This window comes from Rhopalosiphum maidis, chromosome 2 (genome assembly GCF_003676215.2).
Source record: "Rhopalosiphum maidis isolate BTI-1 chromosome 2, ASM367621v3, whole genome shotgun sequence".
In the NCBI taxonomy this organism is placed as follows: domain Eukaryota; kingdom Metazoa; phylum Arthropoda; class Insecta; order Hemiptera; family Aphididae; genus Rhopalosiphum; species Rhopalosiphum maidis.
The window spans coordinates 90,106,664-90,176,763 of NC_040878.1; the positions used below are offsets into that span (position 1 = coordinate 90,106,664).

General features: G+C 27.6%; 4 protein-coding genes, 1 long non-coding RNA gene and 1 pseudogene across 8 annotated transcripts; 4 read left to right on the forward strand and 2 right to left on the reverse strand.

Moving 5' to 3' along the window:
- Nucleotides 1-230: 230 nt before the first annotated feature.
- On the forward strand, nucleotides 231-5,497 carry LOC113551986 (transmembrane protein 104 homolog). The gene is made up of 13 exons (XM_026954616.1): nucleotides 231-599; nucleotides 676-811; nucleotides 958-1,086; nucleotides 1,151-1,272; nucleotides 1,337-1,442; nucleotides 1,592-1,715; nucleotides 2,715-2,779; nucleotides 2,847-2,977; nucleotides 3,044-3,137; nucleotides 3,212-3,305; nucleotides 3,410-3,825; nucleotides 4,091-4,204; nucleotides 4,917-5,497. Exons 3-13 carry the CDS (start codon nucleotides 1,063-1,065, stop codon nucleotides 5,136-5,138), a joined length of 1,512 nt encoding a protein of 503 aa, XP_026810417.1. The 5' UTR covers nucleotides 231-599; nucleotides 676-811; nucleotides 958-1,062; the 3' UTR covers nucleotides 5,139-5,497.
- A 5,418-nt stretch (nucleotides 5,498-10,915) lies between these two features.
- LOC113554179 (E3 ubiquitin-protein ligase ZNF598) lies at nucleotides 10,916-19,172 on the reverse strand. Its single transcript, XM_026957912.1, has 8 exons — nucleotides 18,890-19,172; nucleotides 18,580-18,782; nucleotides 16,378-16,626; nucleotides 15,026-15,237; nucleotides 14,818-14,930; nucleotides 14,558-14,732; nucleotides 12,758-14,366; nucleotides 10,916-11,232 (listed from the first exon to the last, which is right to left on the reverse strand). Exons 2-8 carry the CDS (start codon nucleotides 18,778-18,780, stop codon nucleotides 11,098-11,100), a joined length of 2,694 nt encoding a protein of 897 aa, XP_026813713.1. The 5' UTR covers nucleotides 18,781-18,782; nucleotides 18,890-19,172; the 3' UTR covers nucleotides 10,916-11,097.
- A 282-nt stretch (nucleotides 19,173-19,454) lies between these two features.
- On the forward strand, nucleotides 19,455-29,001 carry LOC113550891 (regulatory-associated protein of mTOR). Of its 2 annotated transcripts, none has more exons than XM_026952834.1 (25): nucleotides 19,455-19,867; nucleotides 19,940-20,042; nucleotides 20,132-20,373; nucleotides 20,449-20,595; nucleotides 21,401-21,570; nucleotides 22,844-22,903; nucleotides 22,974-23,074; nucleotides 23,160-23,308; nucleotides 23,421-23,609; nucleotides 23,678-23,872; nucleotides 23,940-24,014; nucleotides 25,056-25,313; nucleotides 25,590-25,733; nucleotides 25,803-25,908; nucleotides 25,988-26,185; nucleotides 26,247-26,380; nucleotides 26,455-26,525; nucleotides 26,606-26,714; nucleotides 26,786-26,991; nucleotides 27,091-27,267; nucleotides 27,368-27,630; nucleotides 27,713-27,865; nucleotides 28,368-28,521; nucleotides 28,582-28,695; nucleotides 28,770-29,001. In XM_026952834.1, exons 1-25 carry the CDS (start codon nucleotides 19,715-19,717, stop codon nucleotides 28,960-28,962), a joined length of 3,864 nt encoding a protein of 1,287 aa, XP_026808635.1. In that variant the 5' UTR covers nucleotides 19,455-19,714; the 3' UTR covers nucleotides 28,963-29,001. The 2 variants fall into 2 exon arrangements, with proteins under 2 accessions (XP_026808635.1, XP_026808634.1); XM_026952833.1 differs by having other exon boundaries at nucleotides 19,715-19,867; nucleotides 28,767-29,001.
- On the reverse strand, nucleotides 28,736-34,029 carry LOC113550892 (mitochondrial chaperone BCS1-like). Of its 3 annotated transcripts, none has more exons than XM_026952837.1 (7): nucleotides 33,513-34,029; nucleotides 31,706-32,038; nucleotides 30,667-30,806; nucleotides 30,354-30,548; nucleotides 29,933-30,175; nucleotides 29,536-29,638; nucleotides 28,736-29,458 (listed from the first exon to the last, which is right to left on the reverse strand). In XM_026952837.1, exons 1-7 carry the CDS (start codon nucleotides 33,515-33,517, stop codon nucleotides 29,176-29,178), a joined length of 1,302 nt encoding a protein of 433 aa, XP_026808638.1. In that variant the 5' UTR covers nucleotides 33,518-34,029; the 3' UTR covers nucleotides 28,736-29,175. The 3 variants fall into 3 exon arrangements, with proteins under 3 accessions (XP_026808638.1, XP_026808637.1, XP_026808639.1); XM_026952836.1 differs by lacking the exon at nucleotides 33,513-34,029 and adding an exon at nucleotides 32,806-33,136; XM_026952838.1 differs by lacking the exon at nucleotides 33,513-34,029 and having other exon boundaries at nucleotides 31,632-32,001.
- A 990-nt stretch (nucleotides 34,030-35,019) lies between these two features.
- On the forward strand, nucleotides 35,020-35,844 carry LOC113550893. The gene is made up of 3 exons (XR_003405087.1): nucleotides 35,020-35,158; nucleotides 35,225-35,378; nucleotides 35,438-35,844. It is a non-coding gene; the product is annotated as an uncharacterized LOC113550893 (long non-coding RNA).
- Nucleotides 35,845-36,232: 388 nt separating this feature from the next.
- On the forward strand, nucleotides 36,233-37,106 carry LOC113554736 (annotated as a pseudogene).
- The last annotated feature ends 32,994 nt before the right edge of the window (nucleotides 37,107-70,100 follow it).

Below are 70,100 nucleotides of genomic sequence, written 5' to 3' on the forward strand. Positions count from 1 at the left end.
TGTATTCTGTGGTTTTGCGATTGAAACGTGTCGGAAGAAAAACGAATGTCGTCGAATAGTATTATGTTATTTCGTATTATTCGGCGGACGGTCGACGATTACAACGATAGTAGTAACTGCAGGTGGTTCTGACTATTTATTGGTGACAAAGCGTAAAAACCGATCTCGTACAATGACAACAAAAGCGTGCGTCATTGTGTTCGACGACTGTAGTAGGTAGTTCACTGCGTCGCAGAAACGATCACCCAATAAGGCATAAGCACCGTACGTAAATAGTGTTATCTACGACTTGGGTTTCCGACGGTGATTTACGAGTCTGATATCTGATATCCGATTCCACTCGAAAACGGTTTTTACTTTTAACAAGATTTAATAATATTTTACGCCATTATTATGTCAACACACTAAAAATACCAATGTTTTTATAACTCAATAGAAATAACAATAATCGAAATATAAACAAATTTAATTCCGTCCGAACTCTGACAATAACGCGGTACGAATGGTTTCATCATAGGGGCCTCCGACCACGATGATCATTTGTACGTCTTTGTTTCCTCTTTACGGCCATCTCTCGATATTATACATATCAAACAGTAGTGAGTTGTTAAAATAATATAATAAATAATAATAGTAATAAAAATAATTAATAATAATAAAATCCAATCGGAACAGATTAGATTAGACCGTTACCGTTGTTGTTCGAGGACGTATTTTTGGTAGTAGTCGACTTCTAAAACATTCATCATTGGCGTTTCCCCGTCACGGTCATATTCGTTTGTCGTTACAAATCGGCGCTAGGTAATGTGAGGTAAGTAGAGAGTAGGTGACTTATGATTATTTTTTTTATGTATTATAATACATTAATTTACATTATTGAAATTCTGTGCAACATTACAGTCGTTCGTCTTGTACATATTGTGAGTGACAACATTTTGGTTTTTTATTTTGTTGCAGACGAGTTGTGTGCAATGTCGCTTTTCGTTGTTGTCACATAAGATCGTAACTGTAAATATTATAGGCATAATAATATAGTGGTACCATTGCATACAAAACGAAACCATGAGTTCCCAATACTCGACACTTGTAAGCAATTATTTTGTTAATCATTACCTGTAAAAAATATTAATCAATACCCATTTCTTCCCAGATTGGTTTGATTTTTGTTTTTAACCTGATTATTGGGCCGGGTTCACTGACATTACCAGGTGTTGTTCAAGAATCAGGATGGCTTTTGAGTAGTTTATTTATTGCTATTCTGGCCTTTTTTAGGTAATACAATGGTTTCTAATTGTTATGTTTAAAACTGATTGAATAATATGTATTTATTTTTCAGTTACATTACATTCTCGTTCATTATAGAAGCTATCACGATTACAAATTCTATAACACAACTTCGTAAATTACAAATGATGAAAAGTGTTACCAGGATATTGAAATCGGTAAGTAAAATATTCTGAGCTATAATTTATATTTTTACTTAGATTACCATCAAGGTTGTATACAATTGAAGATCCTTATAAGACTTATGCTATGTCACTGTTTTTACTATGAAAATTGTTTTCTTTTTAATATTTTATTATTTTTTCAGCATAAAGACATGATGCCACAAGTTGCATCAGTTAACTATGACAGAATTTCAAATGCTAGCACAGATAGTTATAACAGTGAAAATGAATCTCCTATTTTCGACAATTCAGTATTACCTACATCCAGTATGCAACATACTTAATACAATTATATTTATTAATTTATAATTATACACTACACAGTAGGTATACCATTAAATGATGAACATTTCATTTATAAAATTGGATTTTATTTTAATAAGCATTCAAACGTTATGATATTATTGAATTACTATAGTTTATTTATTTATTATTTATTATCACTATTCAGAAAATTTGGCAATTACAAAGTCAATATTAATTTAATAAAGTTATAATAAATAATGAATATTTTTTGTTATTTACCCCATTTAAGTAAAAAATGATTAAAATAATACAATTTTTATCATATTCAAATTTTAATTATTATTTTTATTGTATTATTACAATGTTAATAATAATTGTAAACAAAATATTTTTTACGTACTATTTATTTTCTCTTTTTCACCCAAGCACAACATAGTAATTTGAAGGAAAACAACATAGAGCGTAGCTAATACAAAAGAAGAATCAATCCTTGTATTATTAGCTTTAATATTAAAAATATTAAAGTGAATTGATCTATTATAACACTTTTCATTAAAAATATTATTTGTGTTTGTACATTGGATTTTTTTACGTTCTTTATATTTTTATGCCAAATGAGAATTACAAGATTGTAATATTTTATATACTCGTAACCTATACAGGTTATCATAACCTGTATACGCATTTCAATATCCTAAAAAAAACAATAATAAACAAACCCATATAATGTGCTTAACTTAAGCTGTGTAATGGGTCAATTCACTCAAGTATTAAAGCTAACAACACTAGGTTGGGTCTTCTAAATGAAAATTTTGCTATGTTGCATGTGCGTTGAACACAGAAAATGAATAGTGAGTTGACTCCTCTTAATGTTTAGAATAGTCATTGGTAAATGTTATATTATTATAAATTAGCTATTCCAATTATTTTTATCTGTTATTGGAATTATTCTTTTAAACAAATATTACACCTTTAATAATATACTACAACATTTATTAATTTTATTTTATTCTATTTTAGGTTCTTTAATGGACTTTCCTCCTGAATCTGTTGAATTACTTTCACTTGATAATAGAATAGAAATGGTAAAATATATATCCAAGTATTGTTTTTGTACATCACTTTAAAGTTTTTAATATTTAATTTTTTCAGGGTGAAATGGTAACTGTACTATTGCCTCCATTTGCTAAAGTGATATTTTTCTTTTCCATCAGTGGCTATTTATTTGGTGATTTAGCAATTTACTATAAGGCAATTGGACAATCACTTGTAGACTTTACATGGTAAATTGTCCGTTTTTTAATTAAAATAATTGTTTAATATTATATTGAATTTATTAAACTATTTAGCGATCACAAATTAAATAATAATTCTGCTAATAAGTCAGATCTATGTTGGGACAATTCTTCTTATACTAAACATGAAATTTATTTAAGCTATTTGGTATGTATGCAATTATATAATAATAATTTTACATAAATAATAGGTATTAATACTACAATAATTGTTAAAAATAGATGCTGTATATCTTTATAATAGGACCATTCACATTTTTTAATGCCCAAAAGACTAAGTACTTACAAGTTGTAAGTTTCTTCATGCGTATCATTGGTAAGTTTTATTTTACACATACAGTATATATTTTTACCTTTGGTTTTTAGTGTAATTCTTTAAAATTGATCTATTTGTATCTATCTATTCTTTTTTTTTTTTAGCTATTATTACAATGATCGTTTTAGCAACAATGCGACTGATGTCTCCAACTCAAAAGCATGGATCTCCACCAGCAGCAAACTTTATTGCTATGCCACAATTAATAGGTGCTTCAATTTATGCGTTTATGTGTCATCATTCAATCCCATCAGTAATTTCACCTATCAAAAATAAAAACAAAATATTGCTAAAAGTGGCAGCTAACTTCTTGTTAGTTTACACATTGCTTATGTGTCTGTGTATGACGGGTATTTTTGCTTTCCCAAAAGTAAATGAATTGTATACCATTAATTTCACACCATCACAAGATACTGGATTATTTTATAGATTGATTGATTCAATATTAGTTCTTTTTCCTGTACTTACAATCAGTATTAGTTTTCCAGTGATTGCAATTACATTAAGAAATAATATCCAAGTAAGCACAAGATTTATTTATTTTAATTTATATTAATATGATTAAAGTTTAATCCATAAAGTCAACAATTATGTCGTATAATATTAATTATAAAAAATATTTGTAACATTAATATTACCAATTGATTATATATAATTATAAGAATGTAAAACTATAAGCTAATACATATTAAGTTCATATAACTGTAAAGTTAATCTATTAAAAAATAATTTTTGTTAGCTGATCATATATACTCATCTAAGTAATGTATATATTTTTGTCGTAGGTGATGTTTCTTCCAAGTGATGCACATTGGATCTGGAAGCGAATAGTTATACCACTGTTCTCTTTAATAACACCTGTGCTACTAGCGGCTTTTGTGGCACGCCTTGAAGTTTTGGTAAGTGCTTAATTATTTTTGAGCAATACATTTTATTAATGTACAATGACACATACTTTCACAAGTGAAATCAGAATAGTTAAATTTGAGTTAAATAAAACATTTATTTACTAAATATTAAATTAAGTTTTTAATTTAGAATACTGGTCCATATTTGTATGAGAATTTTTTACTTATTTCAGTGAAAGGGCGCTGAACCAAAAAGGTTAAAAATCACTGATCTGTATTAACAAACAATATAGTTTTAGGGTATATAGATGTGTTTTAACTTTTAAGTATAATCATATTCATAATATAGTGAAGTAAAATAATTAATATTTACACAGATTCATTGCTAATATATAATATTTTGTTTTAATTTAAATTAATTATAATAGATAAATTGTGAATTATTTTGAAAACAAGAGAGTTCATTTTATCAAAATCAGGGAGATTTATGAGTGCCCTTCCGCTTGATTTGTATAAATATTTACATATATAGTAACTCATCATAATAATTAAAACAAAACATAAATACAAATTATTTCATGTATATAGTTATAGACGTTGTAGTGTATTGCAGATAAAATTGCTTTCTAAATACCAATAATTATATTATTATTTATTATTTTTATTAAAAATGATTGGTTTAGTATACATAATTATCTGAATTCTCTTTAACAAAAATAGTGAGGCTGTGTAGCCTTTAAAATTATAATTTTTAATTTTGCAGGTTTCGATCGTCGCTGTGTATGCTGGTACTGGTATTCAGTATGCAACCCCTGCATTATTGGTTATGGCTGCACGTGCTGAAATTCCACAACAAGTGGCTGCAATTAAGAACGATTATTGCTCACCGTTTAAGTCTAAATATTGGCCGCTGTGCATTCTAATATGGACAGTGATATGTGTGATAATTTTAACCATTTCCTTGATAAGTAAAGAATTCCAATGAAAGATGGACATACGTTCATTTAAACTTGTTTCTCTTTATTATGTTTGTCTACCATTCTAACTTTTATCATATATATTTTACTAAAGATTATTTAAGAGATATGAAGACTATGATTATTTACATCACGTTAAGTGTATACATAATATTTAACATAGTATAGACGTTGTTATTAAAAATATATTTTTTTTTCTCAATTGCATTTTATATATTTATATAAAAAAAAAATTGATACAATACAATATATACAATTATATATGTTTTTACTATTTAACATATAAGTTTATAACTTATGTTATTGAAATATTTATTTTATAAATTCTTGTAATTTTGTATTTGCCATGGTTACTTTGTTTATTTTGTATCTGCGATTAATTATTGTGATGATTTTATCAAACATACATACAATTATTGTACCAGAAAAAAATACATTTTGTTGAATTTTAAATTATTGTTATTAATTATTATATTTGTATTTATTCTATACTTAATTTACAAACCATGACAGCAACTTTAATTCATTGAGCAGCACTCATGTAATACCCCTTTATGTGTCTGCCGTGTAATCAAATAATTGGTAGATTGGTTGGACTTGGATCTCGAAGTCTCTCTCTCAATATCATCTCACATAGGTGTTAATTTTACATGGACACTTAAAGTACTATCAGCATGATAACATTCATTGAAGAAAGCTAAAATCTCAAACTGCCTGCATAAGCTCTAACTTCTAAGACACAGTTGAACATAACATGTTTCAGTGCCCTATATATGTGAATTTAATACATGTCACAGACTACTTACCAATTTGCTAACTTATAATTCACCAATTCCTAATTTTCCGATTTCGATTTGGCAAAAGCCTTTCTGTTCAATAAAAAAATCATTAAATAAACTAACAGGTAATTCAGTAATGAAAAAAATGCATATAATTTAGCATATATTATGTATGTTATTAAGTACTTAAAACCTTAAACTAGCAATAATATATTAGTGGAAAAAAAATCGTCAACAATTTTGAGTCTTCAAAATTTGTTTAAACAATGATTAAGAATACATACATAATTGTCAGTTGTAAGAATGTACATATTTTAGAATATATTCATTCAAAGTTTTGTATTTAACTACCTATACATTATTTTAAAAGATTCATTATCTTTTATCTGTAATTTAAAAAACAAATTTACCCAAACAGAATTAAAAATATTACATGTTCCTACATTAGACATATTAATATAATATCGCAAAATGTTCTGTGTGAATATTGTATTTTATTGTATCTAATAATTGTAGTCAATCAATGATATTTTTTTATTATATATTAATAATGTCAAGTGTATTCCTATTATAGTAAAATTGGTTATTAGAGTTTCAACTACAAACACAAGTAAGTAGGATATTAATGTACCAAAATCATACCTATATAATTAAAACTTTTAATTTGTAGGTACAGTAGAACTTGTTTTAATTAATATATTGAATAATATTACTTATTACATTATTATATTTAAATAGAAACATTTACATATTTTATATTTACGATTATATTTTTTCAAAAATGTATCAATTTATCATAATATAATATTTAAGTACGCATAATGTATTAATAATTAATTAATAGTGACAAAAATGATAGAATCGGTATAGGTCCAGTGGTGTAATAAAAAAAAAATTGGGCCTACTGCAAAAATGGGCCGCTAAAATATTGTTTAGGTAGGTATATCAATTTAAAAACATTATTCTGATATACCAAGGTAAATCACTTATTTTAATTAAAATGTTGTTATAATAAAAAATAACAATATTTATTTAATATTACACAGTTATTACTTAATGTATAAACAACTAAATTTTACTGAATTATTTTATTTAAATTTCTGCGATTTTCTAGCATTTTTTAGGCAAATTTGTCAACTAACATGCTTATATCTAAACTGCGCATAGATTTAACACTAATTTAATTTGAATAAAGTAATTAGGTATTCAATTTTTTTTCACGGGAATTAAATTTACTTTAACTAAAGGCCCTAAATTATCATGCCCTCAGTTACTGCCATTGGTATAGGTTTGTTTGGATCATCAATTCAAGCGTATTGGCGTTCGGATAATAGAGAAGAGTTCGTATAATAGAAGTTTGGATAATCGATGTTCTACTGTATATTTATTAGGTATTTTGATTATATATTCATATTAATTAATTGGTACTATCTTTCCTATGCAGTTGTTAGTGTTTCTTCAAGTTCACAAAATTTAATTTTGTTTATTGATTTTTGGATTGCAGTTGACTTGATTTAAAATATCAATTTAGAAATGTTGTTGTTGATTTTGTATTTCACGAATTAAAAGGACATCGTACTCACACATGTTGTCTACGTCTAATGAAAATAGGTAGATGGATAAAGTTTTTACTTTTAAGTTTGATAATAGACGAATTCACTATAATATTCAATTTAACAAAAAATCGAAACTGCTGAACTTCATTTTGGGTTAGTATAGATGTGCGTCAGTAAGATGGAGACAATATACGCGTGGGTATATATATTAGTCTTGACTTGTCATTCGTCTCGGTTTGACCGGACGATTTTAAGGCCATGTTCTAGTGTCCGGCCGGTTATTTATTTAGTCCTGTAGTCTGTGTCGGTTTATAGAAGCCGAGAAAAAATATGTACACTATATCATTACATAATAATTATAAATTTAAAATATAAAAAAATTCATAGTATTTCTTCGTATTAATTAATAAATATTTAAATAAAAAAAGGATATATGTATTTCCATACAAGCGCTACGTAAAGAAATGTCATTCGTCATTCTATTTCATTTCTCGATTTGAACATTTCAAAATTTGACAACCCTACTTTAGTCAACCTATATATCGGTTTAAAGCGCACCTTCTAAATGGTTAGTTGTTAGTTCATTAATTGTCCGTGTAATATTATCGGTGTAAAATTGGTTCCATGTTTTTCGATCAAACATATTCATACATCATTATTTAAATAAGTGTTCACAATGTAATTCATAAGTTTTGTTGTCTAAAAGAAAATTAAATGTTAAATTATTGTATTATGTTTATGTATAATACCTATAAAATTATTATTGAATTGATTTTTTAAACAAAACTTACATTCACTGTGGCTACAGCATTAGCGAATTAATAATTTACCAACAATTTACCGCAATACCTAAATTCTTTGAACAATTTTATTGACTTTGTGACTGTGAGAATAGTCGTGTGCTAGTCAAATGTGTCGTGCTTTGCGCCATATTTATTGTTGAAATTGAAAAACCTGGTATCCTTTTTATTTCTATTTGATATTTAATATTGGAAACAATAATTCCTATTTCAAAATCGATTTGAAATATATTTTTTTAAATGTCAAATAATTTCTGAAGGCAGCTGCTTCAATAATATCGAACATATGGAACATCCTTTTATTTGGTAAAAGAAAATGTGAATGTACCTAAATATAAATACAACAATATATACTAATCACATAATTTATTGATTCTATACATATAATAAATATATAAAATAATAAATTAACAAATATAACAACATTCATATTAAAATAGCATAATTTTGTGTTTTATAATTTATAGTATCATTTGGTTCGGTTCCATGTTTTATAAACTCGATGCATGTGTGGTTATTCAATACTAAAATATTAAGTATAGTGATTTATTTTTTTGAATTAATTTAGAACCATTTCTTTACGAGTAAACACTTTTTGATAACTTGAACTAGGTACACAGTAAATATTAAGGTGTAGTGAGTAGGTCTCGGTAGATAGACTTAATACGATTTAACGACGAGGTCCACTTGTCATAGGTCTGATTCGATAATAAGTTTGAAGTAAAATATTAATAACACATCCTTTTTAAACAAAATATATGGGCGTAGACGCGTAGTCCCCACGAGCGTGTTTTCGTAAACAGGGAAATATTCAAAAAGTTTTTATTTAGTGTTTACCGCGTAACGTTTTTACGAAATTTACAAAACAATAAAATAGTACTAAAGTAATAAAAATAAAAATATATTTCCTAATTAGCTCAAGGTAATGTACAAGGAAAAACCGGGTTACTACATAAGGTATTCCGCGTATTTCGATCACTCAAAATCAAATTTGAAACAAGTGTTTTCAGTTTTGACGAGCCGAGTAGTAACATTTTGGAGAATACCTCGAATATCCCTATGTACCATAAACCATTCCACTCAATATATAAAAACTTAAGATACTCATAATTCATAAGCTTTAAGATATACTCATTCATAATTAAAAAAAAATATTATAAAAACCGTTGATATTTTTTGAAGTAATACGTTCTATGGATCACTCGATATAATTGAACGTATAACTAAAATGATAAAAATAAACTACACGTGTCAAAAATTCCTGTGATAACAAAAGCTTTACATATATAACCTATACAATTTATTTTAAATACGAATTAAATAGTTTTGATCAATTTTCATGTCGTCAACTATTATAACGATATTATAGTATTATAGCTAATACCTCTATAATATTTTATCTTGAAGGTTAAAAATAGCATTTATAGTAATATTATAATGTGATTAATGTTAAATCTAGGATTCGGAATTTTAATACTAAATTGAAAATGTATTATTTCGAATATTTACTATTTATAGGTCATTGGCACGTTTGAAAATTCGATGGAAGGTCGATAAGAAAAGTGAAAATACTAGTGCCAATGTTCCCATCTGACATTTCCCTTATCTAAACGGCGTAATTGCACGTGATGGAAATAAATGTCTTTAAAACAGTTTTATAGGAATACCAAAAATGATAATAATAACATAATCACAGTATCTAATATATCATTACATTTTCCATAAATGTGTCAGAACTACGTTTTCACTTCCCCCGTTTGTTGTAGTAACCGATAATTATTACTTTATGTTTTGCAATGTGACATGAATAGGTTGCTACCATGATCACATGCCAACATGGTAATTTTGGTAGAATAGACTGAATAGAGTAAAAATATCTAATGAATGCAATTTAAAAAATTGTATAAGCTCGCTATTTTACAAATACACATTTATTTTTATTTTATTACAGTCTAGGTAGTATAATGTTATTGTCTGATCGACCGAAAACAGCATAATAATAATATATTAATATGCAATGTGTTCTCCTTACGCTAAAATTAAAAACAATACATGACATCTGTACCCACAGAAAGTAATCGGATGTACATAATAAAATAATAATAAACTTATATAATAATATGTATAGTGTGTATTATATCGTATTAAAAACGATTAACTACTACATGATACAAAATACACATACATGATACAAGTATACGATCCGAGCTAAATCGAGTAAACACCACGACCCGCCCATATACACAATATATTGTTATTAGTATTATTATTACTGTTATTATATAATTGTGTAGTTCCATGATACATAAAATATAAGATATTTTACGATGTATAAATCGTAGCATGATAATATATTTCACTTTAATCGTCAATTTTTAAATGGCGGACGATGTTAATTTTTTTTTAATATTATTTTCTTATTGTAAATATTTGAACAGACGACAAATAGTTTATAATAATAATAATAATAGGTAAATAATATATACGAATATAAACTTAACAAGCACATTGAGCTTTGAAAACATATTATTGTTAATAATGTTTTCAAAAATGTTTAACACTAAACTTAGCTCTCTTTAGAAATTAATATCGATTACACAAGTAATTAAATAATAATAATAAATAATTACAAAAAAAGAACAACAAAAAAGTTAATTATATGTATAAAGATAATATTTTTGATATTTTTCACACCCATGCGCGTGCGCAATTTAAAAAGTTTACAATAAAATTAGAATATAATGATGGTGGTTTAATAATTACAATTTGGAGGCATGATTGACGTTGACGATTCGATTTGTGCTATACAGACACAAACGGATCAGTTTCATTTCAACTGCGCGCGGTCGTACCGTGAACGGACATATGGGATTCCAAGTCATTGGCTCTTAACACTTGACGACAGTGTTTGCACACTTCTACGGTCATCTCGTGTCTACTGTTTCGGTTGTAGATGTACAGTAATTCCTTAAAAAGTATATAAAAAAAAAAGAAACTGATTAAATTAATATTTATAGTATATATTATTATATATTCAGAGAAAAAAAATTGGGCTGTTCTGCTTCAGTCGGAGTCCGGTGCATTTTCTAATCAAGTACCTAATTCTCACTGTTATATATACTATGTTAAATTTAAATACAAACACTGCAATCACTGGATATGAAAAGCGATTCTGACCGGAGACGGTTATCTATATTACTACATTTATTTTATCTTATGTATTTTTGTTATATTATGGTAATTTAATTTAATATTAGTGCATTACTAATATATAAATAATCAATAGCTTAAAGTTAATCTTTGGAAATGTCATCGCATATAGTAAAATATAATATTTTAAGTAACATTTTAAAGTATTCAATCGTGTAAAAATGTGAACAACAAACACCTATAAAGAAAAATGATTGTAATATATTTTAGAACATTAGGTTTCAGTAAAAACTACTTTCAGGTTACGAGGTTCTTGTATTAAATTTTAAACGCTTATGTAAAAATCATGCCTCTATATTTTTAAATTGCAAAAAAACAAAATATGAGGGATTTTATAGTCAATTTTCAGTTTTCTTGCCTAAGTCTAATCAAATTTTACAGAAGTTTAACAGTTAATTACCATTTACCACTAAAAAAAAAAATATAGGTGATAATAAGAAAACTTCATTCGCTTATAAATAACTTAAAATATAAATATTTTGAAAATTTGAGTATAGAATTGATAATGTAACAGTGGAATCTTTTACTTTGATTAATCTAATCTACACAAAAAAAAACTAAAATAGTTCGATGATTTTACACATTAAAATTTATAGTAGAAACAAATTTGTCAAAATTCTAATTTAAAACATTCATAAATAATTTCTGTGATAAAAGGTAGCAGATACAAACAAAAGTCGGTATTGAACATAGCATATGTCCCTATATATTATCTCTATTGCTTAGAAACACATTGAATAATGTTACCTAACCTAACAAGATGGATGAACATAATTATATAATTCATCGTTTTCTAGGGGCAATTCAAGTATTGTAACGAGAAATCGTTATGACGATCGTAAAAACGCGTAATGTAATTATACTACGTTCTTGTTGTTAGTGGACAGGAACAGTTTAACAAAAACTCTTATTATAAAACAACGAATGAAAAAGTTAAAGTTCAATGAAAATTTTTAAACGTTGTTGCTATATATAACGCTATGTTGACATAGTTATTTAATTCATCGATTGATAGGGGCCAACTAGGTATTATTGTCTATAATGCGAAATCGGTTGAGTAATGTACTTATATCACCTATCAGTCACAAGGGTCAAGGAGTAGTAACTCAGGTTTTTTAATGTGAAATTAAAATGGCAAAACGAAATATCTATTGATAAAAAAAAAATGCACACGAATCATTATAAAATCAATATGTAAAGGAGTCTAAGAAAGAAGACATTAAAAGCTAGATAAAGGCGTGGCAATGGAACATTTGAGACTTGTGATTACGTAAGTACGTACCCGCTGCTTTTGGATGTCGGGTAACAGTAACACAAGTTCCTGGAAGACGGACTCGAAGCTGTGTGGGGCAAGTGCTTCGACGCAGTATGAATAAAAATCAAACGCGGTAATGACGTGTTTGCGAAACAACGTGGACATTTCTTTGAACTTCTCAAACGTGTCGAAACGTTCGTCGCGAGCAGGTATGAGCGCGGCCATCAGGTTGTTGATGAGTACTTTGTTTCGGACGGATGAATCGGCCGGATGCAAGTACTCGAATGATTTACCACCGCCACCGCTGTCTGTCAAAGACAGACCGGGCGGCGCTTTGATCATGTGGTGGTTTTGAGCTGCGGAAGATGGACCGCGGTTACCGGACAGCCCGGGGGGTGCTCTGACCTGTTGCTGCTGTTGGTGGTACGTGTTCTCGAATCCCGGCGGTATTTTCGGCGTCAATGTTTTGATGTGATTGTTACGCAACTGTTGCTGATGGTGATTTTCTTGCTGTTGGTGCCCGACCGATGAAGTTGGTTGTTGTTGTTGTTGCTCTCCTCGGTTTTCGTTCTTTTTCCTCTTTTTTTTGTCCTTTGGGTTGTTGGTATCTGAAACGGATTCTTCGTCAGGTTGCGCCGACGTTCGGCCGACTGTAGCAGGCTCTTTCTTTTTAGACGGCTCTCTCTTAGGTTGTTCGACCGGGGCCGATGTGACGGACTTAATCACTTCATTCTTGACCATCTTATTATTCGTTGAAGTTGTCGCGGTTGAGGTCTTACAAGACACGTCACCGGCCGCACCACCGTTGCACATCTGCACCGCGTTAACAATTTTGTTATTGGGTTTGTTGACATTTTCCTTATTACTACCGTTGTTGTCCACGGTCGGAGGGTTTTTTTTACCGTTTTGAACGATACCACTTCCGTTGACATTGTTTTCTACCGACGCGGTTTTCTTCGAGTTATCTGTTTTTTTTTTATTGCCACCTAACTTGGCTAGGTTGCTCTTGGATGGTTCATATTTTTTGTTCAAATTCGGAAAGTCCGACGGGCCTGGTACTTTTGGCGCCTCAGCAATTTTTTTCTTAATGGCTGGCGGTTCTTTTTTCACCTTTTTCTTGTCGTTTTCGTTGCCCGTTTTTGCTTTAGACACCCAACTTCCGCTGCCTGAACTGCTGGTCGCCGCCATCTCTTTATTGGCGCTCAATCTTGGGTGTTGCAAGTTTTGCTGCTGCTGTGGCTGGTGGTTGTGATTGCCGTCCAATGACGGAAAGTCCTTGGCTTGATTGGGCAATCGTGGGCCTGAAGGCACCTTAGCGTCTTTGTTTCGGTCCAGTTTAGGAGGTTCCGCTGGTTTTTTCAACACCGCGGCCATTCGGATGCTATTCATCGCCGGTTTCTGGGCCTTTGGTGCCACTGGCGGCTGCGGATCCTGTCCCAAGGCCGGAAACGAATGCAAGTCTTGTGTGTTTACTGATTGATTTTGTTTCTTAGTGCGGGCACATGGTAGCACCGTCGTGTGCTGACCGTTCAGTGATGGAAAATCTGCGGTGTTGCGTACATTGATGGCGCGATCCGATGACGTCGCCGGCAACATGTGACTGTCGGAATAGTTGTTGTTGTTGTTGTTGTTGTAACTGCACAAAAATAATTGTGATATTATTTTTAAACAAGTGTTGCAACATTATTAAATTTATTTGAAAAAATTGATCTATTTAATTGAGTACGCAAATAATTCTCGATCGTTTTTAATTTAATTTAATACTCAGAAAATTATAGTGTAGACTGTAGATGGTTAAATTGAATACTGTGTACATATAATACTCACAGATTATCAGATGTAGGTTGACGGGGCGGTTGTCGTGGAGGTTGGTATTGGTTAGGTCTGCCAGCTTCAACTGCCGGAAAGTGTCGTGGTCTCAAGTTAAATTCAAGTTTTAAAGTACGTGCTTCTTTGTATCCTTGTTTTCCTAGATCCCTGCTGTGTGTTTGCGCTTTATGAGCTATTATGCAAAGACAAAAGAACATGAATAATATTCAACAAATTTCAATGGGCAAAACGATTAGTTTCATATTACTAATATATACCTTGTAAGTCAATCGAGGTACGAAAAACTGATGTAAATTGTTCATTAACACAATTTCCCTCTTCGCAAAGGTAGTGATTGTTGTAATAATGCTTTCTCAACCATTCATATGACCTGTAAAAAAATAGAAACATTTTGGTTAGGGAATGCGTAAAAATGTGTTAGGTTAGGTCAGGTCTATTTATTTATATAAATAAATGAATACACACATGTAGTAGTCTTGAATACCATCAGCATCGCAAAAATGACAATAGAAATGCTCCTTCCTTAGATGTTTATAAAGTTCGTCCTTGTCTAAGTAACGAACATTACAAAATTGACATTTAGGATGGCCACGGTGAGATGTATTATCGGGGTCTCCATATTCTTCGTGTCTAACTAACTCATCGAAATTATACCAACGTCTCTGGCTTGGAAATATCTATTATGATTAAAGCAAATATACAATTACAAATTAACTTATTATTATATTATAAAATAGAGGGAAGTAGGTATTCGCTCTGCTGTTTACAGTTGGTCGAGTGTAACTTGTCAAATGAATGTGTTAAATTTGAATTTAATGATAAATAATTGCATATGAAAAACAATTTCAAATGGGGACGGTCGGTCAGCAATCAGCATAATATATTACGTTTATTTTATCATATTTATATAATTATTATAGTAATTTGTTTTACTTCCTACTAATAGAATATGGTCAATAAAAATTTGAAAAGTCTATCATAAGCTTAAATTGAATCCAAAATTTTTATAATTTTCATAGCATAATAAATTAATAAATAATAATTTATGCAACAGTATAATGTTTCAAGTTTCTACAAGTTATATTATTAATTGAATTCAAAATAAAATACTATAATTGCTATTTTAGGTATGATCATCTAATTTTGATAAAATTTAAACTTTAATATTCATAAAAATATTTGTGGAAATGCACTCGATGGTTTTTCATAATTTTTGTAAAAGAAACTTATATAATTAGCTTATTGGAAGCTTATATTAAATTTTAAACATTTAATATTTTATGAATTTTATACTAAATAATGATTAGCATAGTTTTTTAATTTTGAAGAATACATGTAAAAAAATTTTGAATTTTTAAATCTTATATAGAACAATTTGATATTTTGTAATTAGAATATGGACAATAATTAAGAAATCTTTAATTATTTGTATTTTCAAGCTTTTTTTTTACTAAAAAAAAAATCGTATTATACATAAATAAAAAAAATACTTCAGTCAAATGTTTAAATAATATCAATAAATAGCACAAAAAGAGTGAAAATATTAAGAAAATTATGTCTAGTAAACTCCTAATATAAGTATTCTACATAAATTTAAAGTTTCTACAGTTATTAAATTTTGATTATAACTAAAAATAAAATCAATTTTGTCTCCCTACTTAATTTTAACTGCTCAAAAAGGTGATGACAGATAGAATAAAAACATGCATTATTGTAAAATCAATAGATCCATAGAACTGTTGATAATCCAATATAGGTGGATTAAATTCATTAATACAAAGAAATAGTAAATTAAATTGATTTTAAATTTAAATCACCTTTAAATTGTTCACACAGAGGCGACAAGCATAAAGACGATGGTTTCGTTCCATGTGAGTAGATAATTGTTCAAATGAAATGAACTCTGGATGGTCGTAACATTTTGTACAGTAGCAACGCAATAATTGGTCAAATGAATTTTCCACAGAAAGATCACCAAATGCAATGCCATACTTTTTGTTATATCGGGGATATGAACGATCATCCAAATTTTTAAACAAATCCAACTCATCTTTTGTAAAAATGACCTGTAAAAAAAATAAAAATAACTTAAAAGTTAAGTATTACGGATTCATATATTTGAACAAATTAACTTTAATACAAAAATATAATCTTTATTGGTTAGTTTTAATTAAGTAAAATAAAAGGCTAGGCAATTCTGTACTAGTAATGCTCTGACTGCTGTGTGTCCTTGCATACGAGTTGGTCGTTCAGTCAAAAGGCACATTGCTTCAGACAAGCCATTTTGGAAAGGGAGTCATACTCGCATTAGTTTACAATACATTTCATATTTTATAGTTACATACACTTAAAAAATATATAAATATATATAAGAACATTACTAATAGTATCTTTTGGTTTTTAACATAAATGTATTATACTTAGGTACAATTTAAATCAACTGTGTATGTATTATGATCATAGTAATTTATAGAAATGTATTCAAAGTTTTTAATATTTTTTTAATTTTTTATATAACTAAACAAATGTTTGGAACATATCTTATCAATTATTTATGTCTACTACATAAATGAAGATTTCAAGCTAGATTAAAAATGTAAAAAGTTATAGAATTTAGTTGATAGAACAAGGTATATGTAAATAATATTGATAAGGCTATTTTATGTATTGTATACTTTTATTACTCCATAATTTAAATTTTATGACAGTTATATCATATAGCACATTTTAATAACAAAATTTAATTTTAATCAGTGATTTCTGATTTGATGACATTTTGATGCACTATATACTTAGTTTAAATTTCATATATTATACATATATGTTAAAAAATGGTTTTCTATGACCATACCAATCGCATTCTTAGAATTGACTTTAAATTTAAATGCAATAAAAATATTGTTGTTAATTGTCTTAAAGTGAAAGAATACAGTTTTATGATGATATTTATTAGTATGGTAATGAGTAGTACACATTGGCATTACATTAAACAGAAATTTCAGTGAGAATAAGTTTATTCTGGTTGTCAAAATTAAAATTAAAATAGTACCTATCATTCATACTGATGAACAATTATTATAGTACAAACAATGAAATATAAATTATCGATTGTATATTTATGTTATAATACTATTAACATTGTTAATCTAAATAACCATAGTTGAAATTTATATGAAGGTCTTACAAAATTGGTGAAGATGGATAGTGTAATCAGGTTAGTGACAAGTACCTACCTAAAATAATAAATAATTAAAATATACTTAACTTAATAAAGGTTCTTAAAAAGATATTACACCCACATGTTTTGTCTCTTTATTATAGACATACAATAGGAAATATTTATGTTTAGCAGAATCCATTTTTGTTGTTAAGATGTAGGATTTTCAATTAAAAATAAGGTATTTATTAATATAGATTATTCATAAACGTTTTTCTAAACTACACAGCATTATAATTTATTAACATCAGTATTTTAGTTTAAACATTTACAGTTCAGACCAAGAGAATTAGGACAAGCAATAAACTTTTTTGTAGGCTTTATTAAGAAAAATTATATAGTAACTAGAGAGTGAATTACAAGAAAAAAAAATACCTTTTTAATTCACAGTAATAGTTAGATGCTGAAAATAAATTATCAAATATTGTATGTTTAAGACGAGTATTCAAATTATTTGTCTAAAATACTCTCAATGTAAAAAGTATTACTATTTCATTTTATTTATTCAGTAAATTATCTATTATTATTAAGTAGATAGCATTGAGACTCAACATATTCATTTTTATTTTGTGTATATTTTTCTATCAACATTAAAAACTTCTGCAGATGTCTACTATTAATTTTAGTTGTGTTAAAAAAAGACATATACATATTATTATTATAACTGATAAGGCTCATATAAGTCTGAACTCAAAATAGTAAATAGTAAGTATCTTAACATTTTAATATTTATTAGAACAGTTGAACAATACCATAGTTATCATTTTATTAAACGTTAAGAATAATATATTGTATTAAAAACCTTGGTCAGTATTCGCCTGCAAATCGGACACTCCTTTTGATCGCAGAGCACTCGCATGGTAGTTGAACACTCGTAGCACACAGGATGATCGCACGTACCAATTGAATAAATTGATTGCATTTTAAAACATATCACACAACTAGGGTCTGATGGTTTGGACGACGCTTGACGCGATCTGTAAGATGATGGTTTTCGGTCCATTTCTACCAATCAAGAACAACAAACGAATATAGTATTATTAATGTAAGTTAGTTGACCTCAACATAAAAATTTGTTGTTCGGAACATTACGATGAGCACTGTCAACTTACCGTGTTTTGGCACTGATCGCGGAAAATAAATTTATGTATCAACGAAATATATGTTGCGCATGTACGAACACAAAAACGTGTACTAATTATATATACATGTTAATGTGTGTATTTAGTGAAAGTAAAATGTCAAGAATAATGTTATCGTTTGATGGCAACTATCCGAAGACTTCGAACTTGAGTGAAATAAAGATTTAAAAAAAAATTTGATAATTAAAACCCAAATTGATGTTTTTAAAATTAGAAAAAAAATATATGCAAAAAAAAGTATTAAAATAATAGTAATAATAATAATAATCACACGATCACATGTGGCGGTGGAGGACGGTGCCCCGTCGGTCGGTTGCGATTCGTTCGACGACCGTTGTTACCACTAAAACCGCAAAAATGGTAATGTGATAAAAAAAAAAGAAAACATCAACAACAACAACGACAGTGACGGTTTCACCACGATCCACTACCGTGTTTTTCATAAAGATAACGATCGAATGTGAACCTAACCAGATGACGGTTTATCTATGGCATGGAGGGGATGATTAGGAGATAACGCGACGACGATCGTGTCTGATAGCAAACACGAGGTCGGGCGTAGTGCAAGATGTATTACAACTACCCGCGAGTCTGTTGTTGTTAGATTTGTGGTTTCGATAGTTTTCAAATTTTTCACGTCGACCAACGCCCACGATACGGTCAAGACTCTAATAGATTTTCATTTAGACGCGAACACTACAGCGTATCAATTTTCTGCTATTCAATCCCGTGCTGTTGAGGACGTAAGCACGCGTGTTTCCTACCGTTGAATGTCATTTGTGGACGTCTGCATGAATGGAAGAAGCGTCGTCCAAACTATCGTCCGGCAGCGCCGACGGTGCCGAGTCCGCCGACTGGCGGTTGCCGTTATGCTTCACGAAAAAACGTCATACAGAGGAGATCAAGTCCGTGGATGCTGTGGTAAATTCATGGCGTCTCAAAGAACGGGTAAGTGTGTGGTTCATCGTTTTGAAGAATGTAATGAATTTTCATTAATTTTATTTTATTTTGTGTATTCAGATGAAGACTGTGAGTGTTGCTCTTGTTATGTGCCTAAATGTAGGTGTAGACCCACCAGACGTTTTAAAAGTTCAGCCCTGCGCCCGTCTAGAGTGTTGGATAGGTATAGATTTCATGACAACTATAATGTTGATTTAAAGTCATAATTTATTAAAATGTTTTGGTCTTATGAACGTGTTTAAACTGAATTAGATCCAATGATGATGATTCCTCAGAAAGCATTGGAAATAATTGGAGTCAATTTGCAAAAACAGTACGAAAGGTGGCAGCCAAGAGCACGGTACAAACAATCGTTAGACCCAACTATAGAGGAAGTAAAAAAATTGTGCGTTTCCTTGAGACGAAATGCAAAAGAAGAAAGAGTCCTTTTCCATTATAATGGACACGGTGTTCCAAAACCTACAGTAAATGGTGAAATTTGGGTGTTTAACAGGGTTAGTTGATTTTAATTTTTAATTATTATTCTTTATAAACATTTAAATATTTAAAATATGAATCAATTTTGTTAGACATATACCCAATACATTCCATTGTCCATATATGATCTTCAAACTTGGATGGGATCACCATCAATTTATGTCTATGATTGTTCAAATGCAGGAATGATAATAAAATTATTTAGCCAATTTGCTGAACAGCATGAAAAAGAAGATATGGTATGTATTATTTTGTTTTGTTATTATAGATTTTTTTTTTATTTTCTGATCATTAGTTTAAAATTAAACTTTGAAATTAAGATAATATGATAAATAACTATTTAATATTGATTTCTATAAAAAAAAAAATAAATTGGCAATTAAATTTGTTTAACGTATTTAATTATTGAAAATAAAACAAGAAATACATAAAATAATACATTTAATTTTTTTTAATTAGTCATTCTATTATGTATAACTTATAATACATTTAGACTGGTATAAAATTACAAATATAACATGTCATTTTTACAATTGATATAATATTTTATTTATTACTGAAAATAAAGCCTATTTATGCTGATTCCATTAATTTCTAAAAAATAACAACTCTAATTATTGATACAAATGTTTAATTCAATTAGTGGAATATATCAATAATAAATTGATTCAATTCTATAAAATGTTACAAAAATTATCTAATGTTTATTATTTATTGATTTAGTAAGTAATATTAAACCATTTACGTTTAAATGTTCTTTAGTATCATTTAAACATTTATATATTTTAATGTACGGTATACTTTAGAACTACTGTCATATAATTGTATTTCTGACTGAGTAAAATGTAACTTATATTTCTACCTTTAAAATGAAAAATAAAATAATATCTTTTTTTTTTCAATAATAACTATTTTGTTTTTAGTTTAAGCTATATATTATACAACCATATTTCATAAACATGTTTTTTTCATTCACATTATAATATGGTAATGAATGCTCAATACATATTTTGCCTATTTAATATTTGCTACTTTAATTTTCAGCATAATGCTACCCAAAGCCCATTGTTTGTAAACAGTGAAGGATCTTCCTTTAAAAACTGCATTCAACTGGGCGCATGTCAAATAGATCAAACACTTCCAATGCATCCAGACTTACCTGCTGATTTGTTTACGTCTTGCTTGACTACACCAATTAAAATGGCTGCTCGGTGGTAAATTATTATATCTATATAAATGTATAAATTAAAGTTATAATTATTGATTTTAAAATAAAACATAACTATTCATAAGGTATTTAGATTGTGGAAATCAATATATTTTTTATAATTTATAATCAATTGTGATTAATATAATTATGTACATATATTCAACAAAGGCAGTTTTATAATTGTTATCATTTTACATTCAAATTATAATTATATCAGTGCATGACCTGTAATTTAAAATTACTGTTTAAATATTATGACTTATGGTGGCTCAATATTATTGCTTTATGTCTCAATATTCATTAGGAATTTTTCATGTTAATATTCAAAATTAAAGAAACATTTTTTTTTTACATCATTTGAGTTTAAAGTTCAAATGTCTAATAAAGATATTATCAGATAAACAAACATGTTAGGTATTAAATGTGTTGCTACAATAATAATCAATTGACTAAAAACAATTGTAAAATTGTGTTATTGCAATTTGAAATTTATTTCTCCAGTAATGCAAAAATGTATTTTTAATACATACTTTAGCAATATTTCATTAGTAAATAATTTGAATGTTTTTATATTATTTACTTAGAATTGAATCATTTGTTTATCCTTTAAATTAGGGTAGGTATTTTTAATTTTCTGAAAAAAAAAATAGTACTTGGAAATATTTAAGAAGTAAACTTTATAAAGAATAAAAGTAATTTTACTATTAAAAATAAGTGTATTTAGGTTATAGATTAGGAATAGAATACAAATACATAAGTATCTTAATATTTTTATCCAAGTTCAATTGAAGTATTTATTCTTTTATTGTCTTTAATTTAAATTTTACTGGCGTCAAATTTTACAATTTTGTTTCTGTGTCTCACATATTTTGCATGTATTACATATTTTAGATAAGAATTTATTTACAGACACATACTTTCCAATTAAATTTCCTGTTTAATACGAAAATATATTTTAATTGATAACATTTAATGATTATTTATAGAGATAATTTATTATTTTTATCTACAAATAATATTTTGTTTTTTGATAAAAGTTAATTTTTGTATGTAATCCATCTCTGATAAGTTAATACTGTGTCCAGAATGTTTTTGAATTCCTAGATAGTTAGATGCTCACTTATCTATGTTCTATAAAAATATATTTATTTAAATAGATTGTTAATTATTATAATTTTTAGAAATATTACACATTATTTACATAAAATGTTCCCATTAACAATTTCTATTAAAAATGTTATGTAATATGCAAGATTTAATTCTAAATATATTTCCAGGTTTGTAATGCAAAATATGTCAAAACATTGTTCAAAATTAATTCTTGATCTGGTTGATAAGTGAGTTTTGTAATAAAAATGATTGTTATAATTTAATTTATTTATTCATTAAATATTTTGTTTCTATTAGAATTCCTGGTACATTAAATGATCGACGAACAATGTTAGGAGAATTAAACTGGGTATTCACTGCTATAACCGATACAATAGCTTGGAATATATTACCTAGAGGTATAATTATAATTATTAACTAAATTTATAAATTATAATATATACTGTATGAAAAAATATTTAAACTTGTATTTTTATTATAAAGATACTTTTCAAACACTATTTCGGCAAGACTTGTTAGTTGCAAGTCTGCTAAGAAACTTTTTACTGGCTGAACGTATTATGAGAACATATGACTGTGAACCAGTATCTTCGCCTAAATTACCAGCAATGCACAATCATCCCATGTGGCAGGTTTGTAGAAGATAAAAATATGTTTTATTTAATGAATGATTTGATACTTGATGTATTTCTTTCAATTCATTTATACAAATTCTTTATTTATTTATAAATATTTTGTTTACAGTCATGGGATCATATTTTAGACTTGTGTTTGTCTCAATTACAACGTGTTCAAGAACACGGAGATGGTTTTTTTGTACGCACAACATTTTTTGAAGAACAATTGACTGCATTTGAAATTTGGCTCGACCATACATCTTGTTTACCAACACAACAACGTAGTGCACCTGAACAGCTTCCCATTGTACTCCAAGTAATTAAAACAACAATACACATAATTATATAATGTTCTATAATATTTTATTTTATGGTGTTGTGCAGGTTCTATTGAGTCAAGCACATAGACTCCGAGCATTAGACTTGTTGGGCAGATTTTTAGATTTGGGGCCGTGGGCAGTAAATTTAACTTTATCTGTAGGCATATTTCCATATATATTGAAACTACTGCAGAGTTTTGCAGTTGAACTTCGACCAATGTTAGCATTTATTTGGGCTAAAATAATGGCTGTTGATCATGTAAGTATTCAAAATAAATTATAAAAATTATTTAAATAAAAAAATGATTGATTATATCTATTAACAGACTTGTCAAACTGACATTGTTAGGGAGAATGGTTTTAAGTATTTTTTTCAACTGGTTGAAGATATACGTTTGCCTGTAAGTATAAAAATTGCATTAATACTTTTATTACTATTTTCATTTCTTTAAAAGGTTACTTGATCAATTGTTAACTTTTATTTAATTGCATTTGTATTTTATAGTATGTAACAATTCTTATGTTTTTGATACATAAATATTCTTATTGTCATATTTACAGTAATTATTATTTATAATTACAAATTTGAAAATATCTATTTAATCTTTAACCAATTTATTTCTTCTCATATAAATATGTCAGATTACATTTAAAAAAATGGGTACTTGTTTGTTATCACCCTGCTAATAAACCATTAAAAATTTATCACTCCACTAGACAAATTTTGTGTTAACATTCTCTAATCTAAAAATTTGATATTCATGATCGATATTTCACTATAGATTGATATCATCTTATGTAGAGGTAAATACTTCATATAATATTAAAATATTGTATTATAATTTATAATCATTTCAGTATGTTGTTGACTTATTGCTATATATGTCTAATTTCAAGAATGTATCTTGCAAAGGCTATTAACTTATTTAAAATTAATTTTAAAGACTTTATTCTCTGTAATATTTAAAATAGTATTCAATTTTATAACAAAAAAATATTGTTAAAATAAATAAATTTTTAGCTATAAAACTATTTAATGGTTAACAATATATTATTATTATTATTTATTTTTACTTGACATTTTTGTCACAATTTATAAATAAATGCTTGAGTATAGTAGACCTAATCTGATTGCGGAATTATATAACAAACAAGTATTTTTAAATGCCATTGATAATTTTTAATCCTTGAGTTAACTATACACTATGTTTGTGTTTGAGTATATTTATATGTAGATTAACATAGGTAGGTAAGACTTGTAAGTTACTTATAAGATGAATATTAACATAATACAACGTAATATAGTAGAAAGCTGTCTTTAAATAGTTCATATTTTTAGTAGTTACTAATAAAATATTATTGAAGAACCATTATTTTATTGTCCTTATGTATTTACACTTTTTTGTTTATTAAAAATTTGTTTTTATTTGTATGGTTATTAGGAAGAACAAAGGATGTTGGGAACTGTTGTACTGTCTCGACTAATGCAAAACTATAAGAATGGCCAACAACTTGGGCTTAAAAACAATTTAGTGTGCATATGTCTTGAACAATTAGCCAATGCTAGTGCTCCATATAAGCAATGGTTAACCTTATGTCTTGCACAGTTATGGTCCGATTACGATAAAGCACGTTGGGTTGGTGTACGGGATATAGCTCATGAGAAACTTTACATTTTATTAGAAGATAAAGTACCTGAAGTAAGTTGATTATCTATGAAAATAATAATATTTTTAATTTTCTAAAAAATGTATGACAATTCAATTGTTTGTAGTGATGAAAATTTAGGATAATACTGAATAGATTGCTTTCTTTGCACTGATTTTATTTGTATATAGTATACAGATATACAGACTTTTTTAATATTTTAATTTTTAAGTCATTTATATACAAATTACACATTAATATTTAAAAATTTACTGATAAAATACAATATCAATAAATAACTCAAAATAATAGTTAAATTTATATTTTAGGTTCGAGCTGCAGCAGTGTTTGCTCTTGGTACTTATGTAAGCTGTGATAAGGATCGTACTAACTATGCTATAAAAGTTGATCTAAATATTGCTTTGACTTTATTAAATACTGTTGCTAAAGATATGAGTCCTATGGTCAGGGAGGTAATAGTCAAAAACAATTGCATTTGGTTATTAATCATTAATATTAATGAATATCATTTTTACATCTAGGAAGTTATAATTGCTCTTCAATGGACTGTTATCACATTTGAAAGATACTTTTTAGAAATAGCGATGCAGGAACAAACAGAAAAATCATATGGATCTCTTTATAAAAGTATGTTCAATAAAAAATATTAAATTAATTTATAGATTCCAAAGCAATAATCAATTATTGTTATTAAACCTTTTTTTAGGTCCAAATGGTAGCTCAAAAACTAGTCTATCTAGAAAGGGGTCTAAAGAAAAACTTTCGATGCAGCCTACTAGTGTAATAGTCACTGTAGTATCACCTCAAATATCACCAGGACCTAGCATTTCAGATGAAATGCCAGAGGAAACAAAATCTGATCTTTTGAGGCGAACAAATTCGTCCTCATCTATAGTTACCTTGGGTATGAGTATATATTTTATATTAACTAGACATAATTTCAAAAGTACTTTACTATCTTTTAGATGCTTATCAAACAACATCAACCTATAACAATAATCACTCTAAACTATGGAAGGGTTTGACAGCTTTAGAGCATGATATATTTCCAGAAGTTGCAGCCACTGCACAAAAATTAACTAAATACATTAGACAGAAGGTAAGTACTTATTGTGTGTATACAATATTCTCATTTAAAAATAACTTTCAACAATCATTACTTATTTTGATTAGCTTAAAAACAAGACGGATAGTCGTGCATCACATTCATTACCTGCATCTCCATCTTCTAAAAGTTATCTCAGGTATTGAATTGATTAATTTCATAATTTATTTTATTTATTTACATACTGTGGTTTAAAATGGCCTTTATAATATATTTTAGTCAAGGAGATTCTCCCCCATTGTCTGTACATGATCTTCGTACTCGACAGAGAGCACCTATTACTCCATTCAGATCCAATTCTAGGACAAAAAAAATTGTGCCCAACACTGTATGTAACTACTATTATGTACACAAATTGTTTTAGAAGAATAACTATTAATACATCCGTCGTGCAATTAGATTGTAGAAGAAACTACTATGCTCTCATCATCATCTTCACCCCCAAATATAGAAAGTGATTGTGAAAAGGACTCAACAAATATAACTAAAAGTTTATTAAAATCTCAATTTTTCGAATGGGTATCTAAAAACTTTGCTCATCCATTAAGTGGTATGAATGATGGAGGTGACTTTGAAAGTGCAATATACTATGAACGTGACTGGAGGTGACTGATATTAAAACAAATATTGTTTTGATAACTTTTGATATAATAATAAATAAGTATTAGTATTAATTATTTTAATGATTAAAATTTATTTAATAGGTATACTCGAAATATGATGCTTCGTAAAGAAGCACTAGAAGAACAAAACAAAGTAAATAATTTAAATTGTAAGATAGAACATCAAATATTCTCATCTAAATGTAAACAATCACCAAATTCATTGGTGTTTTATCCATATGACCCTCATGTCATTGTAGCTACGAAAGATTATTTAACGTAAGTAATACATTTTTAAAACTGTTAATTAAAAAAAAAAATAGTAACAAATCCTATTTTTTAATATAATTACTTTTATAACATATTTTTTTAATTATAGAGTATGGGATTATCATAGTAGCTATAAGTTATGCCAATGGAAACCAGATGTTAGAAGTCACAATCTCGATTTGTCATATAGATTAACTCCACATTTATCTGCTGTAGAACTGATAAATAGCCATGATGTTGCTTTAGTGTTGGCGGGATATAATGACGGAAATATTCAAGTTTGGTCTCAATGCATTGACGGACCTCCTAAATTGGTTACCGGTTGGCATGCATTACCTATTTGCAAGAGTCCAAGTTTTGAGAGTTCTTCAAGTAAGTAAATTTAATCTTACCAAATATTGACAAACCATTTAATATATACATTGTATTAATTGTTTTTTTTAACCATTATCAGTGGCTATGCAATGGGATCAAAGGTCCTGCCATTTAATTTGTGCAGGGGATTCAAGAGTTATTAAAATTTGGGATATTGAGACTGAAACTAAACTGACTGCTTTATCAACGGGAGTCAATGCTTCTGTGACAACTATGTCCATGCAATCCAAAGGTAATTAAGAGTTTAACTGTCACTAATCATAAATATCAATCAACATCTAAACATAATATATATTTTATAAATTTACAATCTCTTAATTTGATCCAAATCATTAATATATTTTGATTAGAAATGATCATAACTCATAAGAAAATTTTCATTTAATAGCAAACTCATTAGCTTTCAAAAGTTAATAATTCAGAATTAAAAAAAAAAAAAAAATTAACACATTACTTAATTTAATTCCCTGGTGGCTGTTTGCTTAAAATATACAGTCATAATACAAATAAAATCAATATAGATAAATGCGTATAACCATGTATATTATTTAGAAGTTTGTTATGTGACATAACTCATAACCCTTTTTTGTTTATAAAATCAAATTTATTTAATAATTGATCAATAAATATCTATTTTTAGTCATTTAATAGTGCAAATATTGAAATATCTTTTATCAAAATTTAGAAAAAGTACTTGATTCTCCATTCTAAAGTTATTTTATATTTTTTTACAGAAAATAATATATTTGCTGCTGGTTGTAAAGACGGTTCAATTAAAGTGTTTGATAAAAGACTTCCACCAGACGAAGCAAAAATAGCTTCTTTCATAGGACATCATAGTAAAATACTTACCTTAAGATTACAAGATGCTACAGTAGTATCTGCTAGGTAAATGCATTTTTCTAATTTAGTCAAAAACAAGTATTAAATGATTAATTAATGTAATAGTGCTTATGGAGACATAAAAACATTTGAGTTTGGCCATAATGCACCACAGCAGGAATTTCATGTCAATAACATGCAATCTGCAGCTATTCATTCGATGTGTAATATAATAGCATGGTTAGTATAAATTATAAAATTTGTTTTAAAAATAACAATATATATTTCAAGTTATTTTATTTTATTTTTAGCAGTAGTATAAATCAGATGTTGTTATTCTACAACACAGAGGGTCAGTTATTGAATTCTTTGAAGTTGACAGACTGGTTTATGAGTACACGTTATTCACCATTAATGACTACCAAGTTTCACCCCCAAAAAGTGCTACTTTCTACTGGGGCTATGGACGGAACAATAGCATTATACTCAATTGATCCCAAAAGATAATGAACGTATAAACTTTTTTGTTTTTTTTTCATGTTAATTCATTTTTGTTATTCTTTTTCTAACACTTTAAATATTCATGACACTTTCTTTTATTGTGCTCAAAAATTGCTATTTGACTGAACATTGGTTTTTTATGTACTTAGTATTTTTCTGTACATAAAAAATTAATTTATTATTATTATTTTTAAATTAATACTATAAATATTATTGTTGTTACTCTGTTAATTGAATGTCTTGTACGTTCTGCCATAAATCGTTTATATGTTCAAAAACATAATTTAGTTCTTTGTGCCGATGTAACAAAAAAAATTCTTGTAAATGAGCTGGGACGACTGGTTTGTTATATTTTCTGACATCTTTTACAAATCTATTCTTGTCGTCTTCTGTACCTTCTGGACGAAACCTAATGAACATTTTTGAGAGTTGATAATCTGAACATGTTCCAATATACTGTTTGAAATCCACTCGGCCAGATCGAATCAGTGCAGAATCCAATCTAAAGTAACCCATTTGGCCAATATTTATATTAGAAATGTTTTATTTATTACAGACTATATTATTATTGTTATTCACCTGTCGACATAGTTGGTAGTCATAAATAGTATTCTGCCTTCGGATGATACGACACCATCCAAAGCATTTAGTAATCCGCTCAACGTCACTTTAGTACTGCCTTCTGCCACAAGTTAACAATAATGTGTAAAAATTTGAGTATGGACATCGAAAACATAATATTTTTAAGGTATGCACATAATATACCTATGACCAAAGGTGTACATATACAATAGTTTTTTATAATTTGTAAATTAGAAACTAGAAAGACATTCACTTTTTATGTAATTTACATACTAATTTAAAAAATAGATTAACTTTATTTAAATTTATAATTTGTTAACTGTTAACTTTTAATTTATTGATCTTGTATCCTCTTAACTTAACTTGAGTTAATTATTTTCATTAATTTGCTCACCTTTGGCTATGACTGTTTCCCCATCTCTGTTGGCGAACATTGCGTCGATATCTTCCAGGAGCACAAATGATTTAGACGGTACTTCTCCCATTAATTGTACTAGTTGATCGTCAGACATTTTTGAGTCGTTCAGGCTTAACACGCACAAACTGTACTTGATCTCGCCAGCCAATGCCATGATCATAGATGTCTTGCCACAACCTGGCGGTCCATAAAGCAGGTATCCCCTACGGTATGGTATTCCTAGAACACCGAGACAAAATTGTATTTTCTAGTTTTAAGTCTTATTTCATTACTGTATATTACAGTAGTAATTCAAAAACCGTACTATTCGGTGTAGATTATGTCCAATTGGGGGTTGGGTACTTACCGTATAACCGTGTTGTATTGGTGAACTAATAAGGTTTAATTATTTACGTACCCCTTTCCAAGTACCATGATTGGTCGTTCACAAAGTCATGGATATCCTTAAGTATGTTTTCGATCACACCCTCGTCTAGTATAACAGACGTCATTGACCGCGGAATGCGGGGCTCTCCAAAGTTTTGCCACGTATCGTATGAGGGAACCATTAGAGTGGTGCCCAACTCCATAAGAGACATGGCGTGCAATTTGGCTGGAGGACAGTCAATGGAATATATTACATGAAATACAGTACACCTTACAATAAATAAGACGAATATTTAAAGTGTATAATATTATTAACAACTATCTGTGGTACAGCGGATACCAACCCTCTTCCAAGATATCTTCCAGCACTTGTCTGTTTCGACCCAAAGTAGATAAATAAAGTGTTTCATACGGTCTATAACCATAGTCAGGAGATAACATCGAGCTGCGATCAAGTTTTACGCGTATTGTATGACCTTTGTACCTGAAAGAAGTCATAATAATAATAGTTTATCGTTACAGAGCATTAACATAATAGCTGAACAGTTAATGCTGCAGCTGGATGAATCAAATTATATCGTGGACAGAAAAATGAGCGTAAGCTACGTCTGAAGTATACGGTTTTCGGTATTAATTGTTCAAGCGAGCAGAGTATACCAATAGTTACTGTATAATCCATAGTTGGGTTACAAATTTAAAATTGCAATAGTTGCTGAAAACATTTATGAAACCCTACCTGTATTATTCACTTGCTTAAACAGTTTAAATCGAAATTATCCCTATATCCATTGTCTCACTATGTGAAATCACCGCAGGTAAGTAATCTCAATTTTTTCCGGAGCATACCCGGCGAGATTAATGGTAGTGATTTAGTAAAATTGTGACTTGTAGTGGGAAATATTAAGATCCGAAAATTTATAGAGCTAAATCATGATTCCAATAAGTTTTATAGTAATACTAATATATTATACAGTAATACACAATTTTATTAATCTTACTTAAAACAGTTAAACCATTAACTATTTATGTGTCCGTTTAAAATGTAAACTTTTGACGAACGTACTGTGAAATATTTAAATTATAGTATTGCAGCTCTGGCGCGTAACCAAGGAATGGGGGTGTTTATAATATATTTTATGCTAAAAATGCTTCAAGTTAAGTTAGGGTAGATTATATTTTTTATATAATTTACTAAGGAAAATATTCAAAAGTTAAACGTATTTTATAATTTATTAACGTGACCATATGACCATGTTGGATGTTTGAACAGCCTCCCTCTCTAAGTTGTATTTAAAGATTAAATTAAAACCTTTTAAAAAGTTTGGCTACGCGTCTGCTGCAGCTACGATTAGTTATGCCATATCGTCTCTGAACTGCGTTTACTTGAACATGTGTTCGCCGGAACTTGGCTTGTAGTCGAACTTCGACGTCATGTGTCCGGACTCCGTGTTCCGACAGATAGTGTTGACACTGAAGTGCAGTAAGTGTTGATTGTACTTTGAAATCCATTGCAGTAGCCAAGGATAACACTTGTCATTGTTGGAAACTTCGAGCTCGGTGATGTAGTTGCGCCAAAAGTACAGTTTAACCAGTTCTATCGTCTCATTGATGACTATCGAAGCTAGACTCAGACTGATCAGTCCTACGACCTTGGACACGTACTTACTGGATACAGCGGCCACTGCGACGTGTTTTAATATCTGCATATTTTTATTACTGTGGATTTAACACAAAGCTTACACTAAGTTAAATATACTAACTTGATAAAAATACGCGTACTATCATACTTCATTATGTATCATATTAATTATTATGTATAGTTATTAGTTGTCTGATTGTAATATACTAAAATAGGTACCCAATAAAATGTATCGGTCTTCTGAAGGAACGAACAATGCATTGGAAATTAAAAAGTATTAAGGCACCTGTATAATTCATATTCCACATTTAAGCAATATCATCTATTAATTTTGCATAAAATACGTCAAAAATTAACTAATAGCATAAGAAAATAATAAGGTAGTTTATTCTTTATAACTTTATACCAATCAATAGTTTAAAATATTTAACAATGAATTTACATAAAAATTGATTATTTATGTAATATTATTCAATATTCATAAACTAATTATTTAATAAAGTAGTACCTATAAAATATAGGTAGGCAATTTATAAAAAAACAAATTTAAATTATATCTTAATAAATGCATTTTACTGTTAACCAACGTAACAAGACGTTTTAAGTAGTTTAGCTTGTTGAGAATAGGGCAATGTGGTAAATAAGAATTTTCCTTTACTTGGAACTGAAACAGTCTAGTGCTGAACGAGATCCTGGAAAGGGGTTGGTATCTGCTGTACCGACGGTAGTTGTAAATTATATTATACCTTACTACCAATGTTGGTACTTGGATATAGTGATACGTAAATAACTTAACTTTATTAGTTCGTAATAATAAGGTTACACGACAGTTAGGAATACCTACCTATGATTTGTAAGACATGTTGACATATTGTTTTTGGTATTTATATGCAATTTTTTACACAGTATCATTAACTTGTGGAAGAAGACTGTATTAAAGTGATGCTATGAGGTTTACTAAATATACTAGATAGTATGGTACCTATGGTTTGAACACAGAAAATACTATTTAATATTTATGACTATTGACTAACAAACGTGTCAACTAGTGAATACTGAATAACAATATAATAATATAATGCTAAACATAAATAATAATCAAATGAGTTATTTAAGGTTCAATTCTGTACTAGCTGATTCGATCTGACCTAGTAGATTTCATACAGTACTTGGAATATGTTCAAAAAACAAAATTATTTAAGTAAAAAACATAGATTTTGACGGTTGAAAAGTTCTAAGTTATTTTTTATTATTTAAGTATGGGAAGAGTAATTTTGTCGTCATGGCTAGACCTTAGACATAAAATTTCTAATATATACTTAAGAGTTAACCTCTTCCGCCACTAAATGAATATTTTGAAATTTTAAATTGAATTTCTAATACAAAAATTGTGCAACACTTAATTTTTTTTTAAATTTCATATATTTTCCTAAATTTTATTTATTGACGCAAAAATAAAATAAAAATTTCCAACAAATTTGTAGCTCTATTATATACCTCTTTATTTTTTTAATAAAATAGATGATGATAAAATTGGTAGGTATTACTTACGACATCGTTGTTAATGATGATTTATGTTATCCAAAAATGATTATGTGCGACTTTCATTCAACTGCTCCAACTCAATAAAAACAAATTATCATTGAATGCAACGACAAAATAAACTTCAGAAAGTGAATGGTACTATATGATCACCGTGTACAGATCAAAAATTTAGGTAGGTATTCAGATAACTCATGCAATATTTTAGAAAAAATTATCGGTCTAAGAAATGAATAATTGCGCTGGTATGCGAGGAGGTGGTATTATAATTATTATTATTGTTGTTCGCTGTATTCACTCCTTATCCAATAGTCGTTTCAAGTTTCGTAAATATGAATGTTTAAAGTTTAAAGCCAGTAACATTATTATTACAAAGTACCTTAAAACTGTGGAATATTGAAAAACAAAACCGAAAATATGCAATTATGCAAGGTAATAAACTTATTCTAATACGAGTATTGGGGTTAACGTTTAAATAGGTATATTTTTTTAACTTATGAAGTTATGATCAAGGACCTTACAGTACTATAAAAAAATAAGATATTATTATCATGGTTGAAATATACATTATATATAAATATGTATATTTCAACCTTGGATATTATACAAAAATGATTACGACTAGATACTAGATAGCGGAGTGAAGTCCATGAAAAGTAATAGATGAGACGGTGCACGAAGGGGAAACATTTTTTGAGCCCAAGCGCTATCTATTAGTTGAGTTTAGCAATTGACTAAAAAACAATTTCATCAATATTTAAATTTATATAATTAAATTAATTATTTATTATTATATTTTATAATTTCTTACTTCGCCTCACGATTAAAGATAGTATCTTTAATATAAATTAATAATCTATTATATAATCTTTAATATATAAATTCATAGGTTATTACAATGTTATGTATATTACATAGGTATATATTTTCTTCATCATTATTATTATTAGATCTAGTTATTTTACTCTTATTGTGTATTGTTATTAAAGGTATCATTCTAAAATTGAAAAATTGAATAATCAATTGTATGATATGCATGACAAAATGAAAGAATTATCTCAAACAACTATTGATGTATTTTTTTAAAATAATAGCTTGAGTGAGTCACAACAAATTTTATTAAATTAAATTATTTAGACTTGTAAATTTACTAATCTCAAAAATAGAAGATAGTCAGATAATCAGATAGCTGGATACTTATCAGTGTTATTTTTCACATAAGGTATAAAATGCACATAAATAGTTGAACTAAAAATACTTAACAATTTATAAACTACTTATTTTCAGATCTCCAAGTACTTATAAATTTTTACAAGATCAAAATGTTATTCCTCTGCCAATCCCTCATACTGTAAGAGCATATTTATCATACATTAAGTCTCCTTGTGGATTTGACTATCAGTTTTTTTTCAGTTATTTAAAAAAAAAATAACTATATTATCCCAAGAACAAAAACATGGTATTTTATTGTTTGATGAAATAATACTCCATGAAAGTATTACTGTTAAATCATCCAACTTAAGCTATGTTGGCTTTGAAAATTTTGGAAATGAAATACATGCTTTGAATACTAAAGCTAACCATGGTTTGGTATTTATGTTTCAAAGCTTGTCTGTCAATTTTTGCTGTTTTCACATCTACTGGCACAGTAAAAGGTGTATTCTCTTTAACACATTAACACAGCTTTATAAGTATTAAATTATTTTTATATATTTTTTTAGGTATTGTACTTGTACAATTGTCAAAGCAATTTCTTAACTGGAGAAATCCAATGGATGAGAGTCAAACCATATATGTATTTTCTGATGTTCCTCACTTAATTAAGATTTAAGAATGTAAGAAACAGGCTCAATAACAAAACTTCATTAAAATTAAGTAAATAATTAGAATTTGTTTTTAACATAATGTTTGGAAAATGTATTTTGATTTGATAGGTACATCCAGATAGGTCTCATGTGAGTTGGTTACATTACCAACAGGTTTATGAATTGGATGAATCACAAAATACAGTTGTTCCTACACGTGTGTGTCCTAAAATTACAGAAAGATATTTAAAACTAGACACATTTTCAAAAATAACTGTAAAATTAGCAACTCAAATAATTATCTAACATTTGTATATCTATGTTATTTAATAATAAATACCTAATTACATCTATCAAAGTTGTAATTTCCTATTCTGTTAAAGATATTTAGTAAATCTATGGCAAAAGGAATTCAATTTTATAGAGATCATATACAAAATGAAGAACTTAAGGATAGTATTGAAACTGAAAAGTTCACAACTATACTTAATTCAGTTTTTGATGCTCTGAACAGAAAGTATGCAGCTGAAGGCATAAGAAAAGAAAGTACCTAATGATTGTGATGTAAGTTTAAATTAATATTTGAAATTGGAAATTGTTATGCTTATATAAATCTGGGTATAAAGGTTTTAAAGACTACTCTCATGTGGCTTGATGATTGGGAAATTAACTTTATTAATAACAGAATAACATCAAATGAGTTTCTTACAAAGAGTACTTCTGAAGGATTATGGGTTAGTATTAAATCGATAACTGAATTAAGTAACTACCTTTTAGACGAAGTAAAATTTAAATATGTTCTAATAAACAAAATGAATCAAGATCAACTTGAAGTAATTATTACTATTTTTTTTTTTTATGAAAAATAAAATATTGAAACTTACATAATATTTATTTTAAACTTATTATTAGCAATTTTTTGGTATGGTTTGTTAGGCTACTGGTCCAAATGAACACCCAACAGCACCTATGTTTTTACAAGTATACAAACTTTTTTCAATTATTCAGTATTAAAACTGCCCAAAACAGGAAACTGTCAGATTCTGGATTCAACAACACCTAAAATAACATCGACTGATTTAAAAGAATTATTTAAAAGCAATCAATCAGAAAGGCAACAAAATATAGAAAAATTAAAATAAAAAATAGATAATATTATTGATGAAGATGATGAATGTGATCCATTAGATACTGCAGTTGTTTCTATTATACTAGATCATAACTATTGTGAAATTAAAAAAGCTACAGCCAAAGAGTGTGTTATATATTATATTATATGTGGTTTTATGGGCTGTCAAATAGTCAAAAAACTACATATTTGAATTGTATTTCTGCTTTATAAGGTATGTTTACATCAGAATTAAAGATACATCTTTAATCGTGGTTTACAATAAGATTATGTTTACAAATAGATTATAATTCTATTAATTTAACTTTTTCTCAATACTGTTTTATTATCTAAGGATCTGATACAATGCCAGGAGGAGCTTTAACAAACTTGAAATCAAAAGGATTCTTGATACATCCAAATTATACAGTTTTTATATTAGTTTCAGCAATTAAAAGTTTTGTGCAATACTGAAAATACTGTGATGTTCCAGAGATGTTTGATAAGACTGTACATTTTTTATTATCATTATTAAAATTTCCTTATGTAGAACATTAAAGTGAAATGCTCACTTCTATAGTACATTTCTATATTACCATGCAGATAAAGCAGTACAGTAGAAATCTCAACAGAGAAACCAAAAAATTAAGTTCAAAGGAAAAAAGTTGTCAAAACTTTTAGTTTAGTAATAATGACATATTTATCGTACTAATTTTATACTTATGAATTTTTGAATAATAAGCACCATTTTACTATTTATAGATTTGATTTATATAATTAATAGTTATAACTTGTTTTAATAATTAATAATTAAACAGAAAAAAATGTTTTACCTAATTATTATTTAATGGTTTGTTTAATAATTGACAATTTTCATGGTTTGGTTTTGCTTTGTTGAAAAAATGAAAATGGTAGATATTTTCGTTATTTTCAACAAAATAGAAATGTTATTAATTGCCAACAGGTAGCCCTGAGGCTCAAAAAGGAAGATCCCTCCGTAGACCCGCCAACAATATACTTTTTTCTGACAGCATTATCATGATCGTTACCAGCATAGATATTATAAGATAATATTAGAAAAATTTCATAATATCTATGGTTGCTAGTCTTGTATCTATACACAGAATTCTATGTAATACAGAAGTATTAATACAGTATTATGTTGTGTGGTATTATATAGAAGTTTGTGCTTGTATATCTTAGTTCGTGGTTACCACAGTCTTGCGTATCATGATAACCATAAATGTAAACATGTAGTTTGTGTAGCCCATTAGTCAGGGCTCAGGGGCACACCTGTTTTGATATTTATATTTAATTTATTGAAGTAAAAACAACTTACAATAAGAGCCTTGTATTATAATGTCAAGCTTTTTACCTAATAATAAAATGATAAAATTCATAAATTTAAAAAAAAAAAATGTATAAATAAGACAACTACGAATGGATCAACCAGAAATCTGTTGAATAACGTGAACTGACAATTTCGAATAATCGAATATAGATGATTGCAGCTGAGTGAGAATTATTTAAACATTTAGTATTCTTCAAAGATTCTCATAATTATTCAAATATGTTTTGTTTTTAATTTTATAATATATTTCTTAAGTATAAATCTTTAAGTATAAAAATTGTGTTTACTTGTTTTAAAAATCGTAACTATAAAATACTGAGACGTTTGGCATCAATAATTTCAGTCGTACCTCCTCTATCAAAGAAATCTCAATTACATTATTGACTAGGATTACTGTGAACTATATAAATTTGAATGAGTTAAAGTGGGTGTGGATTCCTTACTATGGAAAAATCTGAACAATTGTCAGGATCGAAATTATAATAAGTAATAAAGTAATAACCATCATTTTTATTGACAAATTGTTTTATTTTTAGTGTAATATTGTAACAAGCTAATCTTCTTTTGTGTTTCCATTTTCATTTCCATTATAAATTACACACATTTTATAATCTTATATTAATTAGTAATTATTAGTATTTCCATGCTAAATTTGCTGTCTTAGTGTCTTTTACATTTTTGTTGTTAATATACATAAATAAATATTGCCTTTTTTATTGTACCTATATAATGTATTTGGAGAATATAATATAAATTATATAATATATCTAGCATCAAGCAAAAACTACGCAATATGAGTTGAAAATGGTTGAAATACAAACTTAAAATCAAGAATAATTTTTGTTGGCGTCAAATGACAATAATTATTATGCTATCAACATATTATACATGAGTATAATCATATAAGCATTATAAACTTATGTACGATCATAACATCTTTGAATTTAATTTCCCGGTAACTGTATGAATTTGACCACCTATGTATTGTTTAATGTGATAAATGTGAACAACTGAATGCATTTTTCCAAACATAAATTAAATTAAAAAACCATTCACATTAATATAATATTTATACTTAAACGCGTTAGGCCAGACATAGGTAAATATTGTTTTGATAAAGCGTCACTAGAAACGTAATGTTTATTATTTATGTATGTTTTTATTTAAATAAATAATAATTTATTTATTATTTATATAATTTTAACAATAATTTCATACTATATTTAATACAAATTAATTTAGAAGGTATTAATATTTACCGTATATATATATATATTAGATATGTTTTCAAGAATTTTAAACGTTAACTATGTGTTCGTCGTTGGCCGATCAAATCTCACGTAAATAACGTAATACGTTTCCTTTTATAATCTATTTAATTTTTTGTTTTTTTTTTTATAGTTGTATTAGTTTCAATAAAGTTTTTGAAGGTTTAAATCCAACCGTTCGTCTCATGAGGTAATATTAAATATCATGATGTATATAGTATATACAATAATAATGTAGACCTGCGAGGGACTTCATAGTTGTTATTATAAAATTGAAAAAAATAGGTTGCTTTCATGGACTAAAATTTATCGGACTAGTATCGCAAAGACTAGAAAGGATAGGTCTTCTTTGATTATACAGTTGGTATTCTTCCTGGCTCCCACAGTTAGAAATATTGAAGTATCATAATTGCACCTGGCGGTAAATGTTTAATTTCTATGAATTGAAAATAAGTAATAACTTTTATATAATTGTGTATAAATGTGTAAAATTTGTATCAATTTATCATAAGTAGATTTTTACATTTATATAGTAAAGGTAATATGTAATAAAATACAAGAATACAACTATAATTTATTTTGATTAACTTCATTTTTTACAATCTATAATTAATATTAAATAGTATAACTTTAATATTATAACTAATTTTTACAATTTATAACTATTTCGGATATCGTTGATAATCAAATACTTACTAAAAGAAACTTACTTCTCATTTGTTGAATTACTTGAATTTTAGATTTACTGATAACGTTTCAGTACCAATTCGTTATATTTTAGTCCTTGAGTCGAGAGGCTATAGATATTTATCTATATGATTGTGAATGCTATTTATACATTTTAAAAGTTAAGGTTTGGTTTCACTGATTTATATAGTTTAAAATATTAAATTAAATAAAGACATAAATTGCTATAAAGTTTTGTGTACCCATCTTATATTTTTAAAAATAAATTTAGAAAAAAGTTATCGAAATTATAAATACCATATTTTGTAGTGCTATTTTTCTCTAATATTTTTTTATTTATTTTCTTGTATTCACTTTTCTTGATTGTACAGCTGTAAGGCTAAAAACAAGAACATGTATATCAATCATGAAATGTATCGACGTATCGTTGAAAATAAATCTAAGTTTCCAAGAAAAGTTAAGATTACTTCAAAAACGATTTATAAGTCAAAAGTTGAGTTTGGGCCATGGTACGTCCAACAATTACAGCAAAACTTCTTGGTCTTAGCCGCAGGATATTTTTTCTGGCCAGGAATACCCCAGTCCGTATGCACAGTAGCTGCAACTATTACAAAATTATTTTAGAAAGAGAGAGGGGTCGTTTGTTCGGAAATTATGTATACGAAAAGTGAATTTTATATGTTAGAAAGTTTAAAATAAATTTTTAATGTGGAATCAACATAATTTAATTTTTCTAAACTGACTGTTGAAGCGATCGGTTTATTTCATAGATAAGTATACTGTATACTATAGATACTCGGATTATATATATACTATTATAATATTTTTAGACTATACTATTTTATTATGATATTATTATAATACAATACACAATCGGTATACAAATCAATTCTAAATTATCATAATACAAATTATATGAATTATGTGTTTAGTTGAAAAAAAAAAAAAAAAAAAAAATAAAAAAAAAATTGTATTAAAATAATAAATTATAACCTATTTCCCTTAAAAATTCTAAAATATTATCACGCTATCAACAAATTATTAGGTGTATTGTATCTGTGACTATGAACTATATTCGTATAGTCGTAATATTATGTTATTATGTTAAAATAGGAAAATATATAACATTTGTATAAAATATTATTCGAACAGATTTCTTCGAATACTTAATTCGCACACTTACATTCGTACATATATTGAATCCCTGTTGAAAGTATAATTTTTAATATTTAAATAGACATTTTTTTCAATTGTTACAAAATCATTATTTCGAGATTATATTTTTTGATGAGTTGTCATGATGGATATCGCCTAATAGGTGGCAGATTTAGGATATAACTGCAGCATATGTATAGATCTTTCAGGCAATTATCCGTTGGCAAATATATTAAAAATGTTATGATACAATTTTTCCCAACTCCTATTATATAAATAATAAAATATGTAGTTTTGCAAAATAAGCGTGCATGACAACAAAAACCAAAACTTTATTTTCTCATTCTCGCGCAACATCAAATTACGGTTTATTAAATATTATGATTATATGGTTTTATAAAATGTTAGCATAACGCGGCGTGCACGCCTATAACAAATGATTCATTAAACACCTCTGCAGCTCTATGCCACGTGGCAATTTCATTGTTTTGTCTCGTCGATATTATTACAACCTCGTTGATTCTACACCTATCGTATTTTTTTTATTACTATTATTATTATTGTGACCTATCCTCCTACTTACTACTTTAATTTTATCGACCAGTGGCATATTTAGACGGGAAACTGCTACACACACCGAGTGGGCAGTCAAGTAAATTTATAAATACATATATATATAATATTATATTTACTTATACTATCATAATATACATATGTATATTGTATATTTTAACTTTGAAGTGATATTATAATATATGCGAATGCGCGCGGTTTCCATACAATTAACGGTTTTTAAATGTGTGTGTATATGTGTGTGTAGCTCTCGGAATTTAAACTTTTAAACGATGTATAATTATAATGATAATATTGTTGTCTTGCAGATATTGTTGTAGGTACCTATACAATATACGTAAAATATCATATAATACACAAATTATACAAATTATGCCTACATGTGTAAACAATCTCAGGTCTCAGCTACTCTGTATTTTAATATGATATCGTGTAGGCTGATTCCATTATATTTAAGACCTCATTATAATATGGGTAGGCTTTCTGGAGATTTTATCGTAATTATTAAAAAAATAAATAAATAATAATTTCACTGTATTATCTGAGTATAATTATTATTTCATTTCTATACCTAGGTAATAATATAAAACAATTATAAATTATAGTACACTATATATATTTATATACATATATAAAGGTCAGAATGGGTCATCTGGCGCTTCATTATAATTACATAATATTTTATTATAAAAGATATTATGATGTTTGTATAATAATTTAGAAAATTATATTAGTTGCCCTCCCCTTCACAAATGATAACTTTTTAATATTACGCACTTTTTATTATTTTATTTATTATAACTTATAATTTCTAAATTAACAATTATAGTTACTTTTTTAAACGATATAGATTAAAACCGACTCGTTTAATTGTTTATAAATTCGGTATAAACTCTTGTGATATATTTTGTCTACCAAAGCGTATTTTATACTTAGAATATTAATATAAAATGATCATCTAAGGCCAGTGGTGTAATTAGGAATTTTCCTTGGATGGAAATTAAATTTTTTTAGTAGAAACTGTAAACTTTAAATCATTTCTAAAAAAAACCTTAAACTCTATTAACAACACTATTATTTATAAATTTATAATATTATAGTTGGATTATTATTAAATTATAAAATATAAATATTGCAAAATATTAGTAAAATAAGGTTCTGGAGGGTCTGTCTCCCTCGTCAACCCCTTAATTATGCTCCTGCAGGTTAAGGCTTGTAAGTTCATTCACTATAAGAACACGCAAGCATATAAATGCTATTCGTATAATACATGTAGATATGGTATTATTCGAATCCATTTTTATTTAAATAATCATTTGTATGTACAATTTTATTTTATTACATTTTTTATAATAATTATTCAAATAAAAATGTATAAAAATTATTTATTTAAATTTAAAAAACAATCATGTTCAAATATTTTTTGAACAATTTTTATCCGGATAATTTGTTTGAAAATTATCCAAATAATGTTTTATTCGAATAATTTTTGAAATAACAATTTGCACAACTTAGTATTTATACACAATGAGTAATTCAAAAATTTGTCTGAAATAAAATATTATTTACAACAAAATTTTGTTTATTTGTAAGTAAAAACATGACTAGATAAATAAATGGACTTATATATTTTAATCATTAGTATAAAATCAAATGTAAATTAATTTAAATTTAAAACTATACTGTATCATATTGAATATATAAATAGTCTTAAACATATAAAAAAAAAAATTTAAATATGAGAAAAACAAGGAAAATCTAATTTCCTATATTTAACTTTGCACGATATATTAATTGATTCTATAATGTCATCCATAGTATTAAAGTTCTTGATTTGGAAAAATTAACATGTAAGTACATGTGAACTTACAATCCTTAGCTGGTCCATATAATTTAGCGTTTAGTAAATTATATGCAATACAAAATCGGTAGAATATTATATATTTATACACGCAATATATGTATATAGGTATATATAGAGAGAGAATTTATAGGATTTCTATGTTTTTCATACAGTTTTTATATATATATAATAATATATATTTATTAAATTTATTTTAATTTTAACGTGATTACAAGGGGTTGGACGTCAAACTTTTTAATAATTACCAGATAATGCAGTGGGTAATAAGAAATTCTGAAAAATCATCATTGTTATCCAAGTCCGTTGAGTCTCAACGTCAACTATGATACCGACGAAATAATCTAATCCTTTTTTTATATAATATATAAAATAGGTATACATTTTTAATAAAAAAAAAATTTTATAAATAAAAGAATATTTACAAACTATAATCATAAGTTGTATTGTGTAGTTTATATTGTAGTTGTATTATAATGTACAATAAGTAAATTTGATAACTTTAATAGCAAAACAACATGAAATTATACGAGGGGGAACCCCCTAATACGGGAAGCTTTAACTTTGTGGAATATTATATATTATATTTATTTAGTGATTTTGATGAAAATTACAACTATTTTTACTATATTTTTGGCTACCTGCTATGGTATATTGGTATAAATTCCAAACGTTAAACTTTCATACTTTTTACACCAAAAGTCGGTATAAAACTATAAAATATCTAAATCTAGGCTATCCATACAAAGTTATAATGTGTCATATTTATTTTCAGCGTAATTTATAAAAAAAAAGATATGAGTAATAAGTAAATTAATAAATAATAATATTAAACTAAAAATAAAATACATCTTAAATTAATATTATACATCGTATATGTGTAATATATTTTTATTGTAAAATAAAATGTATACATCATGGTGATAGCAAAACCTCATATGACGATATATATATATTCAATTCGTGATAACTTTATCTGTCGATTTTTTTTTGTTTTCGTCCATTACGATTTCTCACGAGTCTTCTTTTTATATCATGAGCGTGTGCACACACGTGACATTGACTTATCCAATATATATATAATACGTAAGTATTCCGCCTTTTGGTTATTATATTTATAATTCGAAATACTACTGCTATAGAACAGCTGTCTCATACTCTCTTATTTCTGTGTACATAATATATAATATTACTACTGTCGTAAGAGTTTACACGTACAAAAATATCACGTATGTACCACAGTAAAATAATATGTTAACTCATCAGTATGACCGACACGAGGATCGGGCGCCGTTCAAATGTAAACGCATCCATAGGACGTCTCCAATATCTTCAATTACCTCATTATTATACCTCGTATACATTCCTCGGCAAATATATTATGCATAAAATATAATATATACGGCGTGTGTACAATGCATATATATTTTTTATTTTCATTTTTATCGAGACGCTATATGAATTAGCATCCTCGGCAGTCGTTCGCAAATAATGCCACGCGCTAACATTTTCGTCGTACTTGGCGAAAAAACATCGAAGTCTGGGGTATTATTTTTTTTATACAGTTCAATCTCCAATCGATTAATTATTATCATATTATAAAATATGTGTCTGATGTTAATATTAAAAGATTATTAATTAACAAACATAATTCGTTCTTTCATACTCAAAAAAATCAAGCGCCTTCAGTTGTCTAGCCATGGCACCACCTTAAAAAAAATAACTGAAGATTTCACATATTTAATACATTTTTTTATAAGAATTTTGCAGTACCAGAAATATATAGACCTGAACCTTAACCCCCCCACAAATCTCAAACACTATTGGCACCAACGTAGACCATACAGCCATATAGATATAATATCGTTTGATACAAACCACGGTTGTCTAAGTATTATATATAACCTGTATAACCATGATATGAATAATACATATTTTTATATATATTGATCTTAAGCTTTGAAAACTATGGCCATTAGCTGAGAAATTATTTTGTTATGGTACGGACGGTAGGCGTGTGTAACATGTGTTCTTGTACGTATATAGGACATTGCTTCGCCACTATGAACGGGGTAGTTAATCATCTAGAAGCTATAGCAACATCGGACCGTGCTTGATCGCAGTATCATACATTTGACCATACATTAGGTCATCATAATATTATAATCGTCCAAACACTACGAGTCTACTACGACACACACATTTTTTAAGTTATTATTTTGTTAATAAAACTGTACATACATGTCAAATAATTCATCTAATATGCATATATCGTTTATTATTAACAATATACATTACTTAAACGTTTTTGATAAATATTAGCTTTACGCGCGGGTATTATGTTTTGATGATACATGTGATTTTTAATGACAATTACGTTTTTTCGTTCATTAATATAATATGGCATAAGGCATAAAATGTATTATTGATCGTTTGATCAGAAATTGTTTATAAACTATACTTGTTGGTTTCTCTAATTGCAAAATGAGTATTGATTTCCGAGAAAAACCACAAATAACTATAAGGACTGCTAAAGTAACGGTATTTATATTATAGCATACACGATATTTCCTGTTTATATTTTTACTAATAAATTCCGATAATAACATGACTAAAATCTTAAAAAAATAAACTGAATATTTACGTATGATATATACCTTTCAATTTAAATAAGTATTCAGAAACTATTTTATTTTCTCCTTGCGAACATTTATAAAGGCTAATAATATATAAAACTTCGAATTACACATCGTACTTGAAGAAAAAGTTCGTGTGATACCGCGTTTACTATACAGATCAACTATAACCATGGTTATACTGGTATTGCGGAAATATCGTGTACTCACGACCACAAGGTAACCATATTTTCCACGCTGTCATAGTCAGCTGTGGACCAGTGAGTCCTTAAAAAAAATGCATTCATCACCTCATTATCACCGGCAATTTTCTATAAGTCCATCATATCGTTCGGTTCTTAATTTTAACGTTTTTGCGTCGTCAATTTTCACTATAGTGCATGCGATGAACAGTGAATTATTTGTGGATTTTTGGTACTTGATAAGTGGATCGTGAAATTGATACATCGCACCGACATTTGACAATAAATTTCAAACGATGCGTCGGTGTTGCCGTAAGCAAGTAAGCAACTGTTATCTACAATAATTAGCATAACATACCAATAGCATACAGTAATAATTTGAGGTGGCGTAAGAAAATAATATGTATAATTCAGATATCAAACGATTTGGTTTCGTCGTCTAAAGCTTGTTGTTGCTATTAGTATACTCGTGATGCAGGTTTCCGTATTATGTACCGATCATATACATTTATTTTGATTTAAGGTTAAAACAACAACCGGCGCACAGCCGTCAGATACTATAAGTTCATCATGTTTCATTTATTTTTATTTACTTCTTTAACTTATGTAGGTAATACGTGTGGTGTATTACCAAAATATACCTATAAGTTTAGGTAGGTATATTGAATAATATTATATGGAATACAATACGTTACATGACTAGCTTTTAAGTTTAAAACTTTTCGATAGTAAAGCGTGATGTATTTATTTAAAAAAATATTAATAGCTAAAAATATAATATAGAATATTTGTAAATAATTTAGTTTAATGTTTGACAATTTTATTAAAAGTATGCAGTAATTGTTCAGTTAAAACAATGTAGATATTATTAAATCATCTAAAATTATGACGTTGAATACTAATAATTTAAATACTATTACCTACATCGTTCGTAAGAGAATTCATCATGACGGAGGATAAATTTAAATTTTTATTGGGAATGTACTTAATAATTAATATTCGGTACCTACCATAGAAGTTTATATTGTTAGTATTAACACATACGCAAATATTATACATAATATGGCCATGAAAATAAACGAAGTGTTGTAATATTATTATGTTATTTAAAAAATTGAGTTTATTAAGTATACATATAGTTAGTAATAAAGTATAATAAGTTTTTATATTAGTCTTTAATTGTTATATTGAATTGTTTAAGCGATTTATATAAATCGAAAATGTAATGTATTCATACTCAATTACAAATTACCGATTTCTATATTTGAAAACAGAAACTGTCTTATTAGATAATTATTTAAGTATATGCTTTAGCTGAAGATAATTAATTCTACCACTCCTGCAAGGATGTGTTATTAACCACACCTTACAGCAAGTTAAAATAAAATAAAATATAATTCAATATTTTATATTTAGTGTTACAAATGGATACTAAGAATTTTTCTTTAAAAATATAGACATATCAATAAAATATATTAACAGTTCAAAGTTAAGTTTATTATAATATATATTTTTACATAAGCTTTATTTATGTATCACTATTGTCACTATTACTTATTCTCCTACAAAAAATAAAAGTTTCATCAGTATTATTATTATTATTATTATTATTGATATTGTAGTTTCATAACTTATGATTAAATACAACAAATGAACAATATACTAGAACATAATACATATACAAAATTAAACCTCGACTAAATGATCATTCATTAAAGTCCATCCACTGAATATGATTTAAGATATAGAGTTTTTAGAAGAACGCGAAAATTTCAAAAAATGTATCGGTGATCTCAAAAAACAATTTAATACGTTATTTACGGAGATGAGTTTATAGAAATGCGAGAATTTACTCATACAAGATATAATTCTATATGTACTCAGTATAATATAGACAGTTTATTGTATATTGAAAACTGTGTTTAAAATTCAGTAGTATCGTGCAACGTACATGTCTTGTAATTTAAAATAAATATAATAATAATTAATAATAATACGTCACATCTAAATATAGATATAGCTACAATGTCAATTAATAATGAAATTATAGAGTATAATAGATTAATCGATCACGCGGTGCATTATGAATAACATTAAAAGCAGAGATATGCAAGTTATATAAACTATAATATGAATTATTAAGTTTTTTTTAATACAACTGTGAAAAGAGGCGAGGAGGGGTTAATTAGTAAAGTAAGAAGTCAGTTTGACAGAAAATATCTAATGAATTATTATCGATGAAAGGAACTTTATTAATACAAGAGTCAGAAGCAAAAGAGGCATAAAATGTTTTGGACTGATTAAAGGATTGCCGAAAGGAGACGCCACGGTCGGATGGTTTTATTTTAGGACTGCGGTTGTGCTTTTTGAGGTGCTTGCTGGCGGTTGAAAACACTGGACATCCTTTAAACTTGGCTGTATGGTCAGAATCAGCCTGTATGATCCATACCACGGATAGCATATTTAGGCTTTCAGTTACTAGGCCGTTATTAAACCACGATAATAAGGGCACTTGCGCTGGCAGAGACGCGGTCTGTTAACTATCAGACAGTGGTAGGTACTCGACCTAACTCGTATACTCACAAATAAACACACGAAAATGCACAAATACAAATCTATGTACGAACAATATAATATATATATATATATATATATATGTGTAACACGCAATCGGCGATAAAATGGCGGTCGCCCCAGTGTTGCACGACAATGAAGACAGTATTATTAATAATAATAATAATAATAGTGCCTACGTGTATTATAGTGGTAGTCGCGCTGGTAATATGACATCCGTGAATACAATAATATAATGTGTGTGTGTGTGTGTGTGCCGCCAATGGTCCCCGAACCCTCTCGCCACTGCCGCCACGAGGGGTGTCGCTAAGTACTCTAATTCGGTTATATACCAGCTCGCGCGGTCTGCAAACAATGTGCCGGGGGGTTACCGGGGTTACCCGCAGGGGAGAACTCGTATAATATACACGTGTGTGTGCCCATTTGTATGTATATATTGTATAGGTGCGTATCATAGGCGCGTGTATGTGTGTGTACACGCAGACGTATAATATAATAATATATATATTATATGTACGTCGCGCCTGCTGCGCAAAACGTGCGAAACGAGCAGCGGAAGGGTCATTACACATGAATAAGTCAACACAACGCTGCAGCGGGTCTGTCGCGGCTATAAGCGGATCATCGCGAGGCGGATGATATAAACCGGCTGCAAAAAAAAAAAAAAATACGAAAATGAAAAACGAAAATGAGGGAGCTCCCCCCCCTCTAGTCGCTAGGTCTAATGACGATTAACCAAAAAATAAAATGGCCGCTAAGCTTTATAACGCGTAAATCATCGTATTATATATAATAATATACGAGTGTATATTATTATTATGTTGTATTGGCTTCGGTGATTATTGTTTGCGGGCCAGACACCGATTTTTGGCTATTGTGTGTGTGAATTTTTTTATTTCATTTCGTTTCATCGCTGACACCATAACCTACGCATTATTAGCCGAACGGATTTAATAGTCCGTTGCAAATGTTTTAAGATTTATACTCATTTTTTATCGTGCCGCAGCGCGCTTTGTTATAATAAATTCTATATACCATACATGTGTAGGTATAAGTACTCTGGTACCAGTGGTACCTATGCGTATTTTTTAAGCCACTTTACGTTTTGCGGTGTCGTGGTTTTTGGATTGACGTCTCAATAAAGAATTTATCCCCGTTTACAATCGTCGAAATAAACGTTACGATTTTACGTGCTCTATGTATACAGATATAGGTATACTCGATGTACAATATACATCTATAATATTGTAGGGCAAAGCTGCCAAAATATCTAAAAATATATTAGAATATTATTACCTATGCCAATAATTATTATTTAATTTAAAAATATTATTTAAATTATACAAATTAATATTTTATTATTATTTATTAATTATTAATTATACGTATAAGTACTTATACTTATTAATTATATTGGCTTATACATTTATTTACTTCAAGCTATTAATAATTTATACATTATTACGCATTTTTTAGCAATCAGTAATCTAAGAAACTACAGAGGTTATCAAATTCACATTCACATATCATAAGTTTGGTTGGTGCTCTCATTTGTTTTTGTATTGGGGTCTATAGTCGAATATTGATACATTTTGGCTCACGAAAATCTAATATAGTTTTGTATATTTTTGGTTGCTGTTGGTTACATAAAATATAATATAGTTACATCATTATATAACCAATATAACCAATAGCTATCAATAATAATCAATAATAAACAAACCAAATAAAAACATTATTAGTAAAAATATAAATTAATAGAATAATAACTTTTTAGTCTACATTATTTTGTAGTTTATAAAGTTTTAAAATTATATAAAATATTAGAATTAAAATGGTAGTAAAATTTTATTTTTTTATGTTAAACTAGTCACTATTTAATATACTCTGTTCTCTTAATATTGTTAATGTTGTCAATATTCACAACCATTTGACTGTGGACAATAGTTTGTGTCTCACGAAGCATAAAATTTGTTCGGTTTTAAAAAATATCCGTTCAATAAGTTACATTACACACATGAAGATATGCAACTGGAAACTTACGCATACTTTTTATAGTCTATATATCGGTCTATATCAGTTCTAATGCAGGTATTAAATTTGTATAAACTAGATTGTTTGATTTTATTATGATATATGAATAAGAATGATGACAATTTTATATTTTTTCAGTTTTCTAAACAAACTGTATTAACCATTAGGAGGTACATTATTTAGTAAGGTTCGAATACTAAATAGTATTTGGAAGTCTCAGCTCGAAAATCGAATAGTTCGTATACAAAAATACACTATAGGACTAGATAATCGATAACGCCGATATCTATCGCATATATATAGTATCGTACGCACTGACTCACTGTAATGTGCACTACTGTAATACCTACAGGTATTACTACTAATAATAATATGTTTACGACAGTTTAGTCAATGAGTGTTAAGTACGCGTAATAATAGTATATAAACAAAACTAATATATATATATTATATTTACGTGGTTGTCTCGGTCTGCCGAAGACGCTGTACATATTTATACGACGACATATTATTACATATATATCGACTGATATAATATAATACTCCATTTGATGTTCGACGTAGAGTTTTGCTGCTTAAAGAAATCATTTTTTTCTCCTTGATCCCGCCTGGCTGTGTTTATTTATATCTCAGAGCATTATAAATTACTGTGGGAAGTTTTACTCGTTCGTCGTGTTCTTTGTCAATTATTTCGGATTTGCTCGTTAATGTAATAATGTGTTCATATATATATATATATATATATATATATCTTTGTAGGCGTAAATTATTACTTATACACAAAATGATGATATTATATAGGTACTATACAAATATATATATATAAAATAATAATCATATTATATTATATTATTATTTAGTGGTTATTCTATAACGTATTATTATTCTGTCTTCCGTTAACACGAAATGTGAAATCGACAACACTTAATAATTATCATTGCTATTATTATGTATTATACTGTCATAGGATATTTGAATTAATAATATTATAATACCTTCAGTGCTTCTATAACACTGAGCAGAATATTTCGATTTGATTTTGATTCAACAATAAAAATTATAGATACGTGATTGGAATCAAACATTTTAAAATAAGTTTACCATAATATTTACTTACCTTGGCTCGAGGACAGTTAAACACTGCATTGTTCTGGTAAATATTAAATGTACAAAGAATACACTGATATACCGTATAAAGTTCAACTAAGCTATATAATTATTCGATTTAAGAACAATCGATTGAAAAATATAATTAGGTGGGCATTTTATTTAAATTGTGCATGAAAATTTATTATTTATGATTTATGTTTTATCGTTAGACATAAACGTTTGATTAACAGGCTAATTATATATCTATTAAATCTCTATAATTATTGTTATTTTATGAATTGGAATATAAAAATTAAAACTCCCTATATACCTACCTAATATAAGAAAACATTATGTTAACGATTTGTGTATAATTGTACCTATACTTCTTATCCGTGACAAATCTTAAAAGTATCAGTTTAAAAATATTCTTAATTAGATGCAATTCAGAATAACGTCCTGCTACATATTATGTGGTTATAACACGTGGCTTTAACACTGGAATTGGTTTCAGTAGAAAAAAAATTGTTCTGAAAAACGTTTTACTAATTATTTTATCCTATTGAGTAGGTATCTAGTTTATTACGACGTCGTCAGCCAGGCGGACGGGTTTAACATTGAAACTTATATATATATATAGGTATATTAAAATTTAAAATACATAAGTAGTATAATACATACCTAACTCTATTAAACGCCTAATAGCCTCAAACACAATTCTACGGACAACATCAATTAAATATTATATTATACAATTTCGTACCTATACATATAATATAGACGATGATATGTATATAGGAGGGTACCTGCCTACCTAAATGTTAATATATTATTGTGTCTGATGCCCACAATCAACACATTGCTTATGGAGTGTTGCATTAATGCCGGCTTGCACGATTACACCGATTTCGGTTAGACAATTTTTGGGGATTTCACCGCAGTTGACGTTAATGCTAATTGATAGCCGCAACTCTATAATGAAATACGATACGCCGCTACTTAACATATTATAAGTCCATATACTGTTGTAGTCTAGTCCTACGAGGGTAATAAAATACGTCTGACCGAAAAATCCTTTTGGATTTAACTAACCGTATGACTCGGTGAAGTCTATCGGACGAATTTCGAGTTTTCTGACAAAATGCACGTAAGTAAGTTTGAACCGTAGGTAGAGTATAATTTTAATTTTGAAATCACGTTCGAAAGCCGAAATTAATATAATATATATGAATAACCTATTCAAGTATAATACAAGTATATATACTGTGTAAACTAATTGGTGGCGGGTGCTTGTATATAATATTTATTAATTATTATTGGGTATCTGCATGCTGGTAACGTCAAATGTGGATCGATCGTCGATTTTATTTAAATATATCTTTAAATACAAAAAAAAGACTGTTTAATCAGTAACTCAACATACAATTTGTCAAAAATTCAATATTTTTTGCTGGTTTTAAAATTTATGTTTTACATAACCACACGTATAAATTATAGGATGCTAATTATTTATTCATTTGATTTAAATTGTTAGGGTTTATATTTTAATACTTTATTCTATATTATATAACGGTGTCTCATCACTATTATTTATTTTATATTATAATGAAGTTTTAATATCGTATAGTATATGATATATATTATACATAATATTATGGTCAATATGTATATATTATATTTAAAACTGTCTAAAAGATTTCTAAGATATAGATTTTATAGTTTTGTTCCATTATACAATTTTTATAAAATATTGTATATTTAATGTATCAATATATAACTGTTATTTATTGATGACAAATGTTATCGTTTATATTTTACTTACATAACATATACTCTACTGCAAACAGCTAAAGATTTTAATTAAAATATCGAAAAACATATAATCATTCGGAAGTACCAAAAAATAAAGTGGTTAAAATAAAATACACAATAAACTATTATAGTTAATTGAAAAATAAACATTATTATTTATTATTGTGGTAGTTTTTTTTTTTTTATGCTAAGAATGTAACAATTTGATCGTTATTTAGACGAGTTGATGATTCAATGAGGCTGAACAAACAAACCCATAAAAATCCTTTTTCCTCTAATTTGCATAACACGTTTTTTTTCTTCAAAATATAACGTCAATTTGTAGAAAAAACCGATTATTTTGATTATTATTGAGGTTTAGATTTTATGATCTTTTTCACGTCTAATTTTTGGGGTGGGCACACTGGACGGACGAGGTTCAAATGCGACCGAACGCGCATTAAAGTCTCCGGCGTGAAATAAAACAACGAACAGATATATGTTATATCATATACATAATATATGCGCTGCACTATAGAGGTAAATTTATAAATTTTCTATACCAAACCTTGCTTAAACGTTCAATAATTAATCGGTTTTAAATGTTTTTATGGTTTGCATATGGTGTGCCAAATTAAATTTTATGAATAAACCTATACACATTACGATATATTTAGACTAACTCAGCTATATACTATAAATTCGATAATATATTTTTTTATTTATTTGTCTTTACTATATTGTATTACCATTTACCTTTATATACAGCAGAGTGATTTTATATATATATTATTGGCACGGGACAATAAAAAAAGCGTTATAAGTACAAAATAAAACGAGGAAAAAATCGTCGCAGTGAAAACCGCAGGACTCGTTTCCACGTGGCGAAAGGGTTGTAAGAGGAGCAATAAAAATAAGAAAATATTATACAACATTCTGCCTATATATTATTACTATCGTATAGGTATATAATATGTGTATATAGTGGCTCGCGTTAAAACCACAACAAGCCGGCAAACAAAAATATAAAATGGTAATGATCAATTGAGCTGTCAATAATATGCTCACAATAGTATAATAATATAATTTACGACAACAAATATATATAATTTAATATGCTCAATGCCAACGCTTGTACTTATTCGTATATATCCGCACTGTTTTAACAATAATAATATAATATATGGCGTAGGTATATTCAAGGGATACCTACTCGGAAACAAAAAAAAACCATTGAACCGCGTGTACGATCCGCAGCGTATCTCAGCGTGATTTTATTATGTGGTTATTTATGCTATTATATATTTATAATATTAGCGGGCGATCGACAGCCAGCCCGCGAAATCTCCACGGGTGCCTAAGTATTGTTTTGCCAGATTTCTTCGACAATTATTTTATTGTCCCTTTTGTTTTTCGATCAACAAGTCGGTACACATTCGATTAAAATTATTAAATATCTCACGCTCGGTTGGCTGTGTACGTATATAATAATATTAAAACTCGATAATAATAATAATAATAATAATAATAAACACAACATTATTATACACACGACAATACAGATACAACGGAATTAAAAAAGAAAAACGGTTATAGATTTCATCAGTTCATTTTTCACATACACATACATACATTAAACCAATCTATTGCGCAATAGTTATGTTGTATAGGTTTTGTCCAAATTACATAAGGAATTACTGCACCGCGACTGTCATTTATGATCATACTTATTCACTCGACAAAGTGCACTTACTTGTATACTTGAACAATAGGAGTATATATAATATATATATAAAAATATAGAGTTATTAAGTGACAATTATATATAATTTCTTTAAATATTATTGAGGTGTAATAAATGGATTATTGCTTCCTCATTATGTAAAATATAATGTTATCATGTACTATTTTTAAATATTTTTTTACGCCTTGTTATGTAATATGTACTATATAAATATTATTACACCTCAATATTTTCATTAATTATATCAAATAATCATAATAATAATAATCTATAAATACAATTTTAACATGACTTTACTTAGTTACAAGTATTCGTTAATGATATTATATAATGTGTCTGATAGAGTTAAAATTCCGTATTTGCTTTTCAGTATAATAAAATATTTAAATATTTAATAATGAAAAATTATTATTATTATAATATTGTATATTTTGTCACATAAAGCTCAAAGCTGATTTTTGCTGTTTTTTTTTTTTTTTTTGGTTTATAAGACGTCCATTATTATTATTATAATTAGGGTAGGTATGTTTATTCGATCTCTAGCCAGTAAGTGTTGATTATTTCATCATGTTAATCATGTTAACATAAATCTTAATCCTTAAACACGCTTATTGTAAAATTTATTTATAGATTGTATGTATTAAAGAAAAAAAATAATTCTAATGTTATTTAATTGATTTTTTTAATACTTGAAGTATGTTTTCTACAACTTGGTTTTATTAAATTCTTAGCGATAATATCTTAGATTTCACTACAAAACGTTATGTTTAAAAACTGAATTAATAATAATATAACTATGATATTATAACATTTATAACGTTTATATCAAAACAATCTATGAAGGTACTGGTGAGTGGTGACTAGTTGAATAGTTTTATAAATTGTTAACTACGAGTATAATATTATATAGTGTTTAGATAAATAGTAGTTTTTTGCTAGTTTTCTTAATAATCTAAAGAATATTATAAGCACGGACCATTCAAAATAAGTTTAGTTAAAGTATAAAATATGAATATGTATTTTTATTTTCATAATAATAAAATATGGTTATTTCATTAAATATTCAGTTATTCGTCGAGATTTAAACGCGATTGTCTAAATCAGATTAAGAATCGTATGCCACCATACTGTGTTGTATAGTTTATGTTTAAAACTGTAAAAGGTTTACCTTCTTTATAAATTCCTAAAACATCGTAGAAGAAGTTCTTATAATTGTAATTTAAAATCAACTTTTACATAAATCATCAAGTGAAATTTACCTATATAAATTTATTAATTCATGAAATATTTTCAATGATTATTATGAATATAGAATTACTAAAGTAATCAGTGTTATTTGTTGGTATATGATTAAATTTTCGCGGTTTATCTTTTAGTTTTTATATCATAATAATTATGTAAGTATATAATAGGTAAAGTAACTGATTATATTTATAGATTAATTTTAGTTCTTACACGGCGAGAAGTTCATTTTAAAAATATGGTGTTATTTGTCAGTTATGACTTAGGGGTTACTTCTTTTTATTATTTTTCAGTTTTTTTACGCAAGCAAATAATATTTAATGTGAAGATTTTTAATTTATGTATAGATTACCGCACAGTTGCCACTGTAAATGTACATTATACACATTGAATTTTGTAACTATAGAGATCTGTTTTAATATTAATTCTTCTTTAGAAAATAACATTGAATTCCTTTTACGACGTTTGTATGTAATTTATTGTTAAAAATCTTATACTTAATATTTTGTATAACAAAATAGTATTGACTTTAATTTCTATAAGTATAATTTTATGTAGATCTTGGTGACTTTAATGAAATACACGCGTAATATCTGTCTAAACTCGATGTTATGATTCGTTATCATAATGAGATTTAACTTTGTTCTATCAAAATTTCTGTTGGAAATAGATATATTTCTACAGTTATAACTTATAGAATAGTATAGGATATCTAAGAATATGGTCATATAGGGAATAGTGAGAGATAAACAGATAGAAACATATTTAAAGAAATATTTGGACTGTAGGAATGTTTATAGCTGGAGGTATTTTTTAGTAAATGATGGTCGAGCGTACATGACTGATGTGTTGACGGAGTTCGCATGCATCATATCTGTTCGATGAGGAACGTGCAAATAACAAAAGAGATATCCATTATTATTTCTATATATCTATACATAAATCGTGATACAAATATAATAATCATATCATATATTAAATAATAAAAAATTATTAAATGCAATATTATGCGAAGTGTTTGTATGCGTCATACGTATATACATCATAACTAGATAAGGCTCTTAAGTTTATGCATATAAAATTGGCCAAGTATGTAATATTACTCAAATATTTAGTTAAATTTACCCTAAATAAGTAGATTTTTTTTATTTAAATAGAAAAATTACAATCTGTTATTTATTTATAATATATAATAATATGATTATTCAATATATAATAAGCAAACGTGAAGTGGAATAGTAGGACATGGTAACGTAATATAGAGGAGAGCGTTCTATAAGGCTGTAGAATTTTTATATTCAAATTTAAAAATAAATATTTTAGATTTTAAATATCTACAGAAAATAGGTATATTGTACAAATCATCATTATGACTAAATTAGATCAATTCATGAAAATCTAATCATCATTATCTGATGTGATATCTATCGTCACTGATGATGCGTATTAATTATTAATAAAAACTATAATTTTTGAAATAAATGTCGTCTATACATATTAAATATCCTACGCATGGCTATATTACACTTTTTTTTACCAATTGACTGATGAATAGAATTTCTTGAAATATAAAAAGTGTATGTGTTTAGATACATACACTTTTTTACAAATGCATACATATGTTTATATATGTATAGACATATATTTCGAAAAGATTATATTCCTAAAAAAACGTATAATATGCGCATTATGCACTATACATTTCAAAAAATACTCAAACATGCAAAAAAAAAGTTAACATCTCGAAATAAGTAAAATAATACAGTTTTACAAGAGTATGTAATTCCTAATAATATATATAAGCCCCTGCTGTATCATAAAATAACGCGATTTAGGAAGATGTTTAATTTGATGCAATATTTCATATGTATCTAATACTAATACTTGCGAGTTTTGTAATCAACATAATACGTATATTATAATACATATAACTCGCGTATCGATTGCAGACATTCATCAGCGTAAATAGCCATTGCAGCACGCGTATATCATGTATATAAAGCTACGATTGAACCATAGATTACAATAATTTTGTATATAAAATAAACCGACATCCGTAATATTAGTATTATTATATTATTCGCGGTTGACTTGCATATGATATAGGGACATATTATATTTTACTCGATTTTTTGAGCACCGGTGCTAAAGGGTTTACGCTCGGTGTTACAATATATACGTATACAATATTATACGGCACTCACAAAAACGTGTACACACGCATACAGGGAATACTGCAGCAGAACGAACCGATATAATATGCGTACATGTGTAATATATAATATTATTATTATTATGTACAGCTGCAGTGTGCGTTTCTAACGAGATTTGGTGAAGGTGCGGTTGAAAATTTTACGGGGCCCGTTTCACGTGTCATTTTATTTACACTTGACCGATGCCGCTCGCATGTTTTCGTCCCCACGACGATGATAATAATAATAGTAATAGTAATAATACGAATAATAATAATAATAATAATAATGGTAATAAAAACGTTATAAGAGGAGGCCGTGCAAATTTTCGAAAAAAAAGAACCTATACAACATAATATATACAACATATATATATATATATTATACAACAATGCAGTGGTATTGGCGGCGTGTATGTATACGATCGAGCTGGTATTTGGCGATCGATAATCTCGGAGATGACATGTGTTGTAAAAATGGAATTTCTCGCAGCCTTTTGTTATTTGCGGATCGTATGTACGCGCCTGTACATACATATAATACAACTGTATATATGTACGCTATTCGTGTGCGTGTGTGAGATATACGCCAAACCGATTGAAATCCGCATGCACACAGAAGAAATGCCGCGCGCGCGGACAATGCGCTTAAACGGATAACCGCAATGATCATTGGATTCGATGTATCGAATAATGCCGCCCACAAAATATATAATTTAATAATAAAAGAAAAAATTCAGCGACGGCGGCGGCAACGATCATCGCGTCTTATACCAGATAAATCTCTTTTTACAGCCGCGCACATGCAGGGATTTGAAGCGATGGCCGAAGCACATCGATGGCATATATCGCGGTATAAACCTTTATACGCTTGTATAAGTATAAGTATTGGGCAAAGTATCAGGTATTATTATTTTGAGCAAGATATTAGTATATAATATACGTATAAACATCAAATGTTCAGCATTATTGGAAACAGTCTACAAACGTATGCAGGAGTATTATTTTTAAAGTCTTAAAATAAGATTTCAAAATTTTCAGCAAGGGCAAATTTTGTTATATTTAGCAGACCATGGCTGGCGATCCGTGAAAAAACCTAGTTTTTTATCATTTTGATCATACGAGTACTATTTATATTATAGAATTAATTATTAAAATAATACATCACAAACAAGATTAATTTAATACATTCAAAAATATTTCCATTCAGTTAATTAATTATAATATTAGAAATAAAGATTTTAAACAAATTACTCACTAACTATTAATATAGTTAAATTATTGAGATGAATGATATAATATGTGATATGTCTTATTAATTACATAAACTAATATAGATAAGTAGTATCATACTTTAAACAATTTTGTTTTGGAATCTAAAAGTTTAATTTTACATTTTATGATATAATATATAATAGGCACCATATAAAAAACCTATAAGACATTCACTTCACCTACGTAAGACAATACAATTTTTTATTTTGAAATATGTTAATATAGTTCTAAAAATAATATTTGGGTTTTGACCATTTTACATTTAAAAAAATTACCCTGCAGTATATTTATGAAATCTGAAATATTATGAAAACATAAATTCAACTGATTTTAAGGTACGTTGCTTATCTACAAAATAACATATTATTAAAATATAAATTTTTATATAAAATACTTTCAGTTTTATCTTCACTCTCTATAGTGTTTCAATAGTTCAGACTTGTTTTTGGATTAAGTGTATATTTTATAAAGAAAATGTTTAACTAATAAAAATAAATATTAATTGTTTCGGAGGATAGATAGGTACATCGATAACATGTACACAATTAAAAATTCTGGAAAAAATTGCACTTTACATTGCATTATTTTCTATTGCCATTTTAATATGTCATCGAATGCATTAATTATATTAAAATACTATACAAATGTCTATTATTCATTTTAATATTTCAAGTTAATCTATGTAATTATTCGTTATTTTTATTAATTTAATTGAAAAAAGTTAGTTAATTTAACTGAGTTAAACATTTTTATTAACTGAATAAGTATTAACGTACACACCATATATATCATATTTTTAAGTTTTAAATAGTAAAATCTAATATTTTCTATGAAAATAAATTTATAAATGAAAAAAACGATTAAAAACATTATTTTTAACATACATTATTGAAAAAAAAAAATAAAAACTTAACGCTCTTTGCGACCATAAATCCATAAATCTTCTACAATGTGTATACTTCTCACTATTTACCTAATATTCAAAATATTTAGCAGTGGTGATGTTTTAGAGTATAACAAGTATAAAACTATTCACACTGTCGCCATAGAGTTACAAAATAAGTAGCTGATTGTGTTATTGAAGTCAATAATATAGTAAAATAATAGTCATATATTTTATTTTAAGATTAGTCAATTTAGTGATTTAGTGAAACGATAATTATGACGTTTGATCGCGGTGAAAAGGTAAACAAAAACGAAAACCGAATTATTGGACTCCGAAGCACTATGTACATACAATGTGTAGTAGCCACTGTTATTATATATAATATATAATATTGTGTTATACATGATTATATCTTGGTACGAGCTCTATGTGTATACTTAAAACACATTATTATATATTATATATCGCTGTGGTATTGAAAAACATCAGAAAAACCGATCGCGTGCGGCGGTGCTTGTTTTCTATTTGATATCGGAGCAGAGCAGACAACCCCTGCGCGGGCGGTATCTCCTATGTTGTAGGTAAGCACAGTAAACAAGCGGTCGCAGTGGTGGTAAAAAGTGGCGTGCAGTGGCGGTCGAATAAATAAACACTAGATCCAAGTACTGGGTGAGATGATGGTCATACCACACGTCGGTATATAATATAGTACGATATTATATCGTTATATAATATATGTCAATCGAAGCGGAAATTTCGGTTGAACTGCAGCGGGTGTATAATAATATTATAGGTGGCGTGTAATGTGGGGTTGACGTGATTAGTGTTTCGATACTATATAATAATCGTGATGGTGTGTCTGTCAGAGTGCTGCTCTGCGCCGCCGCGGGTATTAAACACACACACATATATATATATATATAATATACCTATAATAATATGAGCTATAATATACTGACGAGATTATGACCTAAACTAAATATACGGTATCCAACACAATATACACGCGGAGAAGATTTCGACGGAATTGAGTTATTTAACGTGTGGTAATGTGGTATACTCGGGCTTAGTGGTGAGGGGACGCGGAACTCGACTGCCGGACCGGGTAACCGGTGATTAGAGACCGGTACTCGAGAGCCCTGTAATTATACCCGCAACCTAACCCGGTGTCCGACCTATATATATATAACGCTCTCTCGCGCGCGCGAGCTACACACACAAACGCAATGTAATTATTTTTATACCTTGTAAATTGGAGTGTCAGCCGCTTGTGTGGAACGCGCAAACCACGCCGCGTTTGTGTGTACCATCGTTCATAATATTATTATAATCGTATGCACAAATCATCCGTTTAAGCACACACAATCAGTTATGTGTGCTGCCCATCTATCTCTCCCTCTCTCTCTCTTTCACTCACTCTTTCCCTCGTATTATTTTAAATACGTCTAAATGTTTTCAACGAATTCCACCGCCGCATCGCGGAATAAAATAAAATATAATATACGTTTCGGTAGATTTCTCTATCCCTCTTTCGAGAAAAAAACCAGTTATATCCGCGCACATCGTCGGTGGAATCGACGTCGTGCTCTCGTTCTCCTGCACGTGCAGACGTGCAGCAGCGCACATGACCCGGGACGGATTTTTATATTATATACATATTATAAAATTATAAAAACATTCATTTTCGGGTTGATCGTTTTTCGTCGCAGTAAATAATCGCACAAAGTGTATAATAACCACTGTTCGAGTACCGGCAGGATAATAATACGTATATTACGACTTACAAGGTTGTCCCATCCGCAGAAGTTTGACAAGAAAATGCGTTTTACAACGCAGATATCACGTCCTGTAATCATATGAATTTTTATATTTTATATTAGCTTATGATCTTGACTTTATTAATATTTATAATTACTGTACTACCTGCATCTGTAATGTTACTCAGGACTTCGTCTTGGACAATTCAAGAATATTATCTTAGTCATACAATACAAGAATATAACAAATTCGAGCATTCTACATATGTGAGAACTATAACAATATTGCAAAATATAGTATAATATAGCTCGTGTTTGAAAGATATGATGTTTCAGATACGAGGTATTAATAAAGTGTAAGTTTATTTGATTGCAAGTGAGGCATTTATGATGAAGGATATAGTATGCACAAAATTAAATAATACAGTTCAAACTTTTTATTCTTTGTGGAACTTACTATTTTAAATGCTTAAAACACTACAACTAAGTTCTTTTAGAATTTATCCTATTTTTAGTTTATTATGTCTAACACTAAATTAAATTGTATCCAAAATTTGTACCTCACAAATAAAACTACACTCCACGCACGAATTTCGTAAAATAAATATTTTTTTCTTAATAAATAAATATTATAGTAGTATGAGGTGTTAGTAAAAATTCACTTAAGCTATTATATTATTGTTATTTTTTGTTGACAACATTATTTTGCATACACATATTATACAGAGTGGTTCACTAAATGCATGTTCTATGTTTATCATTTTTATTTTTAAATAATTAATTTATTATAATTTTAATTTTTGGAGTTATTGGAGTTTATTAATTTCAAATACATACATATCATACAATCTAATTTTTTTTCAAACGAAGGCCACATATTTTATTTTATTTATTTTTTCATATTTATCTTGTTATGCATTATGTGATTTATTTTTTTAAATGTTGATTTATATAAATTGAAATTTGAGTTATTAAAATATATGTAGTAATAAGGCTTAAGGGTAATTATATTATAGTATATTATAATAGATTTTAGATGTATGAGCGTATGCGTAATATTATAATATTTAGTAATAATAGATTAACCTTTTATAAATTTATAATTTGTAAATTTCCGATGAGCAGAATAGGTACTAGATTATAATAATATGCATATACTAGTATAATATATGTACCTACATTATATTATTTTGTATGTTTTATGTAAAACCAGTATTAGTGTATTACCCATTAACTATTTATTTATCCTTATTATAATATATATTATACATGTAATTGTACATATCAACGATTTAATAACTCGAAAACTATATGTTAAAGTTTTAATTTATATGTATAAAATCTTTAGAACAATCCTTTGTTTAAAAAATTTTAGCAGCTGAGCGCGTGATTCTCACTCGAAAAAAGAAGTTAGAATCACTCTATAAATGGTATAAAAAATCTAACTACCAGAAAACTTGGTATTAAAGTGTTTAGGTATACATGAAAAATTCTAGAATTTAAATAACTGCATTGTTAAATTATAAAAGCCCCCTTGATTTAAGTTTGTATAAAATGTGTATGTTAACATGGTTGATGAATCGCCTTGCAGTATATAATAAACAGTAGATATTCCACTGCGGTATTACGATGCATACTTTATTATTATTGAATTTTGCTTTTAGCAACAGTTTTTGTTTAAGCAACTAAACGAGACTACAAAGACCTATTATTTGTTATATTATTTCAAAAGTTTAAATTACAAAATCTCTATGAGATTAGATAAACAATTCGTTAGAGTTATAATTAGCGTTTAAACACTAGCGGAAGCTTTAAACAATTCAAACGTTTAGTGTATACACGAACATGTTATTGTTTGTATTCTATGATATAAATGTAACATATTTAAAACAAACGCATCATGCAGGCAAGTTTTTAAACAACCACAATGTATTTTAAAAATTATAACAATAAATAATAATTGTGCACGTAGGTGATCGCTTTGCTGTACAGTAAGAATAACTTGCCATTGAGAGGTTATTACAATTGATGTGAATAATTTAAATTTAATGATATATCATTGCATACAAAATACGATTTTAAGCAGAAACCAATATTAATGATGATTATAATAATAATAATCATAGATATATATTTTTAAGATGAATAAAATATAGTAAAATTATAATAATCAGTATTGTAAATGAAAAGAAAAATATCGTTAAAATTAAATTGTATGGTAAATAGAAGAATACATGAAATTAGAATGAAAGATATATATAAACTATATTTTAATAATTATAAATATATGTTTTTAATTTGGAACAAGAATCAAGAAAGAAAAATAATAAAAGGTTCGATAGCACATTGGTAGACGATTCAACGAACGTTGGTGAAATATTTATTTTTTTTACTAAGTTTCAGTGTATTATTATAGTGCTTATGTATTTTTAATAATTACAGTTTTTAGAATCTAATATATATAAAAATAACTTATAGGATTTTGTATTATAATATGTTCTGATGTTCAATATATTTGAGCAAATCTAAAAAAATATCAACAAGAATTTAAAAAAAAAAAATTAAAAAACTTCAAACCTCAAATATTGAAATATCTATAAATAGCAATAAAAAAGATGATTATAAATATTAATATTTTTCATTACATCCAGTATAATTATTATGTTTTTATGAATATTTAGTGAAACTTTTTATTTTACAACTATTCATTTTTAAATTACAATAAAAAACAAAATGGATTTTGTCAAAAATGGGTTTCGATTAAAATGTCCAGCTTTTAACCTTATTATTATTTTTATATATTTCCCGATTATTTGTAAAAATAAATACTGGAAATTTTAGCGTAACTAACCAATTATTTAGATTAAAAAGTTTCCTATAATGATCCTTGAAGTTGAATATGAATTCAGTTTTATCTACTATCTAACTGTAATAAAAGTGTACACACATCATTGTAAAACCAATACATTCATCGCTCCGTTCAGTATCTAAAATCATTTATATGTTATATTTTTCTGAGTTTAAGAATTTAAAAAAGAAGGACAGAGGATCATGTGAGTCTATCGATGTGACATGTTCATTATTAGTCGGCCACAACGGACAACAATAACATATATACCAGACAATGAACTCTAAACCTTTCTTTATTTTGTGAAACTCGGGAGGTAAAATTTAATTCAGCGAAGAATAAGATAAGATGTTTTGATCGCATTAGCTGTGAGTTATAGTGTTTATTTATAAATACTTTGTCCTAGTCCAGTGCTTATGCGTCAGGTAGTTGGAAAAAGTGTCAATATGTTCACGGTTAAATAATTCAATTAGTTCCAGTCATGCTCTTGTGCACTATATATTGAGGTAAGTACCTATATATGCCAACCGAATTTCAATTTAGGTTTTAATAGTTATCAGATTAATCGTTCTAAAAAGTTTTAAACATCGCTAACGTACCTATATGTTTATTATTTAGTCGCTACGATGTTTATGTAGGTACCTACTTATTTATAAATGTATGACATTATGTATTGTTCTAATTTTTAAATAAAAATTATAAATATTATGATGATTTTATCGCAAAAAAATCAAAATGATAAATTTATTTAATGTGATATAAAAATAAAGTAATAAACATTTTACTTAATATTCAAAACTAATTCGGTTTTTGATGAATATATTTTTATTTTTTAATAATTGTTTAGAATTTGTCTAAAATAGTACAAATAATATACAGCTATTACTATATATATGTAGAATACTTTTAGTCTGAATTTGATTTTGATTATAATAAACAATATTTAACTGTTTACTTCTAAAAATAATAAATGCTGTGACTTTTCAAGGTACAATTTCAAGTATATGAATGGAGTTTTCCGCAAAAAAATTATTCTTTTATAATAATGCTATTATTATCAAATTAAAATTAGAAATATTAACGAGTATATTGTTAGATTATAGTTTATTTTAATCTAGAAAAAATCTAGAAAATATTATAAAACATTTTATATGTATTTAATTATAATTTATTTCACATATAAATTAATTTTTAGTATCAACAACATTATAAATACTTATTATAATATTATTCTTTTGATACTATTTTTGATCATAATATAATCATAATATCGTATTTAAAAAAGTAATAACACAAAATAATACGTACTCATTACGAGATATAATCTTGAATGCTAAGTGAATGTCCTAAAAAGTTATAAGATCTTTTCACTTGTGATTTATTTTTTACAGTTTATCATCAATTGATAAAAATATTTTATCGCAGTGTCGTGTTATTATACATTAAAAGTTAAAAAGAAATCAATCTGAAAATAATGTACTTAATGTAGGTTACGTTTGAACATTCTTTAAATATTTTTCATCTTTAAATATTTTATCGTTCGGGGTTGTGCTATATAAATATATGATGCTCTTTCTTTGAAATAATGTAGGTACCAAATTTCTTTACCAGCTGTATACTATACTGAACGTGCGTATAATAGCCCAGAAAAAAAGATTCAATTCATCAAGCTGGTTGTTGGATAAATATGTTTCAATTCAAGATATTATATTAGATGCTGAATATTCTCGGAAAATGTTTTATTAGGATCGATAAATGCTACGCCACATGTCCGATGTATAATATTTAACCCTGAGCCTGAATATAAATTCCGTAGCTAATGTAGTATATTATCTTCTGTGATTTTAATACTTTTTATATTTTGTTATATTTATATTATATTAATATTATGAATGGGGTTCAAAACTCCAAACAAAACAATGGTTGTTCGAAGTAAATATAGACATTTATTTACTATTTAGTTATCTATTTTTTTCAAAACATAATACTATAATATTATTGTGTTTTTACTTTGTATTTACTATGTAGATAGGACAATATCAATATGACTAATGTCAAAATAAAAAAAGAAAGTATCACTTTATAAAATATAATTTTTTCTTGCAAAATCCACGAGTAATATACTCGTAAATCGTAATATAAAGTTATTCGTTATATTATTATCTTACCCCGAGTCAATTACATGATAACGTTAAGTGTATATTACAAGCCAGATGGTGAACAATTTCTAAAAATTGTTATGTATTCGAATATGGGACCCTTCAACACGCGGATTTTGCCCTTATAGTTTATACTTAGTCAATGTTATAATAATATATGATGTATGGTTTTTGGGAGGATTTTTGTCTCATTAATTTACTTCAGACATCACACTCATATACACCTAACAGAAATTATAATTTATTGGCGCCTGTGTATTTCGTATATATCCATCTCATTAAAAGGAAATGTTAAGTAGAAGTGGGTGTTTCTGGCTTCTGCACATTTTCGTCAAAGCATATTTCAATATCATGTTGTCACCGCGTTTCGCTTAAATTTATTGCGATAGAAGAACAAATATATTTCGTGTATACAAAATAACTAACGACTAAAAACATGCGTTTGTTGATATTCACACATTAGCGTTATCGTCGTAATTTAACTTTTTTTTTAATTGTAATACGTTAATTGTATCTATACATTATTTTTGTACAGTAAGCATAATTATTGGTCGTTCTTAATTTTGTCGTATAATGCTATTACATTTTTTATATAATATATGTTAGTGTAAAGTACGACAATGGGTAGTGTATATATTACCCAGGTAATATACACATTATCCAGTGTGCTGTGGATAGAGTATGAAGTAGAAAAAACCTCCAAGTTCATAGTAATTATTAGACACAATCGCAAAAAGTATATTCTGTGGATCACCTTTATTTCTGTCTACTTCTAATAGAATGACTCTTAAATTTCACTGTATCATCAACATTGCGTAATGGGAATTTGTTAATTTTATCATATTTCGATATTTTATTACAGAAATATTACCTACAATTGATATTATATCGTATTTTATTTTATAAAAACACTCTGTTCACTCAAATGTAGATAATGTACAAATTCCCGGTGAATGTACAAAATGAACGTTTTACAAATAATATTGTTACTTTATCCAATAGACATAATATTCTAATGACTATATTATTATAATATTATATATAAAATATTATCATTGAAAATCTTTGATTTTTTCCATTAAAGCCACAACAAAACACCAAAAACTTGATCAACTACAGCAGAAAAATAATAATTGGAAAGTGATGATACATTCCTATATGATATTATATCTACACAGTAAACACACATTTTATAAGCTCAACCACAAAGATAGAAAAATTCGAAATAGCTGACTTAAGTCAATTATTATCGCCAACAATATGTTTGCTACTGGTTATTTTAGAGGTGAAAGTTTATGTTGTTTCTTATTAGTATTGATAAAAAATGTTAAAATAGATTAAATATTAATATTCTCTATTTCTAATGTTTAAATACTTGAATAATATCTTATCAGTTTAATTAGTAAACAATAACCTTTTAGATAAAAATAGTGGTTATTTTATTGGAGACATTATTTTTTAAGTATGAGCCATGGACTATTGGCCATCTTGTATTTTTAATTTTTATATAACTGTGAGCTTAACAATAGCTATTGGCTAATACGATTCAGCATAAAAAAAAATTGGACACATAAAGATGATTTAACTGTGTAATTATGTTTTTTTATTTGTATTTATTATTAAATGTTATATCACGAATCATGATATATAAATGCATTTCCTATATTTAATGATAGAAAAACTCAGCAATCAAATTATTGATAATATGTATATATAATATAATTATTTCTATTAAACATTGGTGATGGTATAAACATATTTTCTGCTTTTTGTGTAGGATAGATAGGTTAGTCACTAACCGTTAGTGTATCTCGACTTCTCGAGTGAGAGTCTTATCATCTTTCTCACTTTGATCAATTACACTGTGTCAAGTAATCGCGTCCGTAATAAAGGATTAGACTTTGGACAAGTAAAACATGGGGGGTACATATGCACATACGAATACTACATGCGTGTAATTGCATGATTAATTTATCAAACATTTGCAGGAGAATGGAGATATTGACGAGGATGCGCTCGAGTGCTCGACCAATGTGGCACCCCTTGCCTTTTTACTTATTTTTTTTTAACAACACCATACACAATAATATGTCGGTTTACCTACCTATATATATATATATATAATATTGGTTTTTTCCATTATACAGTCTCCCCGTCCAATTAATATTATTAACGTCGATATACTGGTTTTTCTCGTCAAGAATTCGTTTTACGTGTACATAATATTTTTACGTATTATTATATATATACTACGTTTGTTATTATTATTATTATTTTTTTTGAAAACAGTGATAGGTCGTAAAAAGTGATAAATTATTACAAGTTATTTACGCCCAACGCGCCGCCGCCACCACCGAGTATATATTATATTATATTTGTGT

What these genes read in the sequence shown, in the direction of transcription:
- LOC113554179 (XM_026957912.1), bottom strand. Translation starts at nt 18,780, where the DNA reads ATGGACCGAAAACCATCATCTTACAGATCGCGTCAAGCGTCGTCCAAA. An exon ending in TCTGTGTGAACAATTTAAAG is followed by an intron (nt 15,238 to 16,377) that starts GTGATTTAAATT and finishes TAATCATAATAG; the next exon opens with ATATTTCCAAGCCAGAGACG. An exon ending in CAACCTACATCTGATAATCT is followed by an intron (nt 14,367 to 14,557) that starts GTGAGTATTATA and finishes ATTTTTGTGCAG; the next exon opens with TTACAACAACAACAACAACA.
- LOC113550891 (XM_026952833.1), top strand. Translation starts at nt 19,715, where the DNA reads ATGGAAGAAGCGTCGTCCAAACTATCGTCCGGCAGCGCCGACGGTGCC. An exon ending in ATTCTTGATCTGGTTGATAA is followed by an intron (nt 22,904 to 22,973) that starts GTGAGTTTTGTA and finishes TGTTTCTATTAG; the next exon opens with AATTCCTGGTACATTAAATG. An exon ending in TAGAAGATAAAGTACCTGAA is followed by an intron (nt 25,314 to 25,589) that starts GTAAGTTGATTA and finishes TTTATATTTTAG; the next exon opens with GTTCGAGCTGCAGCAGTGTT.
- LOC113551986 (XM_026954616.1), top strand. Translation starts at nt 1,063, where the DNA reads ATGAGTTCCCAATACTCGACACTT. An exon ending in GCTATTCTGGCCTTTTTTAG is followed by an intron (nt 1,273 to 1,336) that starts GTAATACAATGG and finishes TTTATTTTTCAG; the next exon opens with TTACATTACATTCTCGTTCA. An exon ending in AAATTTATTTAAGCTATTTG is followed by an intron (nt 3,138 to 3,211) that starts GTATGTATGCAA and finishes TGTTAAAAATAG; the next exon opens with ATGCTGTATATCTTTATAAT.
- LOC113550892 (XM_026952836.1), bottom strand. Translation starts at nt 32,873, where the DNA reads ATGATACTGTGTAAAAAATTGCATATAAATACCAAAAACAATATGTCA. An exon ending in TCCGGCGAACACATGTTCAA is followed by an intron (nt 30,807 to 31,705) that starts GTAAACGCAGTT and finishes GACTTCTTTCAG; the next exon opens with GTACAAAGGTCATACAATAC. An exon ending in GGAAGATATCTTGGAAGAGG is followed by an intron (nt 30,549 to 30,666) that starts GTTGGTATCCGC and finishes ACTGTCCTCCAG; the next exon opens with CCAAATTGCACGCCATGTCT.